Below are 70,798 nucleotides of genomic sequence, written 5' to 3' on the forward strand. Positions count from 1 at the left end.
AAGAGCACTAGCATTAGGGGTGTTACACCCCTAGTTTCTATTTTACAACCCAAGACACCTAAAACTCACTCCATCCGGGTTTGTAAACTTAAAAAACTTTGCAACCTATGAATAGTAAAGGTTGCAAATAGGTTGTAAAGAAAAAAAAATAATCTTCTTCATTGTGTGTGAAGAGAAAAAGAGAGTGAGAGGAGAGTATTTTTTATTATTTTACTAGGTAATTTGTATTATTTTATTTGGATGAATGTAAAAATAAAAACTGAGATGAAGGGTGAGTTGTAAAATGAGTTAGTAAAATAAATAAAGTGTTGTTTGAGGATGCAATATATATATATATATATATATATATTTATATATTTGGCATCCCCAAATGCTAATGCTCTAACAAGATATAATAAATCACACTAAAATAAATTAATATTTTTTTTTCTTAAACTTTCATAGAAGTTTGGACAGTCCGCTACAACCACTTCATCAGCAAAGGACTTTAAGTTCTTACAAGAGAGGTTGGAAGTCAAACTGAATGGGTGGAGAAGTAATACTTTATCATGGGCGAGAATATCCACCCTAATTAAAACGGTGGCCCAAGCATTACCTACATACACAATGTCTACCTTTGACATCCCCACTAAGGTGTGTGACAAGTTAGATGCTTTGACTAGGAAATTTTGGTGGAATCCAAAAAACCCAAATGGAAGGTATTTGGCTTGGGTGGCTTGGGAAAAACTTAGTCTACCTAAAGGAAGTGGAGGGATGGGATTCAGAAAGAGCAGGGATTTTAATAAAGCTCTTTTGGCTAAGCTTGCTTGGATGATTGCTTCAAATAGGGACAGTTTGTGTATGAACCTTCTGAGAAGCAAATACAAGGTAAGGAAGAATTGGATTCAAAGTGAACCTTCTAAAAATGCTTCCCCAACTTGGAAAGCTATTGAGAAAACCAAACCCCTTATTGCTAAGGGTGCTTGTTACCTTGTTGGAAATGGTACTTCAATTAGTATATGGGAGGACCCATGGATTCCATGGCTAGATGGGTTTAAACCAACTCCAAAGGATGACTCAATTCTATGAAACCCTTTGATGGTATCAAACTTGATAACTACTAAGGACCATTGCTGAAATCTACCTCTGCTTAATGAGCTGTTTAATTCTGAGTCAGTTGAAGCTATCAAAAAAACTCATATTCCTTTGAGGAGCAGAGCTGATAAACTTATCTGGGTCCCAGACAGCAAAGGGGCATTTTCTGTGAAATCTGTTTATAAGGCCAACCAAGACCCTCCTTATGAAAGCTCCACAGTTCAGTGGCAAAAGATATGGAAGATCAAAGCTCATGACAGAATCAAAATACTTCTATGGAGAACTGGGTCCATGTTCTACCAACCAAAAACAACCTGGCATTAAGAATAGGGACATCTGATCCAAACTGTGTGCTTTGTGGCAGTGAACCTGAAACAACAACTCATTTATTCTTTCATTGCCAAGTAGCAAGGGCCATCTGGGTTGGATGTGGTTGGGGCATAAGAACTGACAAAATGAATATTGCATCAAACGAGGACATCCTCAAAGTAGTCTTGAACTTGGATGAGCTGAGTACTCTTCAAATGGCAGTCACCATAGAAGCTATCTGGCACCTCAGGAATCAGGTTCGGCATAATGGCAATGAGGTGAACATTATTTCTACCATATGCAATGTAGAAAACAAAGTAAAGGAATATCTTATGGCTTTGGACCATGAGCATGACAAAGATAGAAGTGAGGAATTAACTTCATGGATGCCCCCTCCAAGAAACTATATAAAACTAAATGTCGATGCTGCTGTCTTACAAGCTTTCACCTCCTTAGCTGTGGTAGCAAGAAATGAGTCTGGCGAGGTGTTAAATGTATGGACTAAAATTCATGATTTATGCTCTCCTACTCAAGTTGAAGCAGCCGCAATTTAGTGGGCTCTAAATTTGGCTATCGATGAAAACTGGAGCAACATCATTGTGGAGGGAGACTCAAAAATATGTTTAGATGCCCTGTCCAAAGCTGAAGAACCATCTGATTGGTCCATTTCCTCCATCACTTGGGATACTGCTGTTTTGAGTGTATTTTTTGATAATTGTAAGTTTTGCTGGGTTAAGAGATCTCTGAACTTAGCAGCTCACTCAGCTGCTAAATATGTTGTTGCTCTTAAGGCAGGCTTCTTGTGTAATAACTATGATTTGCCTCCCCCTATCTTGAAAGCTTGTAGGCAAGATTGGGGTACCTTTTGTAATTCTTCTTAGTTTAATGAATTGGCTGGTTTAAAAAAAAAAAAAAAAAAAAAAAAAACACTTCATAAGACCATACATTGTTCAAGAAACTCTCAACAAACAGCCATTCAAAATGGAACTTTCACTATTCTTGTTTCTCAAAAAAAAAAAAAAGAACATTGGTGAATCAAAATGGATAGTATATCCATGATTATCCATACAACCATCAAAAATCAATAAGTCATTGTCAATATATTACAAATTAAGTTCGTAACTAAACCCACGGGTTTATTGAGTTTAGATCCACAGTTTTCGAACATGGAGAGCTCGGAATAGATTACATGGACATTGGACCCACCCAAGATATAAACTTTAAACTCTGCTTTCATGGAAATTAAAAAAAATATATTTTTTATAATTATTTGCATTATTTTTTTGTTAGGTGCTTCGGCATTAGCTCAAAGTCCCAAAAAAACAAGTGAACAACGTTCGAGAGGAAAGAACGTTGCAGGCTTGGTGCTATTGTCAGTAAAGGAGAGGTGTTTAGTGTGACTCCTGTTCTTTTTTCTTTTTCTTTTTTGCTGCTTGATGTTAGCTCATCTCTCATACTCAAAATCAATCTGGATTTGGTAATTTGGTATTAAAATTGATATCTTTGAGTTGTTTATTTAAGCCACTGGCCACTGGTCATAATTCTTGGTTAACTCATCATGTCGGGATTCTTGTCACTTGACAAACTTAACTAGTTATTGAAAGTGAGGGATTCAAACCCCAGTTCTTCTCATGAGAAGAGGTGGACAATGCAACTCACAAACAATTTAACATTAATTTTAAATGAATGATATAGGAGTAAATAGAATAACAAATAAATTAAAACTAAGTTTGTGCTTCCATTACAAGATACCGAACCACACAGTATATCATAGAACTAGAAGTCTAGAACCATATCTAAAAACTGACATACAGAAAAACCGCTAACTCAATTCCTTTACCCAAAGTGATCACATTCTCCACGCCTAGTAACTTAGAGGGGGAAAAAAATTATTATAGTGTAATTACCTATCAAGTTTGAGAAGATCTCAAAATACATATATATATATATATATATAAAACAAAACTTAAATAAAGCACCTCTTTATATATATATATATATATATATATATATATATACTACATTAATTATGAGTCAGTAACCTTTTAGACTATTGAATAAATAAATAAAACATCTTATATTTCAAATGTATGTTAGATAAGGGTTTTGCAGGTCGGCTAACAATTTTTAGTGATTATTCCTCCTTATTTATTGTAACTATTGAATTTCTTAAAAAATAAATAAAATTCAAATACCTAAAAATGAATCTTTATTTGTTGGCTGATATAGAAGTAATAGAAATAATCAAGTGACTTTTTTTTAAAGCATTGCTCACTATCTAAATTAAGTCTAAATACCTAATTAGTACCTAATATTTAAAGGGAAAACTTAGATTTATTTTAAAAAAATTTATAAAAAAACTAATTGACTTTTTTTTATACATTTTTATATTTATTTTGTATGAAAATTGTATCAAAACATTTACAAAACAGTCTATTAATAAATAGACTAAGAACACCACCAACTATATTAAAAATTAAAAGAAAAAGTTTTAGCGTTTAAATCACTTGGCATCCCAGCATATACTCAGTTAAAAGATCCTCTCTTTCTGTGTCTCACTTTGACTCCAAAAGAACCGTTACAGTTGAGTTGATAGTCCGGTACTTGTTTTCTGCAGCACTTCTACAAACTACTTTACTTTCTTCTTTCCCGCAATCACAGAACACACTTTCCAAATTCCTTTGCTTCTTATATATAAAATTTAGATACCATATTATTTACAAAGCCATTGTATGAGAAGCTAAAAGATCTAGTAGAATTTTCGAACATGGAAAGCTCGGAGGAGAAGGTGGTCGCCGTTATCATGGTGGGTGGACCCACAAAAGGTATATAAACTGTAAACTCTGCTTCCATGGAAATTTTCTTCATTTTTTTATATAATTTTTTTGAATTTTGTATAATTATTTGATTTTTTTTTTTTTTTTTTTTTTTGGGTTGTTGGGCAGGGACTAGATTTCGACCTCTTTCATTCAATACTCCTAAACCCTTATTCCCTTTGGCTGGTCAGCCAATGGTTCATCATCCAATTTCAGCTTGTAAAAGGGTTAGCTTATTTAAAAATTAAAAAAAATTCCCATTTCACTTTGTTTGGTTACTGAGAAAATTGTTGAAGAAAAATTGTTTCTTTATCGCATCTTGGCATTTACTAGTTGAAAGGATAAATGGGATTTTCAATATTGGAGATCAGAGTTATATATGTTTTTTGAATTGCTTGGTGGGATTGTTTGGTTTCTGTTGTTTTTGTTGTAGATACCAAATTTGGCCCAAATTTTTTTGATTGGATTTTATGAGGAGCGTGAATTCGCGCTATATGTGTCTTCAATATCCAATGAGTTGAAAGTACCTGTGAGGTGAGTAGTGAGTGAATTTTGAATTTTTATGCTGTGTGATGGTTGTAAAATGCTTTGACAATGTTGGAATGTTGGATCACCAATGAGCATTGGCTCAAATGACACTCCTTCCTCTCATAAGGTTGGGTGGAGGATCAGGTCTGGATTCAACTAGGTGTGTGCATATCTTAAAGTGGTTTCTTGTTGATTGTGATGAATCTAGGTATTTGAAAGAGGACAAGCCACATGGTTCGGCTGGTGGGCTTTACTACTTTAGAGATATGATCATGGAAGACAGCCCAGTATGAACTCTGATCTTGTTTATCATTCTTTTTTGCAATATGTTTTTTTTTTTTTTTTTTTTTTGGGGGGGGGGGGGTCCAAGCATGAGAAATCAAGCTTTGCTCTGTTACTTTTTGAAGGTGCTTATTTCTGTAATTAATAGAATAAATGGTGAACTTGTTATATGTGTGCGTTAGTACTCATACATACATCTACTTCCTTTGTGCAGTCACATATCTTTTTGCTGAATTGTGATGTTTGCTGCAATTTTCCACTACCTGACATGCTTGGTGAGTTTCACTCTATGTATGATGTGTGTTAAATGGCTTATGAATATAACTTTTGTTTCGGATAAATCATGTTCATATATGACATTTATTATAATGATATATTTGTTTCTTGTTATGTACATAAGTTGTAGAAAATGTAATTGTTTCGCTTGTATTGTTCTTTTCAACAGAGGCCCATAGAAGATACGGTGGGATGGGAACAATGTTAGTAATCAAGGTTGGTAAATGCATAAATGCAGAATTATGTTACAACATCATCACCAATTGCAAATGCTCTTCATTTATTATATTCTTTTCTGGCTTTATGTGCAGGTTTCTGCTGAATCAGCAAACCAGTTCGGTGAGTTGATTGCTGATCCAATCACCAAAGAGCTGTTGCACTACACTGAGAAACCTGAGACCTTTGTATGTACAATGTGTACTTTTTGTGCACAGTGTTCTGACTTAATTGATTTTTGATAGCCTTATTTGATTGCTCAGGGCTCCTCACTTCTGGCCATGTTTAATTTGGGTTAACTATGTTTATGACATGTAGGTAAGTGATCTGATCAACTGTGGTGTCTACGTCTTTACCCCAGAGATTTTCACTGCCATTGAAGGTGTCTCCACTCACAGGGAAGATACAGGTTTGTATTTATGCATCACATCCCTAATTAGTTATTGCTGTGTATTTTAGATTAGCTCCAGTCTACTACAATTTTTCATCATTACAGACTACAGTATTTATGAAAAACTGTTTACTACAACTGCTTTAAACCTTTATGAAAAGCTGGAGACATGTCTTGAAGCTTAAGTCAAAATGACAAATGATTATTGATGGAGATGGTGATGGTGATGCATAATGTTCCTTTTTAAAACACAAACATGCATTCCAAATTAGGAAGACAATTATTGAACTTTTTTGGTTAATAGAGTGCATTACAATTTGTGGAATTAACCACAAACAGAGATCATTAGCAATAAATTTACATCTAATCAGATGATGAGAAGTGTGAGATTAACTTGGTAATGGAATATGGTTTGTGAGCAGTCTTTAATTTCTTGAGCCCCTATGACAAGTTGAATTGTTTGATTTAAATTATTAGCTATACTAAAATAAAAGAATTATTTTTCTTGGATCAGCACAGAATATTTAAAACATGACTTAGCTGAGTATTTCAAGTACTTAATGAAATGGAGATGCTGCTTGTTGTAGTCATTAAGTTCTCACAAGATCATTTGGTGTGGAATATGCAAAACAAGTTTTCCATCCTGTTTGAATCTGACTTCTTCTTTCTTTTTCTTATTGCAGCCAATCTACGTCATGTGTCCAGCTTTGAAGCCTTTCATTCTTTGACAAGGTTTAACTTGTACTATTACTTTCATATTGAAAAGCATAATTTTAATATGTTATGGAGCTGATATTCAGAAAACACAGTGAAAATTTTTAGTTGCACCACAACATGCATCACGCATAGATGCATTGAAACATGAGTTACAGATCATATATATAATTTGATTGTTATATAGATGTTGATCTTTCTTGCATTATAGCAAATGCAAAATGTTTCTAAGCTAGATTTTTCAATGGAAGTGCAATATAGGAAATGGATACATAATTACGCGGGTTTCCTTCTCAGGGCATGAAAGCAATATTACACTTCACATTATGAAGTAGTGGAGCATTGCTGTTTGAGCTTCCATGTGTTTTTATAGAATATATTCATGACACGTATTATATTCTTTGCAAATATGTTCCCTTTTCACTGTAATTACAAATTCACTGAATTATATATAGCATTTTTTAGACAACGTTTCTTTGATTCATCTGTTGATTTATGAAAGCTGCAGTTTGTTTCAGTTGTCATTTGCTGATTTTTGTTTCTCTTAACAGAAACCTTCCTAAGGATTTTGTAAGATTGGACCAAGATATTTTGTCACCACTTGCTGGAAAGAAGCAATTGTATACATATGAGACCATGGATTTCTGGGAGCAGATAAAAACTCCAGGGTACCATAATTGTGCCCATATTTTCAATCTTTTTCCAATTATTCATAACTTTGGATTACATTTCCTCATCTAAATCTGTCTTGATTACAGAATATCTTTAAAATGTTCGGCTTTGTATCTTGCCCAGTTCCGATTGACTTCCCCCCATCTTTTGGCTGGTGGAGATGGTACTAAAAGTGCTACAGTTATCGGTGATGTTTACGTTCATCCATCTGCAAAAGTTCATCCAACTGCAAAGGTAGTGTCACCTCATCTCCTTCCATAATCTGTATGCTAGCAGTACCCCCTATTCACTGTTCTTTAAAAATGTTATAAAAAAAATATATATATATATATATATATATATTGATGAGAATCAATATATGAGATACCCAAACGTCCATTGGTAGTAACCCATTGAAGTACTATGGAATCAAATGTATAACAGTATGAGCTAGAAATAAGTAGGCTTCGATAGTCGGTTAGCTCATCCATTGTGGTTCATTACCAATTGCAAATCCCAATATTTGATACTTAGCAAGTAAAACCCAGTAAACTCTTAATTTGGAGGAAATGAGAGGAGGATCAAATAGATTAATATTTGATACGTAGTTATGCCTGACACAACTAATTTTAAAGGTAGGGTTTCAATGTAATGCAAAGAAAATGGAATCATGTCCTTCAAAATTATCAAGCATTCTGGCTAACTTGGCTTTGGACAAGCATTTGCATGTACACCAAGCACACAAATTCTTTAAGTGGCCTATACTGAATATTAATACTTCTTTTACTAGGCTGCAACCCAAGAATTTCCTGTCTTTGACTACTTTGAATTTTCTATCTTTTCACATCTCTCCCACCCCACCCCCTGCCCCCCTCTTTCCCTCTCCACTTTTCCATGTGAATTTTCTGAGTTGCTTTTTTGAACAGATCGGTCCCAATGTCTCTATTTCAGCAAATGTTCGTGTAGGTGCAGGCGTAAGGCTTATATGTTGCATCGTCTTGGATGATGTTGAAATTCAGGTATAGAACTGGATATATAAAAAGACTACATGATAAATACATAATAAGCTATGATACCTAGAAGCTGATGATGGTGTATTTTCCTGTTCTCATACAACATTTTGATAAATTGCCCCTTTCTTGACAGGAAAATGCTGTTATCATAAATTCTATTGTTGGATGGAAATCATCTCTTGGCAAATGGGCACGTGTCCAGGCAAGTGCAGTGATGCAGTTTTCATTGTTGTATTCCCTAGGATCATTTGGGGTGCATTTGTATAAGCTGTTGGAAAACTATGTTTTTAAAATGATCATTTGTAAAAAGCTATGAGAAGTTGTGGTTACAAGACAGAGTTTTGGGTTTTAAAAACGCTCTTTTAATCTCCCAAAACGCCTAACCAAATAGACCCTTGAGGAGTGACCTGATGTTAACTGAGTGAGAATAGCACCTTTTATTTTTTATTTTATTGGACAGAATTTTTCTTTAAAGGAAGGAAAATTTTTTTTGAATAAATGAAGCTTCATTTTGACCTTGGGGTCAAAGTTTACGCTTGAAGTATAATTGAAGGCTTATTGAAATAAATTAGTTTAGCAATCCAGTTAAGTTATTATATTGTGCCACTCAAGCACAAAGAAATCATCTTACTCTTGTGCTTATCAACAAACATTTCATTCCTTTGAAAGACAACTGCGTTACCAACATTTTTACTAGAATTTGCTATCACCATGGCTCGTTCTAAATCTCGAGTCTTATTTGAACCTTGTAAAATCAAATATGTTCATGTCATTCCTAGCTATTGTGGCTGACTAAAATTCAATTGACTGATTCAGGCTGATGGAGACTACAATGCAAAGCTTGGAATTACTATCCTCGGTATGCATCCTCTCTTTCTCGTTTGTGTCTTATATATTTCAAGGCTTTTGATGTTACAACAGCTGTAATTCCAATGTTCTTCGCTGATGTTGACTATTAATTTATCATTTTCACAGGAGAAGCAGTGACAGTGGAAGATGAAATTGTGGTGATAAACAGCATTGTTCTGCCAAATAAGACTCTTAATGTCAGCGTACAGGAGGAGATTATCTTATGATATCGAAGATACAGAGATCCTGCAATGCCTCTTAGTTTTGTTGTAATTTTATCTTTTTCTTTTTTCCTCATTTGTGTTCTTACAGTGGAACTATATGATTGAGGTACAGGAACAAACTAGACCAAATATCCCGGCCATATCAATTGTAATGTTGGATAGCTGATTGCGGATTTATAGACTTGCAATATTTTTGAATATGAATGAGAGGTTTCTGATATACGAGTACTACTGGTAAATCACCTTCTAATTTTTCATATACCCCAGGGAAATCTGCTCTCAACTGAATATCCAATTTCAGTTGCCTCTAGAACGACATCCAAGTCAATTTGATGGCAGCTGCCAACTGAAATTTCACCCGTTGGAAATTTTCATTGAAGGAATCCATGCCCATTGAATATATTTAAAATCATTCTTCTTCTTCTTTTTTTTCTTTTTTTTTGAGTACCCTTTTCTCTATGTAAGTGAGGGGAGGGGTTGAGCATGGTTTATGGAGGCATACAAGGTTGAGCTGATGCCAATTCATGAAATTGTAGTCATTGTATGCCCTGTTGATAATGGAACTGTCTCAATTGAACAATAGACTAGAAACTCGTGGATTAAGATCCAATGCAATACTGAGGTACCCACTATCTTGTAGGTACTAAATATTTCATACAAGCACTCGAAATAGTTAGTAATATAATAAAACAAGGCTGCAAGAAGTAAACTATTTATGTTTAAAATTCTGTTGTGTGGTTGGAAGAAGTACCAAACCATTTACTGAACTAAAAATAATATAAAAAATATCATTACAAAAATTTATAATTGTCACACGTAATTATTATGCATTGTGTTAGGACTAGTGGGATTAATTATTAAAATTACAATTATCGCATGTGCTTTCCACTTGTAGACTGAATGGTTTATTAATATTATCACCTACTTGTTTCTCAAAAAAAAAAAATATATATATATATATATATATATTATCACCTACTTTGAAAAAGTATGAATGAGAATGAAGCATTGTGAACGTCCACTCAGCACAGCCCAGGAAAAAATATTTACATATCACCATATATATTGGCCAGTATACCTCATTTTTCCTATACATCCAAAAACACCCTAAAAACCACAAAACAAGGATTAAAATGATATTCCATTTGACAACTTTTTAATTACCAATCATGCATAAACTGTTGTATAAATATATTAGCAATTTTGTTCCAGTTACTGATGCCCACTGATCTCTCTCGGACTCAATAAACAAAAAACAAAATATTTGAGTTGGGAAAACAATAAAAATAAAAACTTGTATTACGCATTAATAAGGCAATAAAAAATAATAATATACTTTTCATACATTATTATTCAAGAATCAAGATATTAAACTAAAATATGGATTTCAAACTCATTTTTTTAAAAAAAATTTCAAAAATTAACCACTAAGAAAAATTTCAAACATATTTGAAGTTTACAGAGCTAAATATAAATGCTACGTGCCAAACGTAGTACTTACAAGCAAGTCAAAAGTAAGAATTTTCTATCAAGTATTTTGCAAACAATCCAGTTAATTGTACACCAAAAATATATCATGCCGATATGCTTTAGTGAACTTCCTCAGCAAGGTTAACAACCCAGTTATTCACAATGTCCCGTGACTTCTAAAAATTGTCTCTGCCCATCCATAGCTTTGGATTGATCAGATGTTTCAGTGAGAAAGCAGATCATTGATGATTCATCCCAAGAGATTGGCAGTGTGCTATGAAGAATCAGTCTTCACTAAGCCAGAACAATTAGCATCAGCAAAGTCAACTTATTCATTGGTGCGGCCGTAATTCCATTTTGTAAGCCTGTATTTCCATGGGAGAGATGAGCACATGTCCTTCTTGAGCAACATCTGCAAGCTGCTCAGTGTATCCGAGCATCTCTGTGTCTTCATGCAAAAGATTCAAAGAAGTTGCTCTTGCATTCCGTACTGCAAGCCCCTTGAACATGTAGAACAGATTCACTGGCTCATCAGCAAAACTGACGCATTGTGATCTGCCCTTCCGACAGAATGAAGAATCCCAATGATACCTTTGTAAGATTAGAACAAACCTAGGATCTTCAGGCGGGGTCTGAGAATATTTTGAAGGCCGAGGAACCTTAAGGCCCACAATATGCAAGTCACATGGTAAGGGAGCAGCTAAAGGAGAGAACGATCTTGGGAGTGGCTGCATTGATAAGTCCTGTGCCTTCTTCGCAACGAATGCATGTAATGGATAGTTCAAATGAGCACCAACACGATGAGAAAGAAGAGAGGGGCTCAAGGGAAAAGGATTGGAAACCGAGCTTAGAGTGGTGGAAATGTTGGATTCCACAAGGATGTGGAAGACTACATTCATAGGACGATTATCCATCACTCCTTGCCCAAGACCACGTCCATCATCTCTTACCAATCGGCGGTCAAGCATAATCTCTAACCATCCCTCTTTAAGGCTTGCCACACCCAACGACTGTCGAGTATGCACAGAAAACCGCTGACCATTGGATGCTTGCATGAATGCAAGAGAAGGCATAGGGTAGTAATTTCCCTGCAGTGGGATCTTGTCGTAGGTTTCTCTCCGGCTCATCTGAAAGCCATTTAGATCAGAGTAAAAGATCCTTTTGTTATCAATATCTGTCTTGTATCTAACTATTAACTCCCTGTCATTAAAATCATTACCAAGAAGCTCAACATGATATTCCTTCTCAATGAGAAACTCCTGTATAGTGTTATCTCCATTATATATACGGGTGCTATGGGAGATGGGGGATTTCTCCCATGCTGTCTTTGGATAAGAGTACACTTCCTGCATCAGATGGCCTTCAGTGATCACCATCTGCCCACCAGCTTCAATAATAGGCTGTGAGTCACCATCAGGTTTAAATAGGTAAGCCCCACCGGTACTAGAGTACATACCAATTTCTTCACCCACAAAATTTTGGGAGCCATCTTTAAAGCTTATTTTCTGTAACAAGCCATGATTGACATCAAAGGAAAGTGTCTGATGCTTGTTCTGGATTTCAGCCACATCCCCTTCTGCTTTTGAGCAAGCATATGGAATGGGACAAGTTAATGAATTAGACTCAGAGTAAAGTTTTAGTCTTGCTGGTTTAGCCTTCTCACACCCATCAAAGCCATTAGCAATGTAATATGTTTGCAACCCCAGGGCAGGAACAGAAACTTTCCAGTGGACACGATGCCTCCCAGTAAAAATCTTATTTTTGTCATTCTGCAATTCAGGAGAAATTTGGCTTTGAATGCATGTCCAGTTTGAGTCCAAAACAGCAACATCCGGCCTGTTCACTATAACCATCACAATCTCTTCTCTTGTTTGCTCCGAAGGATTAAAAAAGACCACTGAATGATGAGTTCCTTCACGGGCACTGATTGCCTTATGCACTGGCTGAACATCATATTTGGATCTCACCTGTTCTGACTCAAACTGAGAAGGGTTTTGATCCAATTTGTCATGACGGATACCAAGCAGACCTTCTATGGCTTTCGACATAAAAATCTGCAAATCCTGCAAAGAAGCATGCATCCGATTCCCATAGTCCTGAACCACATGATCCTTAGCAGTACCAGTGACACCATCATGATGCTGGAACAGAGCTAAGTTTCTTCTTGCAGCTGTCAACTTGTGGGAAAACCCCATGGGCAGCCTTTCACATTGCGATCTATGGCAATACCCAAGCAATAAAGCCATCATCATTTCTGTGGCACGCAGTGTTTGCTCTAGTACCCGATCAACAGCCTTGAAGAAAGGCCTTGAAACGTAATAGCCACTCCAATAGTCCTGTTGCCTATCAGAATAAGTAAAGAAGTCACCTGATAAAGAAGGAAAACCTTCAAGCTGACCAGACCCAACCTCACCAGGACGTGAATAATTTACCCTATCAGCCTCCTCACGCAGGGTTTGAAAGTAGTCTTCTAGAGTACCAAACTTTGCCTCCGCATTTAAACTTGGATTAGAATTGATATAATCAAATAACAATTGGTAATTCCTAAACTGAGCTTCTGCTTCATCAGTGCTGACATAACGGAAATCGTCTCCAAGAGGAACAAGAAGTGTATTTGTCCGGTATAGAGTTGATTTCTTCCTGTATTGATCTAGTAATAATAGTGCCCTCTCCCGAACATTATCCTGATCGGTCTCTACTGGATGCTGTCCCCAGGGGCAAAGTTCATACCCAAAGTTATGTGATCTAGCAAAGTCAAACTGGCAACAAATAGCAGGCTCCGGCCCACAAGTATGTGGAATATCATATGAATAGAAAGGCATCATATGGACAAAAATATCAGTAGATTCTTCAGCATCCCAGCTCTGGCGCCATATGTATTCCAGATTCTTTTGAAGCGAGAGTTCCTTCTTCAGCTCATAATGGGTCCTCTGGATAAGCATGTTCTCAAAACCCATACGACGGAGAAGATATGCCATGGTAGGTGAGTAACCAAATGGATCTATTGCCCAAGAATTTTTAGGAATTACTCCTATTGTCTCATTCAACCACCTATTCCCCTCTGTGATCTGATACATGAATTGCAGAGTCAGATCAGCAACTCAAAATGAGATAAGAATTCAATAAACATTTCTGAATACAATAGTACCAGAAACACAGAGCTAGCCAATTCCTTGACCATGAATATAAACTCTTTGAAACAAAAATGGCCATTTCCCAGCATGCAAAGCTATGCATATGTGATGAATATATGAATATATATATATATATATATAGTATTCAATTTTCAACAAAGAGCCAGAATAACCAAACACATAGCAGCATAGACTGTACCAAAGAACACTACAAAAACATAACAATGCCCAAAACTAAAATGGCACTTTGTCACCATACTCACCACCCTCACATATAAATTGACTCCAAGATGTCATAAATGTTCCAGATGACAAATCCCAGAGAAGAGAAATATAAAGAGTGATCTAGGATGGATTGGGGAATCTAACAATCGCGTGTTTGTGATAGGTTTAAGGTAAGGAGAATTTGTAAAAGTAGGGTTTAGATCTTTAAAAGGAAGGGTTTTGCAATTCTTTAGGTTACGCTGTTACAGTGTTTTCACCATCATGAGCATGCAGTAATCTATCTATTAAAAAAATTCCGTTACATAAAAAAAAATAATTAAAAAAAAAAAAAGGTTAGGATTCAAGAATAACCAAGGTTTCTACAGGGAAGGAGAAAGATTTAATTTAGAGCCGTAAAAGAGGTGAGAAGAAACTGGTATCAAATTTGTCCACAAGCTGTAAACAATAACCGTGAACTGTAGCATAAATAGTGCAGATGTAAGGCAATAGTAGCAATGTTAAAAGAGAAGAGAGAGAGAATAGAGAAAGGAAGTAAGAAAAACATACTAAAGCCATCATGTCACAATACTTAAAACACTTAATTCTTCTGTTGATCAACTTTCTACCATATGGGTAAGCCCAAAATCTAAAACCCAAGGCCCACAACCAGGACTCGTAATGGATGATTACTAAATTATGAAAATAACATTGACCCTCTAGAAGGGAAAAAAAAAACTACTAAATCAAGCATTAATAACCTGATTAACTACCACAGACACTTCTTATTGGGTGTTCCCTTAATCTTAGGCCTCCAAAAAGGACTTTTCCTCTAGCCATGCAATGGTTGCACCATTAAAGAAACTCATAAAATATAAACTTGTAATATCATAACACAATAACTAAACACACAAGATTATCACAAAAAAATTAACACTAGTCCAACAAGCCCAACATCAGATGGTTAATAAATAAAAATCACAACATAGATTTGCACATGCCCTGAACTATGAGAGTATTTAACTCCATTGAGTGTCACATGAAGAATGCTCAATGAAAAATCTATACAATTGTAACAATAATAAAAGAAAATAGGAAAAGGCTTTCAGTTTACCTGCTCGATAATGGCAAAATAATGTGAATTGGCCTGCATCAAGAAAGAATGCCATGCAAAGTCAAGATTCCTGTTCATTAGAAAAGTATCTATTCCAATATTAACAATTTGGAGGAAAAAAGTCAATAGAAAGGATGGTTTTAGATATAATCTTAGCCACGATTTATGGATGCTAAGGGTTTTAACTCACAACTGGCCTTATTTTAGTTCAGATAAAAGCCCATGAATATAAATTACCTCATCATTCATTACCCAGCCACCTCCAACAATTTCGAGTTGCCCATTCTTTACTAAATTGATAAATGAGTCTCTTTTGCTCTCAGAGGAATCCTTCCACCATCTCTCCAAATAAGACATCTCTTCCCATATAAATTTGCGCCGAGGATCCTGCACATCAGAAGTCCACAGAACCTTACTAAACCTCATAATTAATATACTCTAAACTTTTTTTTTTTAAAGTAATATACTCTAAAATAAATAAAAACATAAGCTTAGTTTCCTTCTTTTTTTTAAATGAATTCATCAAAAACAAAACTAAGTACAAATAGGTATACCAAAAGATTTCAAAGCCAAGCTTACTTTCTTTTTCCATAATATTAGTACCAATCAAGTATATTACCAACAAAATTAATTTGTTGTGGGTTGATCCCTTAGCATTTTATAAATCTATTTAAAAGTCATCAGAATATCCCCCCACATAACAACCTCTTCTTCTAACCTTGGTTTCTATATAGAAAAATCCAAACCCAAAAAGTAAAACCGTTTACATGTTAAACCTCTTTGTTTTAGCAACAAGTTCATCAATCACCTCCCAAAAAACAAACCATCATAAACAAATTTCAATCACAAACCAAGTCAAAAACCAACAAAAAAAAAAATCAAAAACTTTTAAAACCCACCATTTGATTCAACAATCCCAATACAATTCAACCCCCCCACCCCCCCCCCCCCCCCCCCCCTCCCCCTTTTAAAAAAAAAAATTCATAAGAATCAAAACCCAACTCACCATTCGATTCATCATTTCCACTACAATTCAAGAAAGCCAATATAAAATTAAAATTTTTAAAATAATAATAAAAAGAATCAAAACCCACTTTACTATTTGATTCACTAATTCCAATACAAATCAACCTTCATCAATCACCTCCCAAAAAAATAAACCATCATAAACAAATTTCAATCACAAACCAAAACATCAAAATCTTTTAAATCCACCATTTGATTCAACAATTCTACTACCATTCAACCCCAAAAAAAAATCATAAGAATCAAAACCCACCTCACAATTTTATTCATCATTTCCACTACAATTCAAGAAAGCCAGTATAAAAATAAATTTTTTATAAAAAAAATCAAAACAAAAAGAAGCAAAACCCACTTTACCATTTGATTCATCAATTCCAATACAATTCAACCAAAAAGACAAAGAACACAAAAAATATGCAAAACCCAGTTCGCCATTTGACTAATCAATCATTTCAACTACAATTCAACCCACAAAAAATAAAGAGAGCAAAAAAACCCAGATTACCTTAGAAAGTGTATTAACAATGGTATCAAGTATATTCCTAGATTGCTTCGCATAATACTCCTCCACCGTGAGCTTCCACCCTGGATCATTATGCGAATGCGGTGCCACGAACACCTTCAACTTCTCCGAATCCCACTCGTTCCCTTCATAACTCACCTTCCACCCTTGCTTCCACGCCCCACCATCCACATCCAAAAACTCTATCTTATCATACAACTGCTTCGTCGTTATATCCACCGCAGACTTCAACACAGCGTCGTTCTCGTTCGGCACTTTCCGAGCAGCCGGCTTTCGCGTGGGCTTGAAAGAGAAGCGCGATGCGCCGAAACCGGGCCTGGAGGATTTGTTGAAGTGGGAAGAGATGGGTCTCGGAACGCCGTACCGGAGGATCACGAGGAGGAAGAAGATGAGGGAGACGATGAGGCCGATGGTGAAGAAGTTTGCGAAGATGAAGTCTTTGAGGGATAATCGCCTGCGGGATTTGCGGGTGAGCTTGGGTTTGGGGTTGTTTGATGAGAATGGGAGGAGTGAGTGGGCCCAGCTCCCTCCTCCTCTCCTGGTGCTGAAAGCCATTTTTGATTGAACCAGATGATCAAATCAAACTGTGTTTTTTTTTGTATGTGTGTGTGTGTGTTTGTGTTTGTGTTTTTGTTTTGGTAATGTTTTTAATGTTTTTGGGGGATTTGTGATTTGGGATCTATGGGAAATGAAGGATGAGAGGAGAGGAGAGAGGAGACTCACTTGACTTGTGCCTATTTTTTTTACAGTGGAGAAGTCTTTCCCTTCTTTCTTTCATGTTTCATCATCATTTTTTTTTTTTTTTTGAAAGTCAAGAGTCTCTCAAAAAATAAAACAAAAACCAAAACCAAATTTATTTTTTTTTTAAGTTCAAACTACAATGTCAAGGGAGAGAAATAGGGCACCAGATGATAGATTTTTTCAGTTTTGTGGAGCCCAATGTAATTGAAGTTTCTTGATATTTGGAGAATGTTGTCTATGTGTTAGGGGTATAATTAGAATTTGGCCCCGAGAGAGGTGGCCTAGTGGGTGAGATTCCGCATGCAAGAACAAGGTTCCTCGTTCGAGTCATGGTAGGTACCATGTGGGGGGTGGGCTCTTAGCTTGTATTGTGCCTCATCTGCTAACTCTCTTGGGATGATAGGGTGAGGTTTATGGCACCCCGATCACAATAATTATGGCTTAATCCAACATTCCCTAATAGGGGTGCCCCTATTAGGACACGCCCTGGAAAGTAAGCTACATATAGTCGCCCCCACCCTCTCCTGATTATAAATAATAATAAAAAAATTTAAAAAGTGTATAATTAGAATTTATGGCATTTGGGGTGTTGAACTTTTCTATATTCTTGAGGAGCACTTATAGGAGTCAAAGTCTTTTAGATGTATTATTCCTAACTTGTTCACAAATAGTGTAAATTAAGGGATTGTGTTAGTTAGGGTAGTACGGTTATCATTGGGTTCTCTAGGTTTATACTCAACTCTTTTCTTTTTTTTTTGAGAAAAAAATAAAAGAGACAAACTTAGAGAACCCAATTTGCCCAATTGATTGATCAAATTTAGAGGATCACAATCAATTTTGATTAGTCAAGCAATCAATAGTAAGTCTAATTGTGCAAAAAAATGTCAAATTGCCAATTGTCGGCAGGTTTATTCACCTATCACTCAAATAATCCGACTCGTCTAATAAATCACTCTCACTTCTCACTTCTCAGTTCTCATCATATTTATACATTTGCCTCATTAAAACTAAGCATTTATCTCATCATATCTATACATTTGCCTCATTAAAACTAAGCATTTATCTTCGACAATGGACCCATGTCTAATGTTAGGACAAAGAATGGAGCAATCCTTTCCATATTCACCCACCATCGTTGCCCTTGTCAACAAGCTACTAGATGGACAAGCCTCGTCAATGATTTAGTCATTGCCCTTATTGAAGAGCCACCTAATGGACTTTGATGATTCCAACTAATAACCCAAAAAGGAAGTCGCTATGGATCGTAGCCTTCTCAATCAACATTGGATTTAGTTTTTTTTTTTTTTTTTTTTTTTTTTTGTAACCAAATCTAGTTGGATTAATTTGTGGCTTGAGCCTTAACCTGCCTCTGTCAATCTGTGCTCACCCCAACAATATGGATATTATAGAAATTTGAATAATGGATACTCCAATTTTTTTTTTTGTAAAACAAATACTTGATGATGTTGCACACTTACAATAACAAATTTTATTTACTGTTTTTATTTAAAAAATAAAACCCTTAAAATATCATTTATATTTTCTTAATATTTTTTCTACCAAAACATTATAAATAAGGGTAAATAAGTATATTCATAAAGATTTTAAATAGAAATATTTAATGTCCACTGTAAGGACCCAATTCGAAAAAGCTAGCCCAGAACATGGACAAACTTTGACCCAAGAGGCCCAAAACAATGAATTTGTAGAGAAATGGGTCAAAACACTGGGTTTTAGTTAATCAGACAACGACATGGATAGGCTTCATGACAAAGAGATAAAAATGAACTCTTATGAAATGAAGAAGGAACATCCTCGACTTGGTCCGAGGACAATAGTTCTAATATAATGTTTTTAGAAAGTGCTACAAGTTTGATTGTGAATTGCTGCATTGTTTTTTCTTTCTAATTTCCCATCTCCTCTATTGTTCGTTCTCCTCTTCTTTTATACTCTCTTCTCCCTTTACCTCAATCGTCCACCTGTATGCTAGATGGTTAGGGTTGATACTTGTCCCATTAGTCCTTCTCATAAGTCTTCAAGCAGTAACTGTAAGGCTAAAATACAATGTTCAGGCATCACTTCCACATTAATGCGGCCAGGGGATTAGCTGCAGACCTGTAGTGCATTTAATGCGGAGGCAATAGCTTTCTCCCCAGATATTTTGGGGTTCATCCTTATCTCATATCTCTACCGTGCTTGTCCACCCCAAACGAATTTCAGGGATTGCCATCTTTGCTATCAATCCATTTCCCAAGACCTCGGTCAAGCTTTGCCGAGAAAGTTTTCGTCCTCGGCAAACTTTCTGAAGCCTTTAAGACTAAACCCCACCATTTATTCATCAATAAAATTTCCGCTGATGAAGTCATCTCATCCTCGGACAGATCCTTGTCCTCGGCTTGGGCCATAAGCCCAACATATGAATAGATAATGCACTTCTGGGCCCAAGGACCCTACATCCACTTTTCTCAAATCTTAAAATATAACTTTAATTTATTTTGATTCTCAAAAAAAAAAAAAAAAAAAAAAAAAAAAAAACTTTAATTTATTTCAAACTTTTCTACTTAACAAATAAGAACCAAAAGACATATGATTGGGTTAAATAATAAAAAATCAAAAAAATTTAAAATCCTGATATCCTCCAATGGTTTGAAATTATCCAAGTTGTTATTGTGCCCAACATTTTGAAATTCAAATCTAAACTAAATTTGAAAGTTGAGGCTAACAAAATTAACTTTCAAAAAACCAAAAAGAAATTCATTGGTTTCTTAATCTAATACTTAATAAAGAACAATCATTAGACATTATATGATAAAAATGAATCATATATTTATTTTTAAAAAAAATATATAATTAAGGGGGAAAAAAGCCTATAAGCACCCACCGAAGATGTTTGAACTTTGAAAAGACCTCATATGAATGAGAGTGCATGAGGTTTTACCCGTGGTGCTTTATTAGAGTAGTTTTACATTTAGCCTTCTATATTTACTTCTTCCCATTGTTTCCCAAACTATGAAATGATGTTTTAAATTAACCAAACAACTCAAATATTTAATATGCTTTTATTACATTATATGCTTTAAATAGATTCAATGGATAACTTTTAAGTTTTCTATTTTCTACATAAGAATTAAATTCAATGTAGAATTACAAGAGTCAGAATAAATGGATTGGGTCAAACAACTCAAATCTTTAATATGTTTTTATTACTTTAATGCTTTAGATAGATTTAATAAATAACTTTTCAATTTAATGCTTTAGATAGATTTAATAAATAACTTTTCAATTTTATCTTTTATGCATAAGAACTAAGTTCAATGCAGAATTGTAAGAGTAAAATTCAATGGATTACGTAACATGATTATTTGTCTCTACACTTTTGTCCAATCAAGCATAAATAAGAGTTGTCCTTCAAGATAAACTTTGATGGAGTGATTTTTAAAGACAAAGTAGGAGCAAGAGTTTTGATTTGAGATGATAACTGGTTGCTCATTGCAGCATTGAGTTGCAAAGGAAGAGCAATTTAGATTTGGAGAAGGTAACTCCAGCCACAGCTATCCAGGTTATTAATTTTTCAATTGAAATAGGTGTTATAGATATCATCTTAAAGGGAGATTTAGCATATGCCATGGACAAGCTTCGATCCAATGAGCAAGATAATTCATGACTAGGAGCTATGGTAGAGACTTCCATAAAAATAATTTCATATAAAAAAATATAGTTTTTATAAAATATTTTAAAATTTATTTATTTTGTACTTATGCATCGCATAAGACATTGGCTAATTGTTCTAAGTAAAAGTGGATTCTAATTAATTTAATTAGTAAGGTTTCAAAGGATTTAAACATTGCCTATACCAAAAATCATTTGATGTCTTGACTTGATAATTAAAAATAATTATCACGAGAAAATACTATAAGTTTAAATTCATCGAAAATATTCAGGACGTTGGATATAAAGGTGGAACTGTGAAAATATAGAATTTCGACGTACGGCATTTGCCTTTTGTGGGCATCGCATTTGGATGTTTGGAATGATTACTTCCAACTTCCAATATTTTATGGTATTGGGGCTTAGCTATTGAGTGAGTTTGAAAACCGTATAGCTTTTTGGGTGGGTTTGAAAATTATATATGTTTCTTCTAATATAGCAAATGAAAACTCCCTTTTGTGCTGGACTGCTGGTAGTCTGGTACTTTTATGTGTTTGGTCATTTATTCTTCACTTATGACATTAGAATCAGTTGGTCAAAAATAGTTTGTCTGAAGTATTGAATGATCTTCACACTGTAGGTTAAAACTTAAGAGAACTGTTCATAATAATCCCCCTCCCACCTGCAATTTTTTTATACATCCATCAGTGCTCAGTGGGGAGGTTTGAAATTTAAGTTTGTATTAATAACCCACAAAAGAAAATTCCCTTTTTGTGATGAAAATGGTACTTCTATGTCTTTGGGAGTACTATTTTTTTATTGTTTTCTACTTCAATTTGGTCACTAATGACATTACCAAATAAAATGGTAAAAAATCAACTTGTGTCTCAAGCGTTCCTGCGGCGCCAAGCTCTTTTTTCTTTCCTATATACATCCATCAACAAGGTTGTGGTGCTGATCTCACAAAAGCAGATGGTCTAAAAACAACATTAATAACACCAAACTTCAGGAGGACAAAAAAAGAAGAAGAAGAAGACACCAGCTACCCTCTTGCAGGTAATTCTCTTCATTGATATTTCATGAGTTACAAATAGGGGAAATGAGAAGCAAATATATAAATATATATATATATATATATATATATAACACTTCAATGTCTTGCCTAAATAATTAATTAAGTAGGGTACAGGAACAATAAGAAATCCCAACTAGTCATCAGAGAAAGCATCCACATTGCAAGATAGATTAGGAAAATACCAGAATGGAACACCTGACCAAGCACCTGTGGTAGATATTTTGTGCAATGGAACATCTAAGGAATTGTGTATCATATCCATATGGTGTGTTTCCATGATGGGAAAGGGCCCGGGATATCTACCATCCAGGAAACTTCCAAGATTGTATATGCAATTAATAGGTTGTTGGCTACCCCTCCATCTGGTTATGTTGCTAAATCCTGAGCTCTTATAGTCACCATTCAGAAACAATGCTTGATCTTTGAAGTTCTGCATCTTCACCCATTCCATCATCGAAAAATTTAGCTCATAAACTTCTTTTTTCGCAATTGACATAATTCTACGAATCATGAAGAGCTGCTCATCAAAAGCAAGTAAATTTAATTCAAAGCTGCTGCATCCAATGCTTTGTATTTCCAGCAGGGTCACATAAGGATGGGAATTCAGGTTTAGTACCCCAATTTCACCATGATCGGTTAAAACATATATCTTACCCTTGAAGACAACTCCATCTACAAACCACCAAGGACTGTTTGTAGGACTGCCCTGAAAATTTTCAGAATTATAAACAGTCCAATTAACATCTGTGGATCTACATAATTGTAAAAATGGGGACCATCTGTCAAAAGCTATGATTACATACTCCCACAAAGGCGTAGCTAAAGAAGCAAGGATGATAAAAGAATAAGGATTGGGAGGCCTAGAGAAACGGAGTTCATGTCTTGTAAAAGGATTCAGAAGCCAAATCTCAGAATCAGCTCTTTTTTTCCGGTCTTCCAAGACAAAGTACCCACAAGAAAGACCGGAACATGTTTTGCCAACAAGGCTCGGCAGTATTGCCTTGTACAACCTTCGATCAAAGATGCTGTAGAAATGACAAGCTCTCTTAGCTTGTGTTGATAAGAAGACAAGAAGTGGTGGTTGGGATGCCATAAACTCTTTCCTATGAGCTGCAACATACAATCTCCATCCTTTGCAGACACAGCCAAACATAAGATAGTCTATAGCACCCAGCTGATTTGCTATCAGATGAAGCAAAACCTCATGGAGCTCCGACCATGGCCTCCAATTACTAGTATCAACCATCTTTTTCTTCTTACTTCTTGGCCCCTTGAGATTTAAGTCACTGCCCCCTTGTAGTACCATGCCTACCCTCCAATGAAGAGAAAATAGATTACATTCAATATATGAAACAAAGGAAACATTTGACAGATTTAGCTATATATCATAGCATCTTAAAGTTTTCAACCCAATTTTACACATTAGATACTTGTGCCCAAGACATCTACAGTTAACAACATATTATGCTATACTTGTGTCAACAATATCAACACCTCTATCAGGCAAAACTTACTTCAACCACCGCACGTATACAGATAAATAATACATGCTTTGAACTCTGAACTTTGAAGTATAAGGCATTATAAAATAGATTATTATCAAGCTGCATTTTCTTTTTTAAGCACAAATGCAAAAATATCACAATGAGAACAGCAAAGACATTATTCAGTCTAACAATTCTTCAAAACACGTAGTACTCATACTGAGTACACAACAAAAGCAAAACTCAGCATTCAACCATTGCACCCTTTTAGCTAAGTTCTCCAGACAACAAATACTATAACATATGATACAAAACTCTCTTTCCTACTTTTCTTTTGTTTTCCTACTGTTTCTTAGCTACCAAACAGACAGAAGGCCCATAAAATAATCTTACACTAATTTTTTTATATATAAAAATAAAAATAAAAAAATTCTGGGAGAGTAAATCAGTAAAGTACCTGCTTTGATGTTCTCTGTCAAACTAAGTGACCACCTTAACAGTCTGTTTGGTTGGGTGGAAAAGAGAGTGGATCGAAAATGGTGGGGAGTAAACTGAAAAGGGAACAAGGACACAGTTTTCACCTCTTTGGTTTGGTACAAATATGAGAGGAAGGGGAAGGGAAAGTGAAAGGGAAGAAAATGAGTTTTAAAAAGACTTTTTTACCCCTTATCCTATTATCTTTCTTTTGGTCTTTTGCTTGTTTCTTTGTTTCATATTTTTTCATCTCATACTAATTTGAGTAATTTCCTTCTTTTTCGTTTTTTTTATACAGTTCAGGTTTAAAAAAACCAACTTTAAAAACTATAAAATAATAGTAATAATAAAAAATAATGTATACAACTTCCAAAGCTCTAATCCATTGTATGGTATTGCGGTATTGGGGCTTAGGCTTTTGGGAGGGTTTGAAAATTATGTGGCTTTCTGAGAGAGTATGAAATTCATATATATAATAATAGTTTACTTTATTAAACAAAGAAAAAGAAAATTCCCTTTTGTACTTTTCTGTGTAAGGGAATTTGGTCGCTAGTGACATTACTATGAATAAATTGCTCAAAAGTCAGCTTGTGTTTTAAATGTTGAATGATCTACAGTAGGCTAAGAGAAAAATTCGTGAATCATTAAGAGCTTGTCATCAAAAGCAAGCAACTGCATTCCAGGGCTCCTATATCCAATGCTTTTTACTTCCAGCAGGCTCACAAAAGGTTCAGAATTCGGGTTTAGTACCCCAATTTCACAATGATTGATTAACAAGCATATCTTACCATCAAAGACAACTCCATCAACAAACCACTGATGACCATCAATAGGACTCCTCTTAAATACGCCCTTATATTTGTAGATAGTCCAATAGATATCTGTGGATTTACAAAACTGTTAAAATGGTCCACCGATAGCTATGATTACAAACTCCTGCAAAGGTGTGGCTAAAGACACAAGGATGACAGAAAAATAAGGATTAGGAGGGCCAGAGAAACGGGGTTTGTGTCTTGTAAAAGGATTCAAAAGCCAAATCTGCGAATCAGCACTTTTTTTCTCGTCTTCCATGACAAAGTCCCCGCAGGAGACACCAGAACATCTTTTGCCAACAAGGCTCAGCAGTATTGCCTTTTACAATCTTTGCTCAAACATGCCATAGAAGTAACAAACTCTCTTCGCATTTGATTTTAATAAGACAAGTGGAGGTTGGGATGCCAAAAAGTCTTGCTTGTGTGCTGCAACATACAACCTCCATGGCTCCATCCACTACAGACGCAGCCAAACATGAGATAGTCTATGAGATGGTTGATAATTACTATTGTCAACCATCCTTTTCCTCTTCCTTCTAGGCCCCTCGAGATTCATGTCACTGCCCCCTTGCAACAACATGCCTTCCCACAAAAAGAAACTATTGATCAAATTTTATATATGACACTAAATAAACATCTAACAGTTCTACATTCATAGTAATGGTATCTTATTGTTTTTAACCGAATTTTCTGCATGACATGCTTGTGCATAACATTCATACTTAACAGCAAATCTTGTTATTCTTGGGCCAAGATCCATTTAGAAGATTTTAGGACAAAAAATCTTCACCTCTATCAGGCAATACCTATCAAAGAAGTGCAAAACTCCACACATATGTAGAACTTAAAACATCCTTTGAGGTGTAAGGCACAGCATTACTGATTATTGAGCTACATTTTGTTTTTTAGGGACAATTACAAAATCTCACAATAAGCGAAACATAAATTCTAGTCTAACATTTCTTCAAACATATCGTACCCATACTTTGTACACAAATACAAAAAAAATTATCAAGCATGCACCATTTGTAGCAGATGACATATTGAAATAATAAATCCCCATATAAATTAAGTGACATATGGTAATAGGAATATGAAAAAAAAAATTAAAAATTTACATCAAAAGCTGTTCATTATTTGGGACACAACAAAAAGCAAAATAGAAACACACCAGTCAACAAAACCTTAAACATCTGAAAGACAAAAATATGAAAATGAAGAAAGGGACCCCAGTTATCCTCGTAGGAAATCTCTTCAATGATAACCCATGAGGTATTGATAAGGGAAATGAAAAGCAAAAAAATATGTATAGCCTTCAAAGTGTTGCCAAAATGATTAAGTAGGGTGCATGAACAATAAGAAACCCTGACTAGTCCTCATAGAGAGCATCGACACTGCCAGAAAGATTTGGAAAATACCAGAACGGAGCACCTGAGGAAGCACGTGTGATAGGTTGAGGGGGAGGACTCGGGAAAGGCTTGGGATCTCTATCATCCAGGAAATGTAAGGTGCATATCCCATCTGAAATTCCAAGATTGTATATGCAATTCATAGGCTGTCGGCTACCACTCCATCTGGTTACGTTGCTAAATCCAGAGCTCCTATGCCTCAGAAACAAAGCTTGATCATTGAAGTTCTCCATCTTCACCCATTTCATCATCGAAAAATTTAGCTCAAAAACTTGAAATTGCTCTCTTTGAATTTGTAGTCCATTTCTACAAATCATCAAGAGCTTGTCATCTATAGCAAGCAACTGTAGGTTAACTTCAAAGCTGCTATATCCAATGCTTTCTATTTCCAGCATGGTCACATAAGGGTGGGGATTCAGTTTTCGTATTACCCCAATTTCACCATGATTGGTTAACAAGTATATCTTACCCTTGAAGACAACTCCACCTAGAAACCACCGCTTACCATCCATGGGAGTGCCCTTGAATATGTCAGTATAATCATAGGCAGTCCACATGACATCTGTGGATTTATAGTACTGTAAAAATTGTCCACCAATAGCTATGATTACAAACTCCTGCGAAGGAGTTGCTAAAGACGCAAGGATGACAAAAAAATATTGATTAGAAGGTCTAGGAAAATGGAGTTCATGTCCTGTAAAAGGATGCAAAAGCCAAATATGAGAATTAACAGTTTCAATCCTGTCTTCCATGACAAAGTACCCACAACAGACACGAGAACATCTCTTGCCAAAAAGATCTGGCAGTGTTACCTTGTACAAACTTTGATCAAAGATGCTATAGAAGTAACAATATTTTCTAGCATACGGTGATAATAAGACAACAAGTGGAGGTTGGGATGCCATAAACTTTTGCCTAAACTCTGCAACATACGATCTCCATCTTTTGCAGACACAGCCAAATATGAGATAGTCTATAGCACCTAGCGGCTTTGTCATCAGATCAAGGAGATCATCACTGACATCCATGAGATTAAGGCCATTGCCCCCCTGCGGTACCATGCCTACCCTCCAATAAAAGAAAAAAAAAAGAGAAGAAGATAAGTTCCAAAATATGACACTAAATAAACATTGAACAGGTTTAGATTCATAATAGCATCTTATTGTTTTCAACCCAATGTTCCACATTCCATGCTTGTGCCCAAGACATCTAAAGTTAATAGCATACTTAAAAGGTCGAGTTTTTAGGACAACAATATCAGCACCTGTATCAGGCAAAATACACACATGTACAGATAGATAGAACCTAAGAAGTATGGACACGGTGACACAAGCAATTTATGAAAAATTTTAACATAAAATGGCCAGTATGATGGAATGACACGGGTATGACACCTAAATGAAGGTGTCCGTACTTCTTAGGATAGAACATAACATAGCATGATTTGAGGTACAAAGCATAATAAAATTGATTATCAAGCTGCATCTTCTTTTTTAGGCACAACTGCAAAAATATCACAATAAGAACAGCATAGATATCATTCATTATAACATTTCTTCAAACACATAATAGTACTCATACTCAGGACACAACAACAAAAGCAAAACTCAGCATTCAACCATTGCTCGGTTGCTCCCTTTTAGCCAAGTAACAATTACCAGTATCTAACATATGACTCAATTTTTCTTCCTACTTTTCTTTTTGATTTCCTACGGTTTCTTAGCTACCAAACACAGATAGAAAGCCCATAAGCCATAAAGATAAAATCATCAATATTAACAACAAGAAGATACCTGACACGTCGGATACCTCTGCCACGTCAGCCACAACATCTTCCCCCGCCATAGGGTGCACGGAAACTCTGTACTACCTGAGCGGGAATGAGATCCTAATATTGGGGATGGGTTTGTGGTTGCTGGTTGTGGGCTGTGGGCACTAATATGGTCCAGTGGGCCTGTGGGTGAGGCCCACTACTTTTTGCTTTTCTCGGCCTGATTGGTTTGGGTTCAGAAAATGTCAAATTAAGAAGAATAACAATATTTATTAATAACTTTTTCCAACTTTTTTCATTTCTTGGGCGAATTTCATGAGTTATATACTTATATATACATACATATATATAATAATTTTATAATATTTTATAATATCTTATAATATTTGTTTTTGCACAAAAAATAACTAACTTGAACTTACATAATATGCATTTTCCATGTAACTTAATTTTTTTATATTTATATTATTTTATTTGTTATTCAAATTAATTATATTATTACCACCGGGCCTTGTAGCCTAGTGGTACCTGGTTCTCCTTGTAACCGTTAGCACGGGAGTTCTATCCCCCGCAATAAACAATTACTCAGCAAAAAAATAATAATTAATTAATTATATTATTAATTTTATAAAAAAATTAATATATTATTCTTGATTTAGCCGTGATGCAAGGGCATAATGCTAGTTTATGTTTATAATAATAACTTTATTAATATAGTAAAAGAAAACTCCTTTTTTATGCTGGACTGTTTGTACTTTTATGTGCAAGGGAATTGGGAGTTTAATCTTTCATTGTTTCTACTTCGATTTGGTAGCAAATGACATTATCATGAACAATTTGTTGGGAAATGTCTCAAATTTCAATTGTGACTTAGAAAGTTAATTAGGTTTCCTAGTTAAAGAAGGAAATATTAATTTGGGTTTTCTTTGTGTGGAAGGAATGACTATTCCTTGGTGTAGAAGGAAATAATTTCCTAGTTGAAGAAGGAAATATTAATTTGGGTTTTCTTTGTGTGGAAGGAATGACTATTCCTTGGTGTAAAAGGAAATTCTATTTCCTTGTGTGAAAGGAAAGACTATTCTTTGGTGTGGAAGAGAAATCTATTCCTTATTAAAGAAATAATGTATTCCTAATTCAAGAGAGAATAAAAAAAAAAGTCTTATAAATAGGCAATGCTTCAAAGAATTTGTTTGGCTTTGGCTTTGGCTTTGGCTTTGGTTTTGGCACAAGAGTCCTTTGTTTAAAGAAAAGAAGACAGCTAAGAGAGAGTTGTGCGTGGAGAATAAAATAGAAATGAGAGAGCAAATTATTACAGCTTTTGAGAGAAATAATTAGTGTGTAAAAGCAAAGAAAAACAAGAGAGAGTTTTCTTTAGCCATGAGACATACATAAGAATTATTGTAATTAATTTGATAAATAGTGATTGATTCAAAGTTTGTCTCGTGATTTTTCCTTTCAAAGAGAAAGGATTTTCCCTATAAATATTTGTGTTCTTGTGTGTGATTGCTATTTTGAATTTATAGTTTTTGTGATAATATTATTTGGAACCTAACACAAATTGGTAAAAACTCAGCTTTGTGTCTTAAGTTGAAGGATCTACAAAGCAATAATAGAAATGTCCATATATTGGGACCATGGGGTGGTGGTGGTGATTTGGAAAGGCACAAGGTCTAATAAATAATGTTTTAAAAATCGGACTAGATCGGTTGGTTCAACCAAGAACAAGTCACCAGTTCAATCTGGTAAAATCCTTCAAAATCAGTCAAAACCAATAAAAACCGGGTTGAATTGGGAATGGGGCACAAACCGATCGGTTATTTAACTGTACGGGTTTTAAAACCATGCTACACGGATAAGGAAAAATAATAATAATAATAAAGGACTCCAGCTACTCTAGTTGCAGGAAATTCTCTTCATTAATAACCCATGAGGTACACAGATAAGGGAAATGAAAAGCAACAAAATATTTATAGCTTTCAAAGTCTTGCCAAAATGATTAAGTAGGGTACATGAACAATAAGAAATCCTAACTAGTCATCATAGAGAGCATCCACACCGCTACACAGATTTGGAAAATACCAGAATGGAGCACCTGAGGAAGCATCTCTGATAGATATTTTGCAGCACAATGGAACATCTAAGGATTCTTCCATCAAATCCATAAAATCTTCTATATCAATGATGGGGAAAGACTCTGGATATGTATCATCCAGGAAATGTATGCTGTATTCCTCAACCGAAGCTCCAAGATTGTATATGCAATTCTTAGGTCGTTGGCTAACACTCCATCCTTCATATTTCATAGTTTGTTGGCTGCCCCTCCATCTGGTCTTGTCACTACATCCTGAGCTCTTATTACTTAGAAACAAAGCTTGATCGTTGAGGTTCTGCACCTTCACCCATTCCATCTTCAAAAAATTTAGCTGATAAACTTGAAACTTCTGCCAAACTCTGTCATCATGTCTATGAATCATTAAGAGTTTGTCTTCAAAAGCAAGCAACCGTAGTCCGGAGCTCTTATATCCAATGCCTTTGACTTCCAACAGGGTCACATAAGGATAGGAATTCGGGTTAGCTCTTATATCCAATGCCTTTGACTTCCAACAGGGTCACATAAGGATAGGAATTCGGGTTTAATATCCCAATTTCGCCATGATTGGTTAAAATGTATATCTTACCCTTGAATACAGCTCCATCTAATAACCACCGAGAATAGTCTGTAAAATGGTCCTTAAATAAGTCTCTGCAATCATAGACAGTCCAGTTGACATCTGTGGATTTACGGAACTGTAAAAAAAAAACATCGATAGCTATGATTACAAACTCCTGCAAAGGCGTGGCTAAAGACACAAGGATGATAGATAAATAACGATTAGGAGGGCTAGAGAAACGGAGTTCATGTCTTGTAGAAGGATTCAAAAACCAAATCTGAGAGTCAGCACTTTCTTTCTTGTCTTCCATGACAAAGTACCCACAAGAGACACCAGAACATCTTTTGCCAACAAGGTCCGGCAGTATTGCCTTGTACAACTTTTGATCAAAGATGCTATAGAAGTAACAAGTTCTCCTAGCATAGGATGATAATAAAACAACAATTGGAGGTTGGGATGCCATAAACTCTTTCCCATGCGCTGCAACATATAACCTCCATCCTTTGCAGACACAGCCGAACATGAGATAGTCTATAACACCTAGCGACTTTGTTATCAAATCAAGCAAAGCCTCAGGGAGCTCCGACCATGGCTTGCAATTACAATTGTCAACCGTTCCTTTCTTCTTCCTTCTAGACCCCTTGAGATTCATGTCACTGCCCCTATGCAGCACCATACCAACCTTCCCACAATAACAATATATTGATCAAAATCTACATATGACACTAAATAAACATCTAACGATATACACTTGTGCTACACATTTAGACTTAAGAGCATATTATATTATTCATCTTAGAAGATGTCAACCACTTTTAAGAATTTATTAGGACACATAAAATCAGCACCATTATATACTAACATATTTTTAGTCAAGATTGCAAGAATATCACAAGAAACACATATTTTACTCATTCTAACATTTCTTCAAACATATAGCACCCATTTTCTGTACACAAAATACACAAACAATGATCTCAAGTTTGCACCATTTGTAGAACATGATATATCGACATAATAATAAAACCCATATTAAATAAGATGGCAGATGGCAGTAGGAATATGAAACAAATATGATATATGACTCAAAAACTTTTCTTCGGCTTTCCTACATTTTCTCAGCCCCAAACAGAGGGAAAGCCCATAAAAAAATTGATATTTGAAAAAAATATGTATACATATTTAATTAGTTAAGTAAAGTACCTGCTTCGAAATTTTTTGTGAAAACACAAGTGACCTCCTATTCTTTTTTCTGGGGGTAATTTTTGTTGCTTATATAAAGCAAAAAAAAAAGCCGCTCAAATTTTGATTTTGGAGGTTCAGTGGTGTAATTTTCCCGCCATGTATTTCGTGGTATAATTTTTCGATAAACCCAAAAAATGTAATAATGGAAAATTTTGGATAAACAAAATGTTGTTAAAGGCTTAGGGTGTGGAGCTAAAATTTTTGGTATTTAACACCTCAAAAAATTATTTTATTTATTTTAATACATAATTTTACAACATGCTCTATGTCAATTCTCTTATTTTTTTTTATAGGCAAGCATTATTCATTTTTTATTAATTTTTTTCTCACTTTCTCTCTCTTCCTCTTTGCCACAATACCCAACAAAAAGCATAACTTTTTTTTCTTTTTTTTATCCTTTCTTGCGGTAGTGAACTGTCAAGACTAGCAATTTAATGTAGCAAGTTGCCAAAAAAGTTTGGCTTTGGCATCATTGATGTTGGGCTCTTTTTGGTGTTTAAGGTGATAAAATAGCTAAAAAAAATTATTTTTTCTTGTAATACATTTTGGATTTTACTTTTATTTATAATTTATTTGCATAGTATTAATAAAAAAAATACATATAGTTATTTTTATATTAAATTTTTGACGAAAAGTTTAAAAGTTGGTTTATTTTCAAATAATTAAAAGTTAAGTTATTTGTAAAAAAATAAAATTAAAAATCAAAAAAAAAAAAAAAAAACACTAAGACAAAAGGCAACAAATTTTGAAACAAAACTGAAATCCCAAACACATACAGGGATGTGGGAAAGCTAAAATGACCTCCAAATAGAACTAATTCACCCAAAATGACTCGTTTGCTCAAGTTTATTTTCAATTTATTCAACTTCTTTAGTTTGAAGTCTTTTAAAATGTTATGTGAAAGCTCAATTAGTGTGAAAACACTAATGCTTGTTTAGATCTCCAATTTTAAATTATGCCTTAATTGTTTTTATTCTAAGTTATCTAAGTGCGAAACAAGAGTAAAGCACGCACAATAAACCAGTACACTACTCTAAACCATAAGCAAGTACAATATGCAATAAATGTAAAGCTTAAAAAGTAGGAAAGAGAGATGTAAATACAAGATAATACCAAGACGTGTTATTGAAGAGGAAACCAAAGTACTTGACAAAAAACCTCTCCGCAGCTCTCCAAACCAAAATCGATCCGCTTGTGAATAAGTTGAAGTACACGAATATCAAAAAGACTCTTCTAGCTTAATTTACCCAATGTACTTGAGTCCTCCAAACTCCTATTACCAACAGATAGGATTGTAAATGAACAAAGCCGTTCATAAATAACTTGAGCTTAGCTTGATAAAAAGCTCGTTCATGTTTGTTTGTTTGTATATAAACAAGCCAAGCTTAAGTTTTAGTTTTAGGCTTGTTTAATAAACGAGCTAAGTCTAAGTAAAAAATATTGTTCATGAACAAGCTCGTGAATGCTAAGGCTCAATAGAAAAGTAACAAAGCAAGTTGAGCCTAGGCTTTTTTATGAGTTTGGTAATAAAATTGATATGAGCTTGACAAGTAAACTCATATCCTTCTAAGGCTTCGATTAATTATAAGTTGAGACCACTCATCCAAACCAAATAAGCTAGATAATAAACTTAATATAGGCTTGATAATATACTTGTGTTGGATCTCAACCTCAAAAACATGATATTGAGTTTGAGTTTGGGTTTGATATTGAGCTTGAGCTTGAGCTTGGCTTGACTAATGAATCAAGCCAACCCAAGCCAAGCCGAATTCAAGCTTTTATACTTTATAACAAGCTTAAGCTTGAACATTATTTGTAGGCTTGTATTAAGCCCAAGCCAAGCTTGAACATTCTACTTTTACTGTCGAGCCAAGCTTGAACATTCACTACTCAACAAAGCTCGGCTTGTTTACAGCCCTACCAACAAACTTCTCAGAGTCTTGTCTTCACTAGTTATTTGGATCCCGCAATTTCGCTCAATTGCATCTGCCACTCAATGGATTTTTCCAATGCTTCCCAAAGGCACCAAAACTTCTCTCAATACTCAAAATGAGTGAGGTAAGTGTTTAGGCTAAGAACCTTTCAAGGATGTGTAAATGAAAAGGTGGGAGTAAATGGAAACTTTAGAGAAATGATGTAGAGGATTGTGGATAAAACAATCTCTAACTCTCAAGTGTTTGGCTAGGGTTTCTCTCTCAAAAGTTTCTTTAGAAAATACTCCTTCCTTTTACATTTTGTGAGTAATGAGGGTTTATATAGTGTTGGCAAAGAACAGAAAAAATCACATTCCAAAAAGCAACAAGCAGTAGGTTTCGCAAGTCACTTGCGACTTGGCCTGAGTCGCAAGTCACTCACAAAAAACCAGCTTTACTCTTCAAATTCTAGCGTGTGCTTCTCACATGGCTTATTTCGCAGGTCATCAGTTGCGAGTCTAGTCGTGAAAACCACCTCTTCACAAATTCTTCACTAAACTCTCACACACAAACACAGCCCTTACATTAAATCCCACAAAAATACTGGGAAATGATTAAACAAAATTACAATCAAATTTGATACGGAATGAAAGCCAACAAAAATACATGGATGTAAATCACAACTTTATATTATGTTTTATTAAAAGTCTTGTAACTTAACTGACATAAAAAAATTCTAACTTTTCCTCCCCAAAAATTAAATGTATTATAACTGCATTGTGTGTGTATATACATCCAAATTGTTACCCAAAAAAATGTAATATAATTGCAATTGTGTGCATCTTGTGATATGGATGCTGTAGAAATTTGGCCGGAGGAATGAAAGATTCATTTCAATGTTAAGAGCACTCACAGCAGTGGTGCTATATTACTATATTTTAGCTTCTCAAACCCCAAAATCATACTCACAACAGTGGAGCTAAATCTATAATTTTTAACTCCATTGCTACAGTGCACATCTATAGATAGATGTGCACTTTTCATGAGAGCTAAAAAAAATATATATTATTTTATTGAATTTCTCTCTCCTCTTCCATTAAAAAAATATTTTCTCTTTCTTTCTTTCTTTTTTCTCTCTCTTTGGCTTCTTTTCTTTCTTCCTCTTTCCTTCTCATTTTTTTTTCTCTCCCTCATCTACTCTCTGCTTCGCCGATCTATTCTGGATCTTTATCATCGATCTTCATCGTCATCGCCCCCATTGTCGTCCCATGCCGCCGACCCATTTGGCCCGGTCCTCCATCTCACCGCTCACCCAACGCCAACAAGCCTAGTCCTCCATCTCACTGTCGATCCAAGCTCCATTGTCGACCTAAGCTTCATCGTCGATCCAAGCTCCACCGGCACCGCCTTCATCGAACTCAAGAGCGCCATGGATTTCGTGGCTGTGGTTGTGGCTGGATTTCGTGGGTTTCTCTGGGTTTCGTGAAAAGAAGGGATTTTAGTTTGGATTTGTGTTTGATTTCAAAGTGGGTTTGAGTTTGTGATTTGATTTTGGGTTTGTGGGTTGGGTATCGGTGGGTTTGGCAATGGGTATCGGTGGATGTGGCAGTGGGTGTGGGCGGTGGTGGCTGGTGGTTGGTGGCGGTGGGTTAGGTTGGGTTTTGCAGTGGGTTTCAGTTTGTTTCACAATGGGTTTCGGTGGATTTCAGTGTGTTTTGCAATGGGTTTTGATGGGCAGTGGAGTGGGTTGGGTTTCTAATGGTGGTGGTGGCTTGGGAATTATGTTGATGGTGGTGATTTATGTGGTAGTTTTTGGCTAATTTGGATTTTTGGCAGTGGTTGTGGGTGGTTGTTCTTGGCTTGTTAGTTGTTGTTGGGTGGTTGTAGGCAGTTGTTTTTGGTTGGCAGTGGTTGTTGTTGGTTGGTTGTGGGTGATTGTTCTTGGTTGGCTATGTTGGTGGATCGGTTTGTGGTGTTTTTATTGTAGTGAGATAAATTATTTTATTGTAATAGATATATTATTTTATTGTGTTGAAAGCTAAAATAGATCCACTGCTGCAGCATGTGTGTAGGTAAAATAGATAAAGTAACTTTTGGTGGAGCTAAATTGCTAAATTTTTAACTCTACTGCTGTGGATGCTCTAAGGGCTCATAAGCCCAAATATCTACTACCTTACTGGTTGGCTTAAAATGCCAATATATTAATATTCTTCACCTCACCAATTAGGCAAAAAGCCCATAACACTCCTCATCAAAGTTCACCGCAACCGAAGAGGATTGTTAATGCTATATTCTACTCTTGAATGGGTAAAGAGAATGAATTAATCTGAAAGTGCATATTCAATTCAACCATTAATATCATTCTCCCTTTCTTCTAAAAAAAACATTTAAAAGTTCAGTTTAATGGTCCATTTGGTCAAAAATTAGCCTAATATCCGATTAACTCTACTCTTCTTCCCTTGCTTCCCTTTAAACACTATAATTTTTTTTTAAATAACTAAACATGTGTGAAGAGACTAATGTATTATTATTTGCTAAAGTATATGTAGAAACTCAACAAGATCAACAAGACCAATGGCATTTGGTTTTTGTGGGCATCCTGCTTGGATGTTTCCAAATTATTACTCCAACTTCCAATCCATTGTATGGTATTGGGTCTTAGGCTTTTGGGAGGGTTTGAAATTTATGTGGCTTTTTGGGTGAGTTTGGAAATTATGTTTATAATAATAACAACATTATTAACATGCCATTCTATCAATGCTATAAATCATCAAGAGCTTGTCATCAAAATTAAGCAAGCAAACATTTCCATATCTCCTCCTATGTCCAATGCTTTCTTGAATTTTATTAAGAAATAAATAATCAAGCCAATACCAGTGACAATAGCCATAAAAGTAACAATGTACTACCTCAAGGAAAATTATGTTAACAAGAAGAGAATAATCACTTATGGATTTCATCTTACATAAGAGATTGTACAATTTGCAAGTTAACTATCCACAACCACAAGTTAACTTTGTCGAAAATATACAGAACCCCTCAAACACTTGTCCAAATCATTCATGACTAGTCTTCCACACTGAATGACTGAGATGGAAAGTACCAGGATGGTAAAACACTTAAAGATTGGATATATTTTCTTCGCATGAAAGGTAACTGTGAGCACTCACGATTACTACCATCCAACATCTCCAATAGGATGTAATTGCCCTCTAATCCAAAACTGTAGGTATAAATAGATGATTGTTGACTACCATTTGATCTAGTTATGCTGCTGAATCTTGAGTTCTTACTAAAGCCAAGAAACAAAGCTTGATCTTTGACGTTACTCATCTTCACCCATTCCATCTTCAGAAAATTTAGCTCATAAACTTCAAAATTACTTCCACTTTTATCAATCAACAGGAGCTTTTGATCATACCCAATAAACATGGTTCACCTTTCAAATTTGCAATGCATTCTACTTCTAGAGGGGTCATATTAGGAGGTAAATTCAGATTTAGTACCCCAATTTTTCCATGACTAGATATAACATATAACTTACCATTGAAGACAGCTCCATTAACAATTGTCCATGGGGCATTAATAGGACTGTTATGTAATTTGCCATTGTAAAGAAATGCAGTCCATTTGGCATCTGTAGATCTACAAAAATGTATCTTTAGGCAAAATCTGCAAAGAGCTATGATTACGAACTTTGGCAAAGGCATACGACTAAAGAAGCAAGGATTAAACAACAACAAGGTGCTAGCATAAAAGATGTAGGGAAATGGAGTTCATGCCTGGTAAAAGGATTCAAAAGCCAAATTTGTGAATTTGGCCTTTTATTGTCTTCCAAGATCAAGTATCCGCAAGTGGTTCCTGAACAGAATTTGCCACTAATGTTAGGCAGTTTCGTCTTGTACCTCATATGATCAAAGATGTTATAGAAAAAAAAATCCCTCTTAGAATGAATTGGTAAAAAGACAGCTAATGCAGGCTGCAATGCCATAAACTCCTGCCTGTATGCCAAAAAATACAACCTCCATGTTCTGCAGACACAACCAAACATAATATAGTCTATAGCACCTAACCACTTTGTTATTAGATAAAGCAAAGCCTCAGGGAGCTTTGACCATGGCCTTCAATTACTATTGCCTGTCATCTTTTTCTTCTTACTTCTAGGATTGTGGAGCTTTTTGCCATTGTCCCCCTACAATACCATGCCTACCTTCACACAAAGAGAAAATAAAGATTAATGCCTATATGTCACGCCCCAAACCAAAAGGGCCCTAAATCCAAAAGAGTCCAAAGCATGAGAAATACATCCCAAAGGTACGTGTAGATTTGACCTTTTTGACAATTTAATCCAAACAATTCATACCAAGTACCAACATCAAGGATTTTCATAATAATTTTATTAAAGATACTCCCAAAGTAAGTCAGAGCTCTATGCAATAATTACAAGGACCATTGGCTACACAAGAATGGAGGTTTGAATAAATGTAATTATATATCACCAACTTGTCCCGTCAGTGGGAATAAAATTCATCACCACTATTAGATAAAAAAAAAATTAGTCAAGCCTACCATAGGATGTACATTATCTAAAGATCAACATTACAAAAGTCCAGCCTCCATTAGTAATTAGTCTAACTACTACTAGCCACAAAAACATGTCTAAAAACGATCGTTACCCTACTCTGAAATTTTTTGTAAAAGAATGGGATAAAATAAAGCCCAGTAAGTAGTATAATTAATGGGGGTGGGGGAAATGCAAGTTTGATGATGATGAACAGTTTACAAAGCATGTTTTAATTTGGAAAATTTCTAACTGAATACTACAAGATCATTTTCAATAGACAACAATAATATGACAAGAATGATTAAATAATGAAATATAGCTTCTTAAAATAAATACCATGAAACTATATACGATAATCTATGAGCACTAACAATATAATTCCAAAGCCATAAAATCTAATATAAGGTAAATTATCACAAAGATACCACACTACCATATAGACCAATCAAGGGATCCACTCATTCACAGTTGGCATGATATTGTCCTCTCTAGTATGTAGTCTCTTAGCCCAATGGGCAGCAACCTCACCCATACCCTTAAGGTTTTTTCTCTCCCCCTATGAGCAACAGGGAGAATGCGTCAAATAGAACCTCTTTTGCATGTGGTCTTTTGGCCCCATGGGCAGCAGCCTCACCCACACACAATCAAGGAACCTCTTCCCCTATGGGGGGCAAGAAAGAACGCGTTATCCAAAATGAAAGGGCACTGACCTGGATCTGACACCATTGTCACAAAGACTATAGAAATCAAATCGGTGATCACCAGGAAATCACACATGGCATAGGGTTAAAACCACATAAAGCTCATAGGTACATAGTTTATATTTAGTTAGTTTCAGAAAAACCTTAAACAACCAAAACTTCCACAAAGTATGTAAGGTTTCCAAATTCATTCTTTGTCAACAAAATTTTCTATCAATTCTCAAATAATACAAGACAAGACAAGCATCTTTACATTTTCCAATATACCATAAAATCCATGAATTCATTATCGAAGATTAAATCAAAGATGCTCATATTTTCCATGTCAACAATTCATGCATTTCCCCAAATGCAATACCAAATATGATGCACTTTTCATACATAATCATATATAATAGAGTCACAACACAATTCTTTTTTAAAAAGACATAGTTCCCGAAATAATTTCCCAAAATGTGTTTGACTCAAAAATAACATTTATACAACATGGTTATTTTCCAAAAATCCTGTTAAAAAGCTATTTACCTTGCAACCCGCAAAAAGCCTAACTCTCCAAACCCCAAAAGAGATTAGCTAGAACCTAAACAATATCAAGTAAACCTATCACAATAAGTATAAAACTTAAAATTGTATCTAGCTACAAATTATGAATTGCTAAATAAGCAATTGATTAGGCAAGCCTAGTATTTAACCTCATTAATAATGTATTCCACTTTTAAAGTTTCTCAACAAATTAATTTACAAGACATAGACCCCAATTTATAAACTTAAGTCATTCAAAGTATTATCTCTAACATCAAAACCTCAACACCTTATAAGTACTTCCCACAAAATTTACACCACATCAACAAGAGACTCATGATACCAAAAATCATAATATCCTCCAAGGCAAACAATTTGAATCTTTAACTTGCTCCAAATCTCTCTCTCTCTCTCTCTCTCTCTCTCTCTCTCTCTCTCTCTCTCTCTCTATATATATATATATCTAAAAGCTGAAACCATTTATTCTTGCTACGCTCCAGTTGAGCCACATCAAAGTCCACATAATTATATTTTTTCTTTCTAATTTTCCTATAATTGTTTTTAACAATTATTTTTTTTAATATTTACACTTTTCCAACCTTTCTTCCTTCCTTACCTTTTCATCTCCCCACTACTACTCCAACCTTTCTCCCTCCCTTACCTTCTCATCTCCCCACTACCCTCTACATTAATATCATTCTTCATATTTCCCTTCATCTTCCTCTATTTTTGTTTCTTCTTATTCACACCCTCTACTATAAATTTGTCACTATCTCTTCCATTTTATGCATAGTTTTCCCTCACAATAAAAAGGTTCTCTCTCTCTCTCTCTCTCTCTCTCAAATTTTTTTTTTGGGTTTTTTATTTTATTTTATTTTTCTTTCATCTCTGCTTTAGGTTGATAATTTTTTATATTCTTTAAAACTCCACTTTGTGTTAATGCAATTTAGTTTAGTTTTTTAAATTGTTTTTGTTTTTGTTTTTTTTGTTTTTGTTGTTGTTGTTCTCTTTGATTGTTAAAAGTTATCCTATTGCATTATAAAGAATTAAATATAGCATATAAAAATATAATATAATTCTATTACATAGCATGATTTTTTATAGTGCTCAATTTAGATGTTAAACTATGAGACTTTACTAATTTTTGTTTGTTTTTTAATCCTTTGTGGTGGACAAAGTACTCTTAATAGTTGTATTAGAAGTACTCTATAATACCATTTATTTAGAGAAAAGCAAAAGGTAGCCAAACAAAAATAATCGGATGGGTGACAAATTTTAGCTTTTGCAATTTTATTTTAATTATTATTATTATTTTATAACAATGCATATATAGAAATTTTAATTCTTAGATTTTGCTAATAATTTTTTATCTGATAATATGTTTTGGGTGGACTAAATTACAATTTCTACAAAAAAAAAAAAAAAAAAAAAAAAAAAACTTTAATAGATTATCAACAGCAAATTGTTTTCCTAATTAGTCCAATTAATCATTGTTAAGTTTTATTATTTTTTTTAGTTACGTTTTTCGGTATTTTTGATTGTAGGCAAAAAAAATAAAGTTTGAAAAAGTTTGTGTAAAACTAAAAGAATAATTTCCAAATTTTATGTTCTTTTTAATGATTCACAAAATGTTATAAATAACTTTTATTAAAAAAATGAATATTTTTGTTAATTTGCCTTTTGAATTTTTGAGAAAATTGTATTGTTTTCATTTTGGCTCGACAAAATTTATATTTATAATTTACGATTGTTCCTATATTACATTTATAAGTGTTCCTATAATAAAAAATATATATGATTACAAAATACATTACTCTTTATTATATTAGTTTAAATTGTAAAAAATAAAAAATAATAAAACCACCATAAAAATAATTATCACGTGCAACACGAGGGTTTGCGGCTAGTAATCAATAAAAATTATATTCACTATTTATTTCACATTAAAAAGCCAAAACCCACAAATCTTCACCACTTAGATAACCGTCATTGTAAAAACTATAAACCCACTCATCAAATAAATCCACCAAGACAAAACCCATACATATAAACACATAATATCACTTCCAAAGCTCATAAATCACATGAATATTACTGTCAAAGCTTAGGTAAAGAGAACCTCAAGCAAAAGCATAAAACTCATAAAATAGATTTGAAATCTTTACCTCAAATAAAAGGGATGAAGATGCTTAGAGGTTCCTAAGGATTTTCTAGTGATCTTGCCGGAAAAATGATGAGGGAGATGGTGGTGTGGAGTGGGTACCGTGGGAGAGTATGAGGGAGAGGAGCATGTGTGTTTAAGTGAAAAGAAAACAAAGAAAACAAAATAAGATTAAAAGGGATGGCCGGCCAAGAGTAAAGGAGTGTGTGAGATGTTTGGCGGGGGATAGTGGGGTAGGTGGGGGCACTTGGGACACCCAAAAAATTGACCTTATATATATATATATATATATATATATAGTTATATAGTTATATATTTTTTAAGTTGAGATGTTACATTATATATCACTAATCCTAGGAGGTGGCAAAATCCGACACGACCCGCAAACCATACACGACTAACCCGTTTATAAACAGGTCATAGGTAGGGGTGGCAATTCGTGTTTGCATGTTGGGTTCGTGTCGGGTTGAGCTGTAAGTATTATGTTATATGGGTCAACCCGAACTCGACCTGTTTAATAAACGGGTTAGGTTTCCTCAACCCTAACACGACCTGTTTATTAAACGGGTAACCCAACACGACACATTTAACCCGTTTAATTAGTAGGTCATAATAGGGTTGACACAAATGACCTGTTAATAACCTATTTCAATAATAAATCCTAACTAATCCAAACAACCTATTTCATTAATAGGTTAAACTTAACTCGAATAACCTGTTATCAACTCTCATACATCTAAAATTATAATTCAACCATAAATCAAGTAATAAAAATTCAAATAATAACGAAAGAAAATATTTTTCATTCCTTCAAAATAAAATTACTAGTCCAAAAGGTTCCAACCTCCATACAATAAAATTTAATAATATGTCAAAGTGCCATAATAAAAAAAACCAAAATTATTACATGGCATCCAAGTGCCATATAAAGAAATTTAAAGACATTACATATTAAGAAATTAAAAACCAAAATGATTACATATATGGCATATCAAAATATCCATAATGGCAAAATCCAAGTGCCATATCAAAAAGTAAAAGTCATCATTGATTAAGGGACTGGATCCATTAAGGGTTCCATTGAAGAGGTGTCTTCCTTGTTCTCATCCTTATTGATATTCATGTTCATTATATCTTCAGTGAGCTCTTCCAAGTGTGATTGTGCAAGTTCTACATCAAAAAAATTTAATGAAACATTAAAAACTTATCAAAGCATTATAAATAAGAAATTTAGAAACTGTGGATAATCAAGCAACTGAATCAATTAAATAAATAATAGCCATTCACATAGTATTAATTACTAGTAATGAACTTGTGATGTCTACCAAGTCTGCCAAAACAACATCTACAAACAAATGTATTCTGCCAAAACAACATCTATACAACAATTTATATCCAGGGGAAACTAAGACCTTGGTTTATTGTTCTATTACTATTTGACATTTTATGGAAATGAAGGGATCATATCATATACTAAAATATCGAAAAACAAAACAAAAGTAAAACCTATTAGAACCCAACACAAATTTCTAGTAGGTTTCTCTAACTTACTGTTATAGTGTTAAACAAGACCAGTGAAAGGGGTATTAACAATAATATTTTCATTTAACATGAACATAGAAGAAAAAGTTGATTAGGCCAATATTCATTCTTTCCTTAATCTGTAAGTTCACTGGAGATTGGGTCATAAGTTGCTGCCATGACTCATAACGTCAATCAGACCTTGCTGCCATGATTCATAACGTATATCAAACCATAAAATGGGTGTGGAGTAGAACATTGAAAGGACAAATGAAACATTCTACCAGATTTATCATCAAAATAAAATTTGACTTTTAAAGATAATAGTATGAAATGTTGTTTGCACTGAAGCACAATCAGGTGAATCATCTCACCTGAGACAAAGTTTCCCATTTATATCTATCCTATAATTAGAGTTTTATTTTCAAAAAATCATCATAAAACTTAAAACTCATTCAACCAACATGTAAATAAAAAATACATTACCTATATCTACATATAACCAGTCTCTTGTACAAACCAATGCCTCCACAACATCAGGCTTAAGTGCACTCCTGAATTGATCAAATGACTCGTCCCCCAACACTAAAAGTGGATTTTGAAGCAACCATAGAAATAGGAATGCTCAAAATATCACGAGCCATGGCAACAAGTTCTGGATACCGAAATTCATTTCCCTTCCAAAAATCTAGTATGTCTAGTTTTGCATTCCTATCCACTCTTGGTTCATCCAAGTAGAGCTCCAATTGTGTTTTTTGTGCTTCCCTACCCACATCCATACTATGAAAGGAATCAAATTCCTACATATAAAAACAATATAATAAATGTTAATCTAAGTAGAGTATAAATCTCATAATATAAATTAAAAAGAAAAAGAAAAGAATAATAATAAAATAACATACTTGCATCATAGACAAAGATCCCTCATTCGCATACTGTTCTTCAGTTTCTTGAGTAGCTTGACCAGCCATTTCGGAAGATGTTGAAGGTGTAGGAAAATTACTCACATATTCTCCAAACAAAGCAAATAATTTCTCACAAACCTTCAAATATTGGAGTGAACTACCATACCCATAAAGCTTTTGATAGCACCAATCAATAAAAGGCAGCTTATACCTAGGGTCCAAGACCACTGTTATGGCCAACACAACACTAAACTCTATCCAATACTTCTCAAATTTCACAAGCATTTGATCTGCCATTTTTCTCATATACTCATCCTCACTATCACTTTCTTTCTTCAAGGTAAAATAAACAATAAAAACTTGTGGAAAATACAAGTTAGCTGTTGGATATTTTGTGCTAGAAAAGACAAATGTAGCATCATAAAAAACAGCCAAGAACTTCTTAATTTTTTTCTGCCTTTTTTCACTCATCAACAGTAGGACAATGCTAAAAATTATAGTCAGTTAACTCTAGGTGTTGAAAAGCGCGTCGATAATAAAGAGCACTTTGAAGCATTAAAAATGTAGAATTCCATCTAGTAGGAACATCTTGCCTTAAACCTTTCTTACCATCCAAATCCATTTGTTTAACAAATTCATAAAAACTTTTTTTTCCTCCCTTGTGAGCCTCTTACATACTTAATGCTCTCACGAATTTTCTGGACAACAACATCAATTTCTTTCAAACCATCTTGTACAACCAAATTGAGAATATGAGCACAACAACGAAGATGTAAAAATTCACCATTACAAACAAGTGCTTTCTTATTTATCAATTGAGTTCTTAGCATGTCAATAGAAACATCATTGGAAGAAGCATTGTCCAACGTCACACAAAAAATCTTATTCTCAATACCCCACATAGATAGCAATATATAGACCTTTTCAAACAAAGACACACCATTATGTGGTGGTGGCATATGACAAAAGTTCAACACTCTTTTCTGTAAGACCCAATCAGCATTAATAAAATGAGCTGTAACACACATATAACCATCAATAGCTATAGAAGTCGACAAATCAGATGTCAAACAAACTCTACCAAGAGCCGATGTCAAGACAAATTTCATCCTTTCTTTTTCCCTCTTATACATCTTAACCAAATCATTCTTAGCAGTATTTCTAGAGATATTAGGGACATCAACACACAAGTAAGAAAAAATTGCCCGTATACCAACATACTCAACAAACCGGAAAGGTAATTCATGCATTGTAGTAGCAGCACATAACAACTCCCTAAATTTTGCAGGATCAAATTTAGGTGAACTTACAGACATTGCATTTTGGCCAAGTATAAGCTGGCCAACATCCCTTGTGTCTTTTCTTGGACATATATTCAAATGGTGCTTCAAATTTCTTGTACCGTATGCTTCGGCAGCAATATATTCCTTTCCACACTTCTTGCATTTACATGTAGGCTTTTCTTCATCTTTTGTAGGAAGCAACTCAAAGAAATTCCAAACATATGAAGTCCTCCTCCTTTTGTTGTCTTTGTTATTTGTCTTATTCTTAAACTTAGTCTTAGCCTTCTTTGGCGGAGGAAGTTCAGCCAGTTCATCAAGTTCATCTTCTAAGTCAATGTCCTCTCCTTCATACTTAATTTTAATAGGTATCATCTTATCACTTTCCATCTAGGCCAATTTAAAGAAAAATTATTGATTAGAAATTTAGTAATACTAAGATGACAAAAACAAATAAACTTGAAAAGAAATCATAAAGAATGACAAATAAATTTAAAATCAACAAAACAATCAAACAAATCTACTATGCCTATTAGTACTAAACAGTCAACATTACAATGATTAACACAAAATACAAACTGATCTTCAATTATTTTATTTTAAGATGATTAAAACAGAAAATAATTGAAAAGAAATTAGAGAGCAAGATAGATTATTTTAAAATAAAAAAAGTGATAAACATATCTGATCTCCCATTAGTACTAAAAATCAGCAGTATGGTTAAGGGTCATCAAATAGCCCATGACCCATGGGCTGGCCCAGTAGCCCGCTAGCCCACCAGGCTAATGGGCAGCCCAGCCCGATAATATTGAAACTCGTGGGCAGCCCAGTAGCCCAATGGGACAGGCTATGGATTGGTTTCTTTACCCATGGGCACCCGCTGGGCCGGCCCGTTAGCCCAGCCCAGTAGCCCGACCCATTAGCCTGACTCATTGCCCAAAATATATAACAAAATAATTTGGGGGTTGGGTGGGTGAGGGATTGAACTTTAGATATTATAAAAACTTTAAGACCACACACCTAACCACTAAATACTTGAAATGATTGTGATACAATATGCATAATAAATATATATTTTGGTATTAGTCTAGTATCTTTGATTTTTAAAACAAAATTACTAAGATGACTGTTGCCCTACCTCTGTGCCTCTAGAAAGAAAGTCATTCTTTCCTTTGATAAATTTCAATTCTTTCCTTACAAGTTACAATTATAGAAGAAATTCCTTAAAAAAAAAAAAGAAAAAAAAGCTTATCGTCGATTGGAAGAAATTCTTTCCTTAATGAGTTGATATTTGATTCTTCATATATTTCCTTTAAGAATTGATATTTTATTCTTCAAATATTTCCTTTAAGAGTTGATATTTAATTCAATGTACTTATTTATTCTTATCAATAAAAGTGAATTAATCTTATTTTAGTACCTTTTTAAGAGGTATGTCTTAGTATTTTTTTTAATAGAATCTTTTTAGTAGATTTAATTGTTCAATTTGATAGTTTGTAATAATATATAATTATAATTTTTGTAGTTAAATTTTTATAACCCCATTGAAGACCTGTTAAAAATGCCCATGGGTAGCCCATTAAACCCACCTCACTAGCCCAGCCCGCTAAAGCCCAAATGGGCATTGCCTATGGGTAGGGCTATGGGCTAGGGTTTTTCCATCCAGCCCGGCCCGACCCAGCCCATTGACTAGTCAACAGCCCGTTAAGCCCAGCCCATTAGACCCATGGGCCAAGTAAAAACGGGTTGGGCTGGCCCGGCCCGACCCAATGACGAGGCCTGAGTATGGTGATTAACACAAAAAACAAATGCATTTTTCTGCAATCTGTTTTTCTGCACAATTTTTTTCTGTGTCTATTTTTCTGCACAGTTTTTCTGCTGTGTTTTTTTTCTATGTTTTTTTTTTTGCACAGTTTTTCTGCAGTATCAGTTTTCTGCAATGTTGTTTTCTGCAGAAATAGGTCTGATTTCCCTTGTATTTTTTATTATCTTTTTGGTTTTCTGCAATATATGGTTCTTATGTACTGATTATTATACGTAATGTAATAAAATTTCTATTTTCTTTTTTAAAAAGGAGAAAATAATCAACATGATAGTGATTAACAAAATAACGGAACGGATCTACAATTGTTTTATTTGAAGATGATAGATAAAAAGAAACTTGAAAATAAATCAAAGCAAGACCCAATTATTTTAAAATCAACAAAAAAAACAATGATTGACACAATAAAAAAGATCTACAATTATTGAAAATTTTATATTGTAGATTCAATGTATCTGTAGAAGTGTAAAGAGGATTGGTTGGAGTTTTAAGGAGAAGAAGAAGAGTCGGAGACAAAGAGTAAAGACTGATGATGAAAATGAAGAGACAATAGACTGAGAGAGGCATGAGGTTAGGTTCTGACTCAAGAGAAGAGATGATAGATAAGCTTATATACCTAGGTTATAAGGGTAAAATGGTAAAATTATCTTTATAAGCTAATCAGGTCAAACGGGTTAAACACGTTAAACATGAACACGACCCATTTAATAAACGGGTTAGCCATGTCAACCCGAATATGACCCGAACCAGTTTAACCTCAACCCATGACTAGGGGTGGCAAAATTCAACACGACCTAGAACCCTCGAACCCAACATGACTAACCCGTTTATAAACAAGTCATGGGTTGAGGTTAAACAGGTTCGGGTCATATTCGGGTTGACATGGCTGACCCATTTATTAAACAAGTCGTGTTCGTGTTTAACATGTTTAACCCATTTGACCCGATTAGCTTATAAAGGTAATTTTACCATTTTACCCTTATAACCTAAGTATATAAACTTATTTGTCATCTCTTCTCTTGAGTCAGAACCTAACCTCACGCCTTTCTCAATCTATTGTCTCTTCGTTTTCATCATCAGTCTTTACTCTTTGTCTCCGACTCTTCTTCTTCTCCTCAAAACTCCAACCAATCCTCTTTACACTTCTACAGAAACATTGAATCTACAATATAAAATCAAAACCCTAGCCTCCCCATGTCTTTCAATCTCTACTCACTTTTCCCCTCAAATCCCTAGCCGACCCTTTTAGTTTCTCTTCCCCTCAAAGTCGTGGCTGGCCTCTCTGCTCTGTGTTCTTCTTCACGACTTCACAGCTTCAGAAGTTCTCTTTCCTCAGCTTTCAACCACCAAATCCACCACTAGTAAGGAATATATGTTATATATTTTTATTTTGCTTTCTTACTAATGAATTTTCAATAATTGTAGATCTTTTTTATTGTGTCAATCATTGTTTTTTTGTTGATTTTAAAATAATTGGGTCTTGTTCTGATTTATTTTCAAGTTTCTTTTTATCTATCATCTTAAAATAAAATAATTGTAGATCCGTTCCTTTATTTTGTTAATCACTATCATGTTGATTATTTTCTCCTTTTTAAAAAAGAAAATAGAAATTTTATTACATTAAGTATAATAATCAGTACATAAGAACCATATACTGCAGAAAACGAACAAGATAATAAACAGTACAGGGGAAATCAGACCTATTTCTGCATAAAACAACACGGCAGAAAAACTGTGCAGAAAACTGATACTGCAGAAAAACTGTGCAAAAAAAAAAAAAAACATAGAAAAAAAAACACATAGCAGAAAAATTGTGCAGAAAAATAGATAGAAAAAAACTGTGCAGAAAAACAGATTGCAGAAAAATCCATTTGTTTTTTTTTGTGTTAATCACCATACTGTTGATTTTTAGTACTAATGGGAGATCAGATATGTTTATCTCTTTTTTTATTTTAAAATAATATGTTTTGCTCTCTAATTTCTTTTCAATTATTTTATGTTTTAATAATCTTAAAATAAAATAATTGAAGATCAATTTGTATTTTGTGTTAATCATTGTAATGTTCACTGTTTAGTACTAATAGGCATAGTAGATTTGTTTGATTGTTTTGTTGATTTTGAATTTATTTGTCGTTCTTTATGATTTCTTTTCAAGTTTATTTGTTTTTGTCCTCTTAGTATTACTAAATTTCTAATCAATAATTTTTCTTTAAATTGGCCTAGATGGAAAGTGATGAGATGATACCTATTGAAATTAAGTATGAAGGAGACGACATTGACTTAGAAGATGAACTTGATGAAGTGGCTGAACTTCCTCCGCCAAAGAAGGCTAAGACTAAGTTTAAGAATAAGACAAATAACAAAGACAAAAAAAGGAGGAGGACTTCATATGTTTGGAGTTTCTTTGAGCTACTTCCTACAAAAGATGAAGAAAAGCCTACATGTAAATGCAAGAAGTGTGGAAAGGAATATATTGCTGTTGGAGCATACGGTACAGGAAATTTGAAGCGCCATTTGGATGTATGTCCAAGAAAAGACACAAGGGATGTTGGCCAGCTTATACTTGGCCAAAATGCAATGTCTGTAAGTTCACCTAAATTTGATCTTGAAAAATTTAGGGAGTTGTTATGTGCTGCTATTACAATGCATGAATTACCTTTTCGGTTTGTTGAGTATGTTGGTATATGGGCAATTTTTTCTTACTTGTGTGTTGATGTCCCTAATATCTCTAGAAATACTGCTAAGAATGATTTGGTTAAGATGTATAAGAGGGAAAAAGAAAGGATGAAATTTGTCTTGACATCTGCTCCTAGTAGAGTTTGTTTGACATCTGATTTGTGGACTTCTATAGCTACTGATGGTTATATGTGTGTTACAGCTCATTTTATTAATGCTGATTGGGTCTTACAAAAAAGAGTGTTGAACTTTTGTCATATGCCACCACCACATAATGGTGTGTCTTTGTTTGAAAAGGTTTATAAATTGCTATCTATGTGGGGTATTGAGAATAAGATTTTTTGTGTGACATTGGACAATGCTTCTTCCAATGATGTTTCTATTGACATGCTAAGAACTCAATTGATAAATAAGAAAGCACTTGTTTGTAATGGTGAATTTTTTCATCTTCGTTGTTGTGCTCATATTCTCACTTTGGTTGTACAAGATGGTTTGAAAGAAATTGATGTTGTTGTCCAAAAAATTCGTGAGAGCATTAAGTATGTAAGAGGCTCACAAGGGAGGAAAAAAAAGTTTTTATAAATCTGTTAAACAAATGGATTTGGATAGTAAGAAAGGTTTAAGGCAAGATGTGCCTACTAGATGGAATTCTACATTTTTAATGCTTCAAAGTGCTCTCTATTATTGACATGCTTTTTAACACCTAGAGTTAACTGACTATAATTTTTAGCATTGTCCTACTGTTGATGAGTGAAAAAAGGCAGAAAAAATTAAGAAGTTCTTGGCTTTTTTTTATGATGCTACCTTAGTCTTTTCTAGCACAAAATATCCAACAGCTAACTTGTATTTTCCACAAGTTTTTATTGTTTATTTTACCTTGAAGAAAGAAAGTGATAGTGAGGATGAGTATATGAGAAAAATGGCAGATCAAATGCTTGTGAAATTTGAGAAGTATTGGATAGAGTTTAGTGTTGTTTTGGCCGTAACAGTGGTCTTGGACCCTAGGTATAAGCTGCCATTTATTGATTGGTGCTATCAAAAGCTTTATGGGTATGGTAGTTCACTCCAATATTTGAAGGTTCGTGAGAAATTATTTGCTTTGTTTGGAGAATATGTGAGTAATGTTCCTACACCTTCAACATCTTCCGGAATGGCTGGTCAAGCTACTCAAGAAACTGAAGAACATTATGCTAATGAGGGATCTTTGTCTATGATGCAAGTATGTTATTTTATTATTATTCTTTTCTTTTTCATTTTAATTTATATTATGAGATTTATATTCTACTTAGATTAACATTTATTATATTGTTTTTATATGTAGGAATTTGATTCCTTTCATAGTATGGATGTGGGTAGGGAAGCACAAAAAACACAATTGGAGCTCTACTTGGATGAACCAAGAGTGGATAGGAATGCAAAACTAGACATACTAGCTTTTTGGAAAGGAAATGAATTTCGATATCCAGAACTTGTTGCCATGGCTCGTGATATTTTGAGCATTCCTATTTCTACGGTTGCTTCAAAATCCACTTTTAGTGTTGGGGGAGGAGTCATTGATCAATTCAGGAGTGCACTTAAGCCTGATGTTGTGGAGGCATTGGTTTGTACAAGAGACTAGTTATATGCTGATATAGGTAATGTATTTTTTATTTACATGTTGGCTGAATGAGTTTTAAGTTTTATGATGATTTTTTGAAAATAAAAATCTAATTATAGGATAGATATAAATGGGAAACTTTGTCTCAGGTGAGATGATTCACCTGATTGTGCTTCAGTGCAAACAACATTCCATACTATTATCTTTAAAAGTCAAATTTTATTTTGATGATAAATCTAGTAGAATGCTTCATTTGTCCTTTCAATGTTCTACTCCACTACCCATTTTATGGTTTGATATACGTTATGAATCATGGTAGCAAGGTCTGATTGACGTTATGAGTCATGGCAGCAACTTATGACCCAATCTCTAATGAACTTACAGATTAAGGAAAGAATGAATATTGGCCTGATCAACTTTTTCTTCTATGTTCATGTTAAATGAAAATGTTATTGTTAATACCCCTTTCACTGGTCTTGTATAACACTATAACAGTAAGTTAGAGAAACCTACTAGAAATTTGTGTTGGGTTCTAATAGGTTTTAATTTTGTTTTGTTTTTCGGTAATTTAGTATATGATATGATACCTTCATTTCCATAAAATGTCAAATAGTAGTATAGAACAATAAACCAAGGTCTTAGTTTACCCTGGATATAAATTGTTGTATAGATGTTGTTTTGGCAGAATACATTTGTTTATAGATGTTGTTTTGGCATACTTGGTAGACAGCACAAGTTCATTACTTGTAATTACTACTATGCGAATGGCTATTATTTATTTAATTGATTCAATTGCTTGATTATCCACTATTTCTAAATTTCTTATTTATAATGCTTTGATAAGTTTTTAATGTTTCATTAAATTTTTTTGATGTAGAACTTGCACAATCACAATTGGAAGAGCTCATTGAAGATATAATGAACATGAATATCAATAAGGATGAGAACAAGGAAGACACCTCTTCAATGGAACCCTCAATGAATCCAGTCCCTTAATCAATGATGACTTTTACTTTTTGATATGGCACTTGGATTTTGCCATTATGGATATTTTGATATGCCATATATGTAATCATTTTGGTTTTTAATTTCTTAATATGTAATGTCTTTAAAGTTTTTTATATGGCTCTTGGATGCCATGTAATAATTTTGGTTTTTATTATTATGGCACTTTGACATATTATTAAATTTGATTGTATGGAGGTTGGAACCTTTTGGACTAGTAATTTTATTTTGAAGGAATGAAAGAATATTTGCTTTCGTTATTATTTGAATTTTTATTACTTGATTTATGGTTGAATTATAATTTTAGATGTATGAGAGTTGATAACAGGTTATTCGGGTTAAGTTTAACCTATTAATTAAACAGGTTGTTCGGGTTAGTTAGGATTTATTATTCAAACAGGTTATTAACAAGTCATTTATGTCAACCCTATTATGACCTACTAATTAAATGGGTTAAATTTGTCGTGTTGGGTTACCCGTTTAATAAACAGGTCATGTTATGGTTGAGGAATCCTGACCCGTTTATTAAACAGGTCAGGTTCGAGTTGACCCATATAACATAATACTTACAGCTCAACCCAACACGCAAACACGAATTGCCACCCCTAACTAATCCTTCTAGGTCCTTACTATTTGTCACAACTTGTTGAATTGGACGTTTATGCATGGTAGACAATCACTTATATATAGATCCACCATATTTTCTTTACCACTTATAGTCTATTACATCAAAATTATGATTAGAATTATTGCACAAAAGTTGTATCCCTGGTCTTTCTCATATATAACACTAATTAAAAAAAACTAATAGATTCAGAATCATTACACCCACTTATGTATAGCATAGTATTCTCCCCAGCATTGACCACACCATTTGCCAAAACCCCATAAAATACTCATCATAGAAAAGCATAGAAAAAACGTAAGTACATAACTAAGGAAGTGCAAAATGACAGATATATCGACTCATATAACATGCTACGAGGTAAACAGAATGATAAAGTAGATTATTGAGCTGCACAGTATGTAGAAAATTTAGAATGGGGACTTACCAAAAGGAAAATTTAGAATGGGGGAGGGGGTTCACCTTAACGTCTTGTAGTGATGATCCGGTGGCTATAGCTAGTTTTGTCTATGACTCTTTGTTTTGGGGTATGTTCTTGTTTCATGTCACCCGCTTATAAGATGCATTATTGCCGTAAAGCAATCAAAATTCAAACCAGACTTAATTTTTTTTAGGTTTGATATGATAACTTGGTTTGGAAGTTCAGTGGAATCGGTGGTCGTCAATTTAACTGACATTCATTTCGTGGCTTAAATTTTTTTTGATAAACTAAAAAAATAATGGGTCTAGTTTTATCGATAAACGAAATAAGAAGAATGTAATTAAGAAAAGAAGATATATTTTTTTGATACACAGAACGAAAAAGAATGTGATTAAGGAAATTTTTCGATAAACAAAATGCAATAAAGGAATTTTTGCCCCTTGAGATTCATGTCTCTGACTCTCTGCCTACCTTCCCACAAAAAGAAATATTGATCAGATTCTAATCTAAATAAACATCTACACGCTTGTGCTACACATTTAGACTTATAGCATGTTATATTATTCATCTTAGAAGATGTCAACCTCTCACCAAGGAAGTGTAAAATTACACATATATACAGATGCTTAAAACGTGCTTTGAGATACAAGGCATAACAAAACTGATTATTGAGCTACATTTTCTTTTTTTAGGCACAATTGCTGCTGCAAAAATATCACAATAAGAGCACCATATAAATTCTACTCATTCTGACATTTCTTCAATCACATAGTACACATACTCTGTACACAAAAAAACAATTTACTCATGCATGCACCTTAACTTGAACATGACATATTGACACAATAAAACCCAACATTAATTAGATGACAGATGGTAGTAGGAAAATGAAAGGCCTTAGAGACAATAAGTCCACCCCCCCACCACCCCCCCCCCCCAAAAAAAAAAAAAAAAAAAAAACCTTAAAACCAATGCTCAAATAAACAGAGGGAAAGGCCATTAAAAAAAAAATTTGAGATTAAAAAAATGTACTTTTTTTGTTTTTTTTGTGTATCTTTGGTTTTTTATTTTTTACAATATATAAATTATACTCTAACTTAATCTAAGTGTATATGTGTGTGAAGTTCCCTCCTGAAGACTTGAACTTCAACCCTTGCCCCTCACACCCCACAGCACTTATACTTATGTATCTTTGGTTTTAGTTTAAAAGAAATCTTCAAACTTTCCAAGTATTTATTTCCCAAAGTTTGTGGCACATCAATAGTGTCGTGTTGGCTGTTCAGCTGTTCCAAAAACAAGATAAAAGGATTTTATCCTCTACTATCCAGCGCAGGATATGCATGTGAAGATTAATAAAAAATTAAAAAGAAAACCCTCGAAATGATTTTGGGTCGCTGAAAAAAAATTATATTACAAAGAGGTTAATAATGCACATCTACATTTTGTCTTATCATATAATAATAAACTATTATAATCTTGGGTTTTGGATTCGAATGTTTTTATCACCTCTTGCTATAATACTATATTAAATTATTGATTGTCCCAAAAGTTTAAACTATTGAAATATGGTGAATTTAATTATTTAATCACATACTTCTAACAAGTACTAGTCTTACAATGGGAGCATGATTGATCCTAATGAGCAATGATATTGTAGCGTGCTTGGTCATTGAGATACTTTGGATCTCAAAGAGTATTGAATGATTTATATTAGATTGTGCTTATTTGTGATGAAAATAGCCAAATGATCCTTAGTGACAAGGAACGGATACAAAGTAGACAAACAATATAAAGTTGATCGAGAAATTAGTTGCAAGTAGCTACAGTTTCAAATCCTATAAAGTTTAGCAAGGAAATGGTGAACGTGATATGTTAGAGTTGTACAAGTTAAATTTATTTAAAGGTAATAAATACTCGAAGTTGGGTTTTTAACAGTATTGTGTGTATAGTACAGTCAATTTCAAGGCAAACTCTCATACTAGCTAGTATGGTTTCCTTAACTTTATCTATATGTACTTCAAATTTGGTAAAGTATTAGATACTCTCGAAGTACTATAAATGCGTGCTCTCTCCTCTCACATGAATGATAGGTCTTACCATGAATTTAATTAGTAAGATCCACCATTTATGTGAGAGAAAGGAGTATGCATTAATGATATTCTGAAAGTACGCAATAATTTTCCTTCAAATTTATCTCGTAGAAAGACTTATTTTTTTATGTAATAAATTCGATAGTTACAATAAGTAAGGGAGATTACTTAATTGCTTACTTCCTAAAATCCCTCCCATTAAAATTAAATAACTTCCTAAAATTTTATATATTTTAAAGGAAAATTATTGTATACTCCCGAAGTACCATAAATACGTACTACCATTCATGTGAGAGGAAAGAGTACGCATTTATAGTACTTCGAGAGTATCTAATAATTTTCCTATTTTAAAAAGCAAGGGTTTACTACAAATTTGATTTTTATTTTTATTTTATTTATTTATTTTAAACCCAAAGTTTCCTTTTCAATTTCTCTCTAAAATCCATAATATTTGCTCTTTAAATAAAACCACAGAAGGTATTCTTTCTCTGTCTCTTTCTTGCTTCCAGTTCATATATATCAAATATTGTTTGAACAAGATATGGTAATTTTATTTCTCATTTGAAGTTTTGGTAATTTGAATTGCAGATTCAAAGATTGTTTTGGATTTGAATTTGGGATTTTTTTATCTCTACGTGTGTGTGCGTGCGCATGCATGCAAGTTATATGATTGAGCACAATAATGTTGACCAAAAGAAGAAAATCGGTAAAAAGAGCTAGCTAATGAAGGACCAAATTGGGACAAATTAATGTAATACTATGTAGATGAGGGATATTCCAGATAAATTCAATCAAACCATATAATTTCTTCTTTAATCTCTCTCTCCCTGAAATTTATAATTTCTATTTTGTATTTAAAGCCATGGAAGGTATTCTCTCTCTACAAATTTTGTCTTACTTCTAGTATTTACGTATATAATACTACTCGATCAAAATGTGATAATTTTTAATACAAAGAAATTGGGGTTGATTTAGATTTGGATTTGAGATCTTCATTTATTTATATGTTTAAATAAAATTCCCTTGTGTTTGGGAGTCTAATCTCTCTAGTGTTTCTCCTCATTTTTGCTACGGAGAAGTCAGCCTTTGTGCTGATCTTTTTGCTAAAGAGGGGAGCATTAATGAAGGCTGATTGAACTTTTGAAATCCTCCATCTTTCATCTTTGCTGTTAGCCTGTCATTAGACAATGCTGCCCAGCTCTATGTCCCATCTTGTACGCTCTATGATCCATTTTGTAATATTGATTATTGACACGATTGTTTTGTTCCTACTTTTTATATAAATAAATAAATACCATAGAATTTTAATTTATTGCATCCACTCCATTATGATTATTCTTTAATCATTATACCAAGATATCAATTAGTTTATAGTGAAAACATAGTTCCAACTAAAACAAATACACAATTGTTACATATTAAAAAAATAAAAAGAAAAAACAAGCATAAATTGTTCAAAAATAAAGCTCTGACCCCAGCCCCTTTTTATTTTCCTTTATCTACATCCACAAGTGGAGTGGTGGTAGTGAACTCACAAAAGCAGAAGGACTACTGATCTAACAATAATAAAATCGAATTTCTGAAAGATTTATATATAATAAAAAAAACTGAAAAAAAGAAAAAGAAAAAATAGGCTCTAGCTACCCAAGTTGCAAAAAATTCTCTCAATGATAACCAATGAGTTACAAAAATAGGGAAATGAAAAGCAACAAAATATATATAAGCTTCAAGCCTTGCCAAAATGATTGATCAAGCAGGGTACATGATCAACATGTAATTCTAACTAGTCATAAGAGATAGCATCATGAACAATGAGAAATCTTAACTAGTTAAGTAGTTATCAGAGAGAGCGTCCACGTTGCAAGACAGATTTGGAAAATACCAGGATAAAGTATTAAAGTTAGCACCTGGGAGAGATATTCTGCACCTTGGAACTTCTAACTCTAATGCAAAGCAAGTATCACATTCTTCTTTCAGGAGGGGGAAAGATTTGGGAAAGTTTGAGAAATTACCATCCAAGAATTGTAAGGTGTATTCGTATTTTACCACTAAAAGATTGTAAATGCAATTCATAGGTTGTTGGCTACCACTCCATTTGGTTACGTTGCTATATCCTGAGGTCTTAAGACTTAGAAACAAAGCTTCATCTTTCAAGTTTTGCATCTTCACCCATTTCATCTTCGCAAAATTTAGCTCATAAACTTCAAATGTCCACAGAAATGAGTCAAATCTATGAATCATTAAGAGCTTGTCATCAAAAGCAAGCAACTTCATTCTAGAACTCCAATCTCCAATGCGTTTTACTTCCAGCAGGGTCACATAAGGATGAGAATTCAGGTTTAGTACCCCAATTTCACCAAGATTAGTTAAAACGTATATCTTACCCTTGAACACAACTCCATCTTCAAACCATCGTTGCCCAGAACAGTCTGTAGAACTGCTAAAAAAAGTGTCATTCAAATCATGGACAGTCCAACTGACATCTGTGGATCTACAAAATTGTATAAATTGGTTAATAGCTACAATAATGAACTCCTGGGAAGGTGTACCTAAAGATGCAAGGATGATAGCAGAATAAGGCTTAGGAGGGCAAGGAAAACGGAGTTCATGTCTTGTAAAAGGATTCAGAAGCCAAATTGGAGAATCTTTCCTTTCTTTCTTATCTTTCATGATCATGTACCCACAAGTTAACCCAGAAATTGATTTGCCAACAAGGTTAGGCAATGTTGCCTTGTACAACCTTTGATCAAAGATGTCATAGAAGTAACAAGCTCTCTGAGCGTGATCTGATAAGAAGACAACGAGTGGAGGTTGGGATATCATAAACTCTTGCCTGTGTGCTACAGCATACAACCTCCATCTTCTGCAGACGCAGCCAAACATTAGATGGCCTACAGCACCTAGTGACTTCGTTATCTGATCAAGCAAACCCACAGGGAGCTCTGACCATGGCCTCCAATTACTATTGTCAACCATTTTTTTCTTCTTACTTCTAGAACCCTTGAGATTCATGTCACTGCGCCCTCGCTGCGCCATGCCTACTTTGCCACAAAGAGAAAATATAGATCAGGTTGTGCATATGGTTCTACATTCATAATAGTATCTTATTTTCTTTTAACCCAATTTTCCACATTACATACTTGTGCAAGACATTTGAACTTAACATTATATCATGTTCTACTTGGGCCAAAATCCATGTTACAACCAGTTTGAGTGCTAAGAGCATTCACATACAAGAATGCTATCTTATCCTATTTTACTATCTCAAAAAACTATTTTATTATTTATACAATACCATTTTACAATATACCAAAAATCCCAAAACTCTATTATTTTACCATTTTATTAAAATATTATTTTTTAATCTTTCCAATAGTCATTTTGATTCCAACGGTCACATTTTCCTTTGCCTTTATCATTTCTTTCCAACAATCATTTTTTTTTTCAAATTCAACAACTATTCTAAACAACCTACCTTTTTTTTTTTTTTTTTTTTTTTTTTTTGAGAAAGAACCTGCCAAATATCAATGTAAAATCTACATACATATTTATAGATGCATCCTGCCAAATATCAATATATTCAACTTACCAACTTTAATAATCCACACACATGAACACATATATATAGAACCTGTCAAATATTAATTTACTCAAACTTACTAATTTTAAAAATACACATACATATATATGCAACCTACCAAATATCAATGTACTCAACTTGCCAACTTAAAAAATCCACATATATATATATATATGCAACCTGTCAAATATCAATATACTCAACCTACCGATTTTTAAAATCCACATACATATATATACATGCAACCTATCCAATATCAATGTACTCAACCTGCTAACTTTAAAAATCCACATACTTGTATCTAGATGCAATCCACGTTCGAAATAAAGTCTTTTATGGCTTGCCAAACAATCACGTTCGATATACCAACGACGTTTACATGGTGATGTTGAATCCTTAAGAATTTGCCTTATTATCTCATCCTCATCTGAGTCATCAAAAAGCAAATTGCGAAAAAGAGAGCGATCCATAGAGACAACCTTGAAGACAATAGTATTAGGAAATTATCACTATTATTAAACAGGAAAATAATTAATAAAGGTTTAGAGAACATAAAACTAACAATATAGCAACTTATAAAATATACAATCTATGTTCCTATATAGAATACAGTTTTTATAAAAAAATTGATGTTAAGACTTATGAATAGAATACTTACATATTCTATTATATAAACTTTACATACTGATGTATGATTCATCACAAAAAGAGCATCCAAAAACTTAATAATAACACCGTGTATACAATCTAGAAAGGGCATTAACTTTACAGCTTTGGTAACCGAAATGATATCTACTTTAGTCAGCCAAACACAAAAAAAAAAAAAAAAAAAAAACCCAGCCACATAGACAGCAGTAAACAGCCACATAAACAGCTACCAGAAAAATTAAACACACTTAAATACCTTAAAACATACTTAAAGCAGCCCCATAACAGATTTGACAAATTCTGCCACTGAAACAGACATAAAAACAGCAACATAAACATCAGTAAACATCCTCATAGACAGCTACCAGAAAAATTAAACACACTTAAATAGCTTAAAACAGCCCCAGAACAGATTTGACAAATTCTGCCACTGAAACAGACATAAAACAGCCACATAAATAACTACCAGACTTCAGAAGCATATAACTGAAAACAGACTTCAGGCAGCCAAAGAAACACCCTTAAAACAAAATTAAACAGACTTAAAACAAAGGACTTCCTACACCCAAAATTACATGTGATAAAATGCTTGGTATGTATTATGTATCATATGAGCATGATAAATATTTGTACTTCCTATGTGTCATCAAACACACCCTAAAATATCCAAGAGCACTCTAACCAATAACCATGATAACCATTTGTTGCCACATAGGTTAGTGAACCATGATAACACATATTTCCCTAAGGATATACTCAAATTAATTGATAATGTGCCATATTTGCATAACTTGTGCGCTCTAATCATGCTGTTACCTCAAGTGAAATATAATCAGTTCACAGTTCACAAACGGGCTGAGCTCCTCCATTTTAGTACTTATTTTACACACATTTTGCTTCCTTGGCTTTGTGAAAGGTTAGAAAAAAAAAATTATAGATGAAATAGAATTTCAACATATAGAGTCTACTTTATGATGAATGCATTTTTTTTTTTATCAGATTAAGACATATTAGAATAAAATATCATATTTTGTTTTACAATTCAGCTACAGTGTAGAATCGCACTGTAGCACAATTCCAAATATTTTTGCAATAGTAGCTTTTTACAAGTCTGGATGCAGAGGTTGTTTTGGACTTTTATGCTAAATTGAACCAAAATATGGCATATAGCATTCCCAATGTGAATGCTCAAGGACCATAATATCAGCATCCAAGTCCAACACTTTTATCAGGCAAAACTAATTTCAAGCAGCAGAAAAAAACACAGAACCAAGTTCAAAATTTCACACATAAGCGGATACTTAAGACATGCTCTGATGTACAAGTCATAATAATAATAATAATAATTAACTATTGAGCTACATTTTATTTTTCAGACATAGATTCTATTCAAACAATTTTTCAGACATAAAGATTCAATTATCTCAGCCCTAGACAGAGGGAATGTACATAAAAAATCTGATATTAAAAAGCTTTTAAAGAAACAAAATATTTGGTTAAGAACCTGCTTCGAAGTTTTATGTGAAAACCCAAGCGACCACCTTCAATTCCTGAAGTAAAATGATCAGGTGACTGTAGCTTCTGTTTTTTGTTTTTTGGTTTTGGTTGGTGATTTATGTTGCTTATGACAACTGATTTAAGTACAGCTAAATGCAGCTCAATTTTCAATTTTGGCGGTTCATTGGTCTAGTTTTCCCGCCATGTATTTCGTGGCATTGATTTTTGGATAAACCCAAAAAATGTCTAAACTTTTTTGAGAAACTAAGACCAACGGCATAAGCTTATCCAAACTTTCCCGCTATTTTGTAAAAAAAAATTTAACTTTTTATATTTTACACATTTATTTTTACAAAATATCAACATCAATCTATCTATTCTACACATCTATTTAATAAAATATTAATTCATTTACAATTTTTTATTATTTCCTCACTTACTACCCTCTCTCTCTCTTTAGACCCAACACTACCAAAAAATATTAAATGCACAATCTACAATAATCATGTATATAAGCAAGGTTAGAGCATCCACCAAAATACAAAAAATCTTTTATTTTACACATTTTGACCAAAAAAAATACCTACAGCAGTGGATATAAAATTTTACATAAATGGACCATTGCAACCGTGCATTAACACTTGGATTTTATATTTTAGTCATTTTTTCTCTCTCCTTGCCTCTGGCTGCTCTCACTCTCCCTTTTTTTCTCATTTGATCAAATCATCAAACCATCTGATAAAGAACTAAAACACATTACCGTCGGTTCAGCAGAGCTTTGTTTTGGCTGCTAGAAGTGTGTATATTGTTTTCTTTGGTAAAACTAGAGACACCCAAATGAGAAAAGGGCCTAAAGGTTCATGCTCTGTGGGGAAACTAGAGAGATTGTGGCTGACGAAGAACTCGGCTTTTCCTCAACATTGCTGTTGCTTTGGGATCATAGGAATAATGAAAATGTAAGAATTTCGTCGTTACCTTATTTGGGCCTAGGTAATGGGTATCCATAAATAAACATATTCTGATCTCTCGCCACCGTTGCTGATCGCCACCGCCCTGATCTCTCGCCAATCGCCACAGCTATCTTTTTTCTTCGTTTGATGGTTTTGATGATTTTGATGAGTGGGTAACCTTTCTGAAGCCATTCCCAAAGAAAGGGATAAGGGAGAGAGGGGATACATTTGGAAAGATGTCAAATGGGGAAACAAGAAAAGAAACTTGTGTGAGATCATGTTTAAGAAATAAAAGTATGCTCCTATTTTTTACAAATAAATGGGAAGAGCTCCAAAAATTGGGCTATTTATTTAGGTGAATTTCTAAGATGATTCATGATACGTTAATGCAGGAAATGTGACAAAGAATTGTGTTTTTATACAAGTACTTCTAAAAAATGTGGGAGTAATATTTTACAAAACCTATGGACACAAAAACTTTTTATTTTCTAATTTTTTTTTTTTTTGGTAGGAAAATAATGAATATATGAAAAAGCTTTGGGGGGAGAAAATAAGAATTTTTGGGTGAAAAATGAGTATTTACATACATATATATATATATTGTATAAAAGTGGCATGCACGTATTTATGGGTATAATTGCATATATCTAAATACACATATGTACATGTGTATATGAGCATACACATGTATATACATACATATATTTTGAAAGAAAAAGGTACATATTTTTTTTAATGTAAAGAGAAAAGATGTATTTTACAAAAATGTATTTTTGAAAAAAAGGACATGGTAAGGGTACATTTTACAAAAATGGTGAGGTCATGTATTTTTTTGAAAAATGGACATGGTATGCATATTTTATATAAAAAATAGTATGAATGGGCATGACATGAATTTTTTGAAAAGTGGGCATTATAACGGTATTTCTACAAAAATGGTGATGTATGCATGGGTATATCATATGCTATTTTATCGATTGAAATCACCTAAACACAACAGTAATCAAACACCTATTTTTCAATTAATTCTGAGAAAAAAGGGCACTAAATCAAAATTAATTAGGCTTTGTTCATGCACTCTGTAAAATATTTAGTCAGAATTGTATTTGTGCCAAACTTCTAACAAACAAAGAAGACTTTTAATAGCGAAGCATTCAAAATGACAATGGAGAATTACGGCTAATTTTATCATGTTTGTGTATATGCATGAGGCAGACATGAAGAACACCTCTATTCAGAGTCTGTGGAGCTTCAATAAACAACTGATTCTCACATGTCGAAAGTCCCCGACTTCAATTATACATGTTTCATTTCCAAAACGGAATTGCATCCGATTCAATAGTTAGGGTCCGTTTGGATACAGCTGAAAACTGAAAACTGAAACTGAAAACTGAAAAACACTGTAGCAAAATAATTTTTAAATGTGTAAATAGTACCGTGGGACCCATTTTTAATATTTTTTTCTGAATAAAGTGATTGTGGGTCCCATAAACAGTGCTCAAACAGTGCATAAACAGTAAAATTTGTCTCCCGCACAGTACATGAACAGTATTTTTACTGTTCATTCGCTGAAAAAAAAAAAAAAAAAAAAAAAATTTAAACGCACTCTTAGAGTCATTATTGTAACGCAGAGTACCTCTAAATCACTTATAACAGATTTCGCCTTTTCAACATTTAACCTTTTTAAAAAAAATTTAGAATTTTGTTTATAGTACTTTTTTAGACTACACATTATAGAAATTGATATTCTACAATGAAAGAAAATGCTTAGTATTTTTTTTTTTTTTTTTTTGTCCGCCAAAAGACAAATTTTAGGCTCCCCACTATGTGCCTCACAAAGCAGACAGGCATGAGGGGCGCCACCAACAGATCTTATTAGATTCGATTGGCCAGTAATGAGGCTGCCGTTGAGTCACTCCGAATCCAAAAAGAGAGATGATTAGACTTGCCAATTCGTGCTTAAAATGAAAGAAACCATAACAATCAGGTGTTTGGCTGCACAAAGCTATTAATTTCGAAATGGATTCTCCTGTTTGAAGTTCATAGTTCCATTCCATCCATTGAAGCAAACCGTCACATTAATTTTTTTTAATTAAAAATTGTGTATAGATGCCACTTCATTATTAAAATTTAAAAGGAAAAAAAAAAAAAAAAAAGACAAGAATCCAAAACAAAATAAGGGAGAAAAAACGGATAAAAAAACACCACCACCAAAACAGAAGAAAAAAAGAACGAGAACTATTAAGCATTGAGAAGAAATAGAAGACAATTTTGCACAAGGGGACTTCTTGTCCCTCACCTTTTCTCCCCAATTTTCTACCTATTTTGGGAAGATTGCATTTTGGGGGGTTCGGGGAGAAGGCACCCATGTCCCATCAGTTTTCACTCCCATTTTCTTCTCTAATGAAACACACCAAAATATTGTTTTCTCTTCACTTTTCTCTCCCTCTTTTATATCTCTACCAAAATCACCCAAATCAAACTGGGTCTTATTGAGAGAGCAAAGTAATAGTTGAAATGTTATGCACAAAAGTCTACCCAATTGCTTAAATAAATCCAACTCTAGTTTGACCAAAAATCACGGGTAGCACAGATTTTCGCAATATAAACAATGCTAGATAAATAAACAAAAATTTTCACATAATTTCCATCCCCCAAAATTCTATCACAATTCCAATGCATAAAAAATAATAATGCAAAAATGAAATTAAAAAGGCAAAACCTATGGTATAAAAATAATTAGGAACCCAGGAACTCTAATTCTGAAACACAATTCTACTTGTGATTGAAACTATACTCTCCACATAAGCTATAGTCTGCAATGCATGAAACGAGTCTGGAAGCCCTCCAACTTCAAGATTCTTAGTTTCTCCAGAACCAAAGTTATACAAAACTACCCGTCCATTGTTACCCACCAAAAGAAGCTCACCATTCTTGGCAAATCCTAATGGCCTCTCAATTCCAACTAATGGTCCTACTACAAATTGTTTGATCCAAGACTCCTTGACCCCATATTCATACATCATCCATATATCAAAGTTTTTCGCCGTCACAGTCTCTTCTGCACTATAAAAAATCAAAGCAAGACAATCATTTAACACAGAAAAATTTTTCAGAATCATGCCAGAAACATCTTCCAACTCTGGCATCCTTATTATTTGAAAAACCTCGTTGCTCATGTCAAAGGATATAATAAGCTCAGTATCACCGTGTGGCCAAGGTTGCTCGCTGCGATAAGCCAACCAATGATAAGCTCCATTCAAGTATATTTCAGATTTACAAGGATCACTTAAGATTGAAGCATCTAAAACGGTGTCAATCTGCCTCCAAGAATCAGTACTTAGTGTGTAAACCTCAACTAGAGGAGGACGGTCTGGTCCTACAATTGAATCATCCCAAAACGAGACGATTCTAACCACCTTGTAGTCGTTAGATTTGTGATCATAACCAAATCCAAAACCTTCATATGTGTAGTCCACGTGAGATGGACAATGAACATGACGTGTGGGAAGGACCTTGAATTCTCTGATTGCTGGATTCCATAAGGCTATGCGGTAGAGATCATCATTGGGATGTTGATTAGAAATCAGAAAGGGACGATCGTAGAGGCAAATTACCCCGTTGATGCAGGCACCCAATATGTTCAGTTCCTGCATGTCATCATTGAAAAAAGGGGTTTCCAGATTGAGATCAAGACTGCCATTATCATTAGAAACAGGGTGCGAAGACAAGACAGTGTTTTTGGTGATAAGTTCTCGATGACTGACAAGAAGAGTTGGGTTTTTTTGAGAAAAATGACGGTGGTGTTTGGCAATGAAACCTGGGTTTTGGAAAAGAGTAGACCATGACTTGTTTACACACGTGAATCGCTTCAGAGATTTCACGGGAAGCCTTGACAGGATGTCTTCCACCAAGCTTTCTGGTAGATTTGCGCTCGCCATGTTGAATTATTGATGATGATAGGACGGCGCAAGCTGAAATTTTATTCTATTATTCTGAAATTCAATACAGGGTTACAAACTTACAATCCGATCCAATTAGTGATTGATTCTATATATAAGTATATAACTGTAATTAAATGTTATTTTAACAATTTTACATAAAAATAAAAGAAGAAAAAAGTTTGTAATTTTTGCTCCCTTCTCATAACCAAAAAAAAAAAATTCACTTACTTACTTTGAATTTGACGGAGGGTCTGTTGTTCTTTATTTATCATTAAAAAAATTACAGCATCACATAGTCACAGACGGCGCCCCTAGGCTCCGCAGATAAAGCAACACATCCGGCACCCACCACAGGTGAATCTTTACCCTTTCCTCTCTCTCCCTCTGGCGTCCGAACTCGCTAGTTACTCGGTCTGCTTCTTTTTTTTTTCTCTTTTTTTCTTTTGGGAGAGAAAAGATAGAACTAGTTTGCTTTTTATAACAGGGTTAGTTTGCTGACTTGCTCCAAGTCCTACACGTGGACCTTTCTTCAATTTGTTATTTTTTATTAAAATTTTTTTGAGAGGATTATCTCTTTCTCTTCTAATGTCATAACTTTCTTTTTTGATAATCAACGGATCTTATTAACAAAGGAACAGTAACTACAAACTAAAAAACAAAGAACAAGAACTACAAACTAGAAATCATAATCCAGCGGCCGCTTTAAGAAATTTTTTTAGGGTATTTTTTAAAAAGTATAAATTATATAATGTAATAAAAAAAATAAATTCATATATTGACAACAACAATAATAAAAAAAATACGTAAATATATAAAGTTTACAATTACTTTTTACGAGTTTTTATATTTTAAAGTCATTATATGATAGTCTCATTATCAATACTACAAACTACGTCTCTTTCAATGTACACAACCAAACAATCATTCATCCACTAAATGTAGAACAAATTATGAAGCAAAATTTAATTTTATTGACATAAAAAAAACTGAGGGTGTTTCCAAACTTTTTTGAAGGGTAGACTAATAAAAATTTTAAATTATTATTATTATTATTATATAAATTCAAGTTAGGGTGGTCCTGGGACCACCCTGGCCTTAAGGTGGTGCCGCTCCTGCCATAATCTTAGCTTGCTCAACAACTAATACATCACAAAAAACAGAAGTGGCAGAGCTAATAACAAAAAAAAACGTAAGTACTTATCTTTAAGAGACTAGAAAATCAAAACATGAGCAGCTTGATTTGCCTCTCTAGGAACTCATTTGAACTGAATAGATTGACAAAGAGCTGCCAACTTAGTAGTGTCTAAACATAGAACCTAGATCCTCCATGGAATTGCTATGGATGGTCCATTAATAGCATCTATGCCAATCTAAGCATTGCTTTCAACAATAGCTTGACTAATATTGTGTGACACTAATTTCTGGATTGCCCAGTTAACAGGAATATTGGTTGCTACTTATTTTAGGAAACTACATGATTATATAATGTTCTCCTCTCCAAACCCTAAACTCACTCTCTGACTTAAACGCTAAGGTCGACTTAGATATTTTGTGTGCATGCTAGAAGGGGAGGGTTGTTTGAAATTGGGAAAAAGTCTATTGGAACAGAAAGTTATTGCAACAAATAAAATAATGATGCAATATATTAGTATTTTAAGTCCTTATTGCAACAAAAAGGAATATACACATATTTATGTTTAATTATTGCTACCATAATGTCTTTTTGTTGCAATAACTTTGTTGCAAAATAGCTTTTTTCTTGTAGTGATGACAGTATGATTACTACCAAGGGGAAGATGCTTATTTTTGTGGCCACCTTTCAGCTTTCACAGAGAGAACAAAGGAAGTTTTCTATTACAGCCATTGAAGTTCCTATAGACCTGTGTTAGTTGTTGTGGGAGCAGTTGGATAACACCAAAGATGTAGTGAAATTCAATGAAGTTAAAGAAGCTTCATTTTGTTTCAAACTTCTTTCAACTCGGATATTTGGTGGTAATGATTTTTGTTTTATATTTGACTTTAAAACTGTCATTGTAGAAGAAAAATGTTTCAACCAAAATTAAGTAATAAAATGAAATATAATAAAAAAACAAAATAAAAAATAAATAAAAAAAATAAAAAGAAGATAACATTCTACCAAGACATTTTCCAAACCCTCAGTCTCATCTTTACTTCCTATATAGCATATTGGACTCCAATAGCAATGCAATCCTACTCACTACTTGTTCATAAAAATTAATTTTTTAAAAAAAAAGGAAAAAATTCATAATTGTTAACATAGTAAACTAAGTACGACAACCACAATTGTAAATTTCATAAAGAAAAAAACCAAAGACAGACTCTAACAACAAAGAGAAATGAGTGTTGGAATGAATGGAGAGACAATATAAAAGGCTGTGCAGAAAAACTTTAAAAGAGACTAGTGAGATATTTTCAAATGGAGATAGTGTGTCCTAATTTTTAGGAAATATTGTAGGAGGCAAAATTTTAAGCCAATTATAAAATGCCACATCAGAATTTAATGGCAAATTCTGAATTAATGTCATTAAATTAATTAAATCAAATGATGACATGTGTCATCCAAATTGGCATCACATTGGCATATCAAAATTTGCCATGTGTCATTTGGCCCACAAGATAAAGATAAATTTTCTATTCAAAATTTATGGGTAATTATCTTTATTAAAATAAATAATAAATAAAATAAAGATAAATTTTCTATTCAAAATTGGTAGATAATTATCTTTATTAAATAAATTAAATAGAGATAGTTATTTATCTTCGTTGATTATTATCTTTATTCAAAATATGATATTTATCAAAATAGATAAATAAAGATAATTATCTCTAAGAAGAATTTGGGCCAATCAAAAGTCTACTACATACTTTCAAGTATATCAATTCGAAGTGGAGCTTATCCTCTAAAATTACTATAAATAGAGGGCATCCCTTCTCATTTTCAAGACCAGGTTTTCAAGAGGCCTAAGCTCTGGAGAAATTCCGTCTCAAGAAACTTTGAAGAATTCTTGAAGAACTTGAAGAACATTCAAAGAACTTGAAGAACATTCGAAGAGCTTGAAGAACTTGAAGGACAATAAATCTCTAATAAGCTCAAAGCTAGAGATTTATTGTGAAGACCGATCAATCCATCTTCCAATCAAAATCAAGACGATTTTTGTTCGAGTCAAATTCAATGAAGATAGAATCAGAGGGTAATCTTTTGTAAAAGAATCAAAATAGAAATTGTACTCATTATACATCAATACAAATTTATATTTGCAAACCCATTTCTTTTCAATTGTTTGATTTTCTACAATTGAGAAAAATTTGTGTTTACAAATATATATATATATATATATGTAAGCTCCAAAGACGGGCTTGATGAGCCAAACCACTACTTGGGCTCACAATCTATTTATTTGGTGAGTTTGAGTATCCTACCTTGGGTTGTCCTAGGTTAATGGATCTAATGCAAACACTTTTCTCCCTTTTTCCAAACATTAACTCCTCTCTCTTTTTCTCTCTTTTTTACTCTTTTCTTACCCTCAGAATTACATCCCCATCTATCCATTCATTTCTCCTATTTATAGCCTTTGTTAATGGGATGATCATCGTAATCTCCTCCCTTAGTGCAAAGAAGGGTCCAATGTTAATGGGCTTAAGTGGGTTTTTAGGTATGAGTGGCCTTAGAAATGGTTCCCACTCCAGTCAATATGTTCGGCAGCGGAGTTTTCTTAGGTTCTGCCGGGCACGTAATCTTCTCCCTTAGTGCAAAGAAGGGTTCGATGTTAATGGGCTTAAGTGGGTTTTTAGGTATGAGTGGCCTTGGAAATGATTCCCACTCCAGTCAATATGTTCGGCAGCGAAGTTTCCTTAGATTCTGCCGGGCACGTAAACGGTGATGTGTCCGGGCAACGTGACCAAGCAAGTGCATAAATACCAAGAACGGTTTCCCGAGTATCCTGTGAGCAGGGCGTATACGATCCACTTTCTAAGTGCCCTGATAATACTCAGTCCACGTTGGTGGCTATTCATGGGTCTGGGTCGGGGCTATTGTCGATGTGCAGATTAGATCCTTGGCCCATATCTTTGATTCATGGCCTAAGGCCCAATATGAGTTTGGGTGTTTAGGTGCCGTACTATATATATATATATATATATATATATCCAACGCATGTAAGATATATCTTTTTTATATTTTTTTTTAAGAAAAAAAGAAAAACTGTGACTGAGATTTTACGAGAAGTTGTGGGTA

At 33.9% G+C, this 70,798-nt stretch overlaps 8 protein-coding genes across 19 annotated transcripts; 2 read left to right on the forward strand and 6 right to left on the reverse strand.

Moving 5' to 3' along the window:
• Positions 1-606: 606 nt before the first annotated feature.
• LOC115971600 (uncharacterized mitochondrial protein AtMg00310-like) lies at positions 607-1,068 on the forward strand. Its single transcript, XM_031091604.1, has one exon. The coding sequence runs from the start codon at positions 607-609 to the stop codon at positions 1,066-1,068; it is 462 nt and encodes a 153-aa protein (XP_030947464.1).
• Positions 1,069-3,878: 2,810 nt separating this feature from the next.
• LOC115976743 (mannose-1-phosphate guanyltransferase alpha-like) lies at positions 3,879-9,574 on the forward strand. Its single transcript, XM_031098211.1, has 15 exons — positions 3,879-4,208; positions 4,329-4,426; positions 4,633-4,733; positions 4,936-5,014; positions 5,224-5,284; positions 5,455-5,501; positions 5,597-5,689; positions 5,820-5,910; positions 6,576-6,624; positions 7,158-7,274; positions 7,365-7,512; positions 8,184-8,276; positions 8,404-8,472; positions 9,087-9,129; positions 9,246-9,574. Exons 1-15 carry the CDS (start codon positions 4,151-4,153, stop codon positions 9,344-9,346), a joined length of 1,248 nt encoding a protein of 415 aa, XP_030954071.1. The 5' UTR covers positions 3,879-4,150; the 3' UTR covers positions 9,347-9,574.
• A 1,180-nt stretch (positions 9,575-10,754) lies between these two features.
• LOC115976745 (alpha-mannosidase 2) lies at positions 10,755-17,618 on the reverse strand. 2 transcript variants are annotated; one of them, XM_031098212.1, is made up of 4 exons: positions 16,794-17,618; positions 15,500-15,649; positions 15,263-15,295; positions 10,755-13,881 (listed from the first exon to the last, which is right to left on the reverse strand). In XM_031098212.1, the coding sequence occupies exons 1-4, from the start codon at positions 17,364-17,366 to the stop codon at positions 11,146-11,148; spliced, it is 3,492 nt and encodes a 1,163-aa protein (XP_030954072.1). In that variant the 5' UTR covers positions 17,367-17,618; the 3' UTR covers positions 10,755-11,145. The 2 variants fall into 2 exon arrangements, with proteins under 2 accessions (XP_030954072.1, XP_030954073.1); XM_031098213.1 differs by lacking the exon at positions 16,794-17,618 and having other exon boundaries at positions 15,263-15,332; positions 15,500-15,592.
• Positions 17,619-22,226: 4,608 nt separating this feature from the next.
• Positions 22,227-24,451, reverse strand: LOC115976746. The gene is made up of 2 exons (XM_031098214.1): positions 24,217-24,451; positions 22,227-23,583 (listed from the first exon to the last, which is right to left on the reverse strand). Exon 2 carries the CDS (start codon positions 23,579-23,581, stop codon positions 22,409-22,411), a length of 1,173 nt encoding a protein of 390 aa, XP_030954074.1. The 5' UTR covers positions 23,582-23,583; positions 24,217-24,451; the 3' UTR covers positions 22,227-22,408.
• A 216-nt stretch (positions 24,452-24,667) lies between these two features.
• On the reverse strand, positions 24,668-28,332 carry LOC115976747. 3 transcript variants are annotated; one of them, XM_031098216.1, is made up of 2 exons: positions 26,464-28,182; positions 24,668-25,627 (listed from the first exon to the last, which is right to left on the reverse strand). In XM_031098216.1, exons 1-2 carry the CDS (start codon positions 27,639-27,641, stop codon positions 25,603-25,605), a joined length of 1,203 nt encoding a protein of 400 aa, XP_030954076.1. In that variant the 5' UTR covers positions 27,642-28,182; the 3' UTR covers positions 24,668-25,602. The 3 variants fall into 3 exon arrangements, with proteins under 3 accessions (XP_030954076.1, XP_030954077.1, XP_030954078.1); XM_031098217.1 differs by lacking the exon at positions 24,668-25,627 and adding an exon at positions 28,248-28,332 and having other exon boundaries at positions 25,637-27,517; XM_031098218.1 differs by lacking the exon at positions 24,668-25,627 and having other exon boundaries at positions 25,637-27,517; positions 28,113-28,182.
• Positions 28,333-30,119: 1,787 nt separating this feature from the next.
• LOC115978316 lies at positions 30,120-32,249 on the reverse strand. Its single transcript, XM_031100335.1, has 2 exons — positions 32,080-32,249; positions 30,120-31,558 (listed from the first exon to the last, which is right to left on the reverse strand). Exon 2 carries the CDS (start codon positions 31,550-31,552, stop codon positions 30,797-30,799), a length of 756 nt encoding a protein of 251 aa, XP_030956195.1. The 5' UTR covers positions 31,553-31,558; positions 32,080-32,249; the 3' UTR covers positions 30,120-30,796.
• Positions 32,250-57,438: 25,189 nt separating this feature from the next.
• Positions 57,439-62,835, reverse strand: LOC115976748 (putative F-box protein At4g17565). 8 transcript variants are annotated; one of them, XM_031098225.1, is made up of 4 exons: positions 61,657-61,790; positions 60,421-60,458; positions 59,800-59,983; positions 57,439-58,962 (listed from the first exon to the last, which is right to left on the reverse strand). In XM_031098225.1, exons 3-4 carry the CDS (start codon positions 59,972-59,974, stop codon positions 57,746-57,748), a joined length of 1,392 nt encoding a protein of 463 aa, XP_030954085.1. In that variant the 5' UTR covers positions 59,975-59,983; positions 60,421-60,458; positions 61,657-61,790; the 3' UTR covers positions 57,439-57,745. The 8 variants fall into 8 exon arrangements, with proteins under 8 accessions (XP_030954085.1, XP_030954079.1, XP_030954084.1 ...); XM_031098223.1 differs by lacking the exon at positions 61,657-61,790 and adding an exon at positions 62,625-62,834 and having other exon boundaries at positions 57,440-58,962; positions 60,409-60,458; XM_031098220.1 differs by having other exon boundaries at positions 57,440-58,962; positions 60,409-60,458; positions 61,657-61,789.
• Positions 62,836-65,162: 2,327 nt separating this feature from the next.
• On the reverse strand, positions 65,163-66,968 carry LOC115978317 (F-box/kelch-repeat protein At3g06240-like). Of its 2 annotated transcripts, none has more exons than XM_031100337.1 (2): positions 66,776-66,968; positions 65,163-66,573 (listed from the first exon to the last, which is right to left on the reverse strand). In XM_031100337.1, exon 2 carries the CDS (start codon positions 66,538-66,540, stop codon positions 65,356-65,358), a length of 1,185 nt encoding a protein of 394 aa, XP_030956197.1. In that variant the 5' UTR covers positions 66,541-66,573; positions 66,776-66,968; the 3' UTR covers positions 65,163-65,355. The 2 variants fall into 2 exon arrangements, with proteins under 2 accessions (XP_030956197.1, XP_030956196.1); XM_031100336.1 differs by having other exon boundaries at positions 65,163-66,594.
• Between the last annotated feature and the right edge of the window lie 3,830 nt (positions 66,969-70,798).

Source organism: Quercus lobata, chromosome 2, assembly GCF_001633185.2.
Source record: "Quercus lobata isolate SW786 chromosome 2, ValleyOak3.0 Primary Assembly, whole genome shotgun sequence".
Taxonomy (NCBI): domain Eukaryota; kingdom Viridiplantae; phylum Streptophyta; class Magnoliopsida; order Fagales; family Fagaceae; genus Quercus; species Quercus lobata.

Excerpts from the sequence above, each read along its gene's own strand:
- LOC115971600 (XM_031091604.1), top strand. The coding sequence starts at position 607 with ATGTCTACCTTTGACATCCCCACTAAGGTGTGTGACAAGTTAGATGCT.
- LOC115976743 (XM_031098211.1), top strand. The coding sequence starts at position 4,151 with ATGGAAAGCTCGGAGGAGAAGGTGGTCGCCGTTATCATGGTGGGTGGA. Across the intron at positions 4,734-4,935 it reads GAGTTGAAAGTACCTGTGAG|GTATTTGAAAGAGGACAAGC; the intron begins GTGAGTAGTGAG and ends TGATGAATCTAG. Across the intron at positions 5,502-5,596 it reads GAACAATGTTAGTAATCAAG|GTTTCTGCTGAATCAGCAAA; the intron begins GTTGGTAAATGC and ends CTTTATGTGCAG.
- LOC115976745 (XM_031098212.1), bottom strand. The coding sequence starts at position 17,366 with ATGGCTTTCAGCACCAGGAGAGGAGGAGGGAGCTGGGCCCACTCACTC. Across the intron at positions 15,650-16,793 it reads TTGTTAATACACTTTCTAAG|GATCCTCGGCGCAAATTTAT; the intron begins GTAATCTGGGTT and ends TCTGATGTGCAG. Across the intron at positions 15,296-15,499 it reads GCTGGGTAATGAATGATGAG|GCCAATTCACATTATTTTGC; the intron begins GTAATTTATATT and ends TTCTTGATGCAG.
- LOC115976746 (XM_031098214.1), bottom strand. The coding sequence starts at position 23,581 with ATGGTACTACAAGGGGGCAGTGACTTAAATCTCAAGGGGCCAAGAAGT.
- LOC115976747 (XM_031098216.1), bottom strand. The coding sequence starts at position 27,641 with ATGTGGAACATTGGGTTGAAAACAATAAGATGCTATTATGAATCTAAA. Across the intron at positions 25,628-26,463 it reads TCCTCAGGTGCTCCGTTCTG|GCATGTTGTTGCAAGGGGGC; the intron begins GTATTTTCCAAA and ends TTTTGTGGGAAG.
- LOC115978316 (XM_031100335.1), bottom strand. The coding sequence starts at position 31,552 with ATGGTGCTGCATAGGGGCAGTGACATGAATCTCAAGGGGTCTAGAAGG.
- LOC115976748 (XM_031098219.1), bottom strand. The coding sequence starts at position 62,654 with ATGGATACCCATTACCTAGGCCCAAATAAG. Across the intron at positions 59,984-62,624 it reads ATTACCTAGGCCCAAATAAG|GTTGTCTCTATGGATCGCTC; the intron begins GTAACGACGAAA and ends ATTGTCTTCAAG. Across the intron at positions 58,963-59,799 it reads TGGATTGCATCTAGATACAA|GCATGGCGCAGCGAGGGCGC; the intron begins GTATGTGGATTT and ends GTGGCAAAGTAG.
- LOC115978317 (XM_031100337.1), bottom strand. The coding sequence starts at position 66,540 with ATGGCGAGCGCAAATCTACCAGAAAGCTTGGTGGAAGACATCCTGTCA.